General features: G+C 45.2%; 2 protein-coding genes and 1 pseudogene across 5 annotated transcripts in view; 2 read left to right on the top strand and 1 right to left on the bottom strand.

Moving 5' to 3' along the window:
* LOC115310192 overlaps positions 1 to 20,396 on the top strand; it is a 21,442-nt gene extending 1,046 nt beyond the window's left edge. Inside the window, exons 1-6 of one of the 4 annotated variants that reach the window (XM_040500671.1) lie at positions 1 to 402; positions 1,122 to 1,205; positions 3,533 to 3,629; positions 4,227 to 4,267; positions 10,161 to 10,348; positions 19,996 to 20,396. The exon at positions 1 to 402 is cut by the window's left edge and continues 1,046 nt beyond it. In XM_040500671.1, the coding sequence (XP_040356605.1) occupies positions 1 to 402; positions 1,122 to 1,205; positions 3,533 to 3,629; positions 4,227 to 4,267; positions 10,161 to 10,348; positions 19,996 to 20,209 (1,026 nt within the window). In that variant the 3' untranslated portion in view covers positions 20,210 to 20,396. Of the gene's footprint in view, positions 403 to 1,118; positions 1,206 to 3,529; positions 3,630 to 4,226; positions 4,268 to 10,160; positions 10,349 to 19,995 lie in introns of all 4 variants that reach the window. The other 3 variants (XM_040500670.1, XM_040500669.2, XM_029968495.4) reach the window with 3 other exon arrangements.
* A 20,111-nt stretch (positions 20,397 to 40,507) lies between these two features.
* Positions 40,508 to 57,553, top strand: LOC115310195. Its single transcript, XM_040209555.3, has 10 exons — positions 40,508 to 40,613; positions 43,000 to 43,188; positions 43,734 to 43,848; positions 43,947 to 44,025; positions 46,112 to 46,213; positions 49,934 to 50,008; positions 51,299 to 51,377; positions 54,373 to 54,444; positions 54,654 to 54,725; positions 55,058 to 57,553. The coding sequence occupies exons 2-10, from the start codon at positions 43,179 to 43,181 to the stop codon at positions 57,286 to 57,288; spliced, it is 2,835 nt and encodes a 944-aa protein (XP_040065489.2). The 5' UTR covers positions 40,508 to 40,613; positions 43,000 to 43,178; the 3' UTR covers positions 57,289 to 57,553.
* A 169-nt stretch (positions 57,554 to 57,722) lies between these two features.
* LOC120839292 lies at positions 57,723 to 62,244 on the bottom strand (annotated as a pseudogene).
* Between the last annotated feature and the right edge of the window lie 9,522 nt (positions 62,245 to 71,766).

Here is a 71,766-nt window from a genome sequence, read left to right as displayed (position 1 = left end):
GAGCATCACTGTGCCGCACTGGTAGATAGCGACGTCTCGGGGCCTGTGCCCCGGTTCCTAGCGTGTCAATCGCACGACAAGATCATGCTCGTATTCCACACCGTCGCTGCCGATCCTACCACTATTTCGGGCTCCTTTTGCAAGTGCGACGCGGCCTTCCGACTCGCCTTCAACGATTGTCGTTCTTCGAAAGGCTCTTACAACGTCGTGATCGCAAGTCCCTTCAGGCGAGACTCCCTCGTGGAGACGTTCAAGGCTGTGAGCATAAAGACTACTTTGTTTCTCTTCCTATACAAGACGAAACCGAGGTCCGGATCTTGGGAAACCCTGAGCGTCGGCACCCGCTTCGATCGACTCCAAATGTTGCCCTTAGATCCTGTAGCCCCTTCATTACACACAGAGGTGAGTGGGCCAGCTCTTGGGGCATGGCATGGCAATTCTCGAATCACAGATCAGACGCTTTTCAGGCCGCCCACTGTGGTGCGGTCATTCCCGTGATGATGAAGCTAAAGTTCGGCTCCATTTTTTTCACCCTACTGAACTTCGTTGGTTGTTTATGCCACATACTTGGGAGCCCATCCAACAGTGTTTTCTCAGCTGGTTTGAGAGAAAATGTCCATGATATGGAGCTTTGTCTATGCACATGCCACTTGTGCAGTAGTACTTCTCCAGTTTACCAAGGACACTCACTTCAACTCTCCCAATCCGTGAGGAGTCCCTGGGAACGCTGCTTCGTCACTGCTCGGAGAACCTATCCTGTTTCAATAGGTGTCGGAGCAGAAAGCAAGTCGTCTGCTTCTTGTGCAGCAGTTGCGGTGATGTCAGAACAACGCCGAACTCTGATTGGCTTTAGTTGAAAGGATTGTTGGTAGACCTCAATGCTAGATGCGTTAATGTCTACCCACTATTTTTTTTTCAATCAGCCAGTAAGAGATCGGCATTCTGACATCATTGCTACCCCTGTGCAAGAAGGAGGCAAACTTGTGCTCCACATTGGCTTCCACTCATCTTTTATGGGCTCTTTAACTGAGTGCAGATAAATTAGACTTTTTAGAGCCCTGAAATAGTTTACTGACAGCAGTGTACTGTTTGTTACAAAATTCTTGTTTCTTTTTCAGCAGAAAATATTCATCGGCTCTTCAGGTCGCAACGGTTCCATAGTCAATAGCATCACAACTGGAACGGTGCTGCACTCAGGAAGTACAGTAAGACTCATTTTAATAGTCCTGCTTATGAATTTATTTATGGCAAGTAAGCCGGTAACAATTCTAAATGTATGAGTGTGACTATAACCTTCTAGCTATTGGTAGGTGTACATTTAACACTACAGTCATTTCTGCAATAAAGTCTGATACAATTTTAAATAAATAAATAATGAATTCTTTGTAGAAAATTGATTTTAGGCTAGCTGTAAAAGGAGCCGAAAATACTGGCATCTGCACACAGATGCTCCAATATTCATCAAAGGTGTACTTTTATGGTTGGTTTTATTTTGGGAAATATGAAGGCATAGCTTCGTTCCTGTGAAAAAATATAAAAATAATTTGTTTATTTCCATCTACATTGATGGTGGAGGTCGCAGGAAAAAGCTGTGAAGTACAGCTTGACAAGGCCCTCGACCCCCTACATAGGCACAACAGCAGAGCTACAGGAAAAAATGCTACTTCATGCGAAAGTACAAAACAGGTGGATAATACACGCACACAACACACAAATCAAAGAAGATTGAATAATCCTGGAAATATTAAATAAACTGCCAGATCACTGGTATTTTACCTATTTAGGTCTACAAAATATTCTCTAAGTTGCTTAAATGACATCCTAGTCAGATCCAGCTCACTAGCATCAAACTGGTTGAGCAATTCAGGCAGCGTATATCTCTTCATCTGAGAGCCATAATTTGTCCTTCGCGCAACCATCTCCCAATGTTCTGTGTGACGAGTGGGGTAAACCGGTTCCTTCACAGATAGATGTGCCAAATTCGTAAGAAGACACGTGTTTCTGTAGCTTTCCGATTTGAATGTATTGACAAGTCTATAGTTGTATAAATTGTATATATTAATAACACGGAGAGCCGTAAACAGACCAGCTGTATGAGAGTCAAACGAGACGCCACCGATAGACCTCAACACCCTCAGCATCCCTGAAAAGGAGAACTACAGAGATTGGGTGTTCTTATCGAGAGACGGCGGCTCCTTTCATTCTGAGTTATCTGCCTCACTGTGACGGAGAGGTGACTTTCAGGTCTGTGTCTTCCGTAAATATTCTGATATTTAGTGGGCAATTGGGAAGAATGGACCTTTTTCGAGTAAGGAGCGCCGTCTGGGGAGTTGTCTGCGAACTACAAATGAAGAGCAGCCGAACATGCCTCTGCCCGTCAAAGCACATTGGCATTGTGCCGTTGTATCGGTTTTCAGTGCTTTTTATACCGCATAGTACCGATACTAAAACACAGAGCACCAAAATAGTCTAACTACGCTCAAAGATAGAAGCTGACAATGTTGCTGTCGCCATTTTCGCAGGGCACCAGGAACGGTGTTCTGCGAAAATGGTGATGGCGGAAGTGTACGCATGAGCAGAAGATTACTGGAAAAAGGTCCATTACTGATCGCAAGGTAATGTAACAGATGGAGAAACACGTGAATGGATGGTACTGCTACAACCATTGGTGGTAGTGAGGTAAAATGCAATTACTGTACTTTGAGTTTGAGAGTTCGTGCAAAAATACTCCAGCCTCTCGAACCAGCCGGTAAGCGGAAGAAACCTTCATTGGAGAAAGTTTCCAATTGTCTTGAATGTCCTTTTAATTCAGGCTGTGAAGTATGCTGCCATGCATTCCCATATATATTCAACATACTTTGCATATGGTCCTGGTAGAAAAATGCATAGCAAACTGCTGGGCAGTTAGTTGTGATGCACGTGAAACGTTCAGGTATCTCTCTACTTCAGTGATGCTTGCTTGGCTCGTTCGGCATGTTCGGTCCTGGCTGTTGTGCGTTGGTCTTGGGATGTACACTTGATATCAGTTCCTGGAATGAAACTACCAACAATAATTGTGATATAAAAAGAACAAAATTAACTAACCAGTGTCTAGCTTGGAGGGAACTTGCAGTGAAGCCAACTTGCGAGGCATGTATGTATTTTTAAGCACTTCTACAGAAAATATAACAAAAAAAGGGGAACTTTGATTATCCACACAGAAAGCATTATCAACAATAGAAAAGAAAATGAAGAAATGAAAATTGACCTCTTTTAATAAAGCAGCTTCAAATAATAGATAAAATAATTTTTTTTTTACGAAATTTAAAAATTTCTAGATAATTTTGTGAAAATAAATGAAACCAAAATGGTACCAGTCGATACGACATGTATAGGCCTACTACATGCATATAATATTGAAAAAACAGAATCTACAGGATGTCCCTAAAGCAAGAAAAATTTGCAAGGTTTTTATTTCACTGCAAAAATGAACTGCATCACTGAATGCTCATGCTATCCGATTCTGATGTGATGTTATTTATTCTCAAAGCAGGAGGAAGCTCATGCTTGCAATGGACTTTTGGCATTATCACAAGTGGACTGTCCAGTGCTTGAAGCAGACAAGCCTTCTGTCATTGTTCCTGCATTTGGTAAGGGTTTGCTGCATTTCCCTTTTTGTCTTCTGTGCTAGGGTCATCTTCATAGACCGCCTTTTTTTACCCCTTGTGCTGCGAGGTGTGACCTATGACATTGGCTCCTCCCCACTGCTGATGTCCCGAAATATTTACCCCGTGTCATTGCAATTTCACTACATTGTAATTTTGGAGTAAATATACTATATAGAAGTAGTTTCCTTTGAACTTATATAGGAATAAAAATATCTTGTTTAACACAAGTGCTTGCATCCAAATTAGCCAAATTCTGTACAATATGTTGCTACTTTTAAAGTTTATCGTACAGACTTGCTATGAAGTATTGGGCCGGTGCCCACACTGGTGCAAGTACCCACCCAGAGTTTTTGAAAAACATTGTCAGTGTTTGACTCGAGCAAGACCCAATCGCCAAATTTTTCAAATTATCTCGCGCATCTTGGTGCATGCATGTTCGGTATTTTATGGTAACTTACAAATGTAAAATGTTTCATAATGGTGTCATTTATATTCGACTTTCACATTCTGCTCCATTTTTGTTTGCACATATTTCGGTCCTTTTAAAAAACGGTTCTCATTTGTGCGTGTTGTTTGCAGTACGGCAGCACAGGTCACTCTCGGAGTCCTGTGCTTATCAGGTATGCATTTCCTTTACGGATATTCCCTCAGAGCTTTGCAACCTCTATACATAGCTTGCACTGACGTCGCTTGGTCACGGATAATGGGTGAAAAGCCGCGCAAGAGGTTAGCTTCCGCTGCGTTAACGAGGCGCTTTTGGCCTCCAAAAAGAGAGACGGGACTGTCGTCACGTGCAAGCCATGTATTGTGTTATTTCTGCCAAATTGTGCAAATGCCAAATGGTGGTTGCTCTTTCTCTTAGCTTCCTCGGTGGCTCTAAGGCAGCGGTTCTCAAACATTTGGCAGTCACAAACCCCCTGGCCCTTTCGGAGGCTGTTCAAGGACCCCGATGCATTCTGCGTCAGAGGTCTTGTGCAATGGCATAGGGGGGCTTCTTTTTTTTAGATTGATATTTTTACTTGGCGCAGACCCCCATGAACGCTCTTGAGGACCCCGGGGATTCGCCGACCACAGTTTGAGAACCGCTGCTCTATGGCAAAGCATTGCGTATCTCCAGCTGGCGGTTTGCGTTCTGGCTGAGATGACTGCAATGTGACACGGCTCATCGCATGTTGGTGCTTTAGCAAAAATTATAATCGCATGTTAGGTAATCTATAGGTCAGTGGTTCTGAACCACTGATGTTTCGGTGACCCCGCCTGGATTGGCGAAAGGGATGGGGGACCCCACCCTATCCACCAGGGACAGAGGGGTGTGTTGGCCGATTATAATGACGAAAGGGTAAATGAAGAAAACTGATTGTGGGCAAACCAACTTTGAAGCTTCGAAACTGAAAATAATCAACTGTATTGACTTGACACGCATGCTTTGGTGTATTGTTTAGCTGTGTAAAACAACCAGCAATAATAAAAAAAAAAAATTGTTGCTCGGTTTGATTGACGATTGGGCGCCTCGGGGGCCCCAAATGGTCCGCAGACCCCCATTTGAGGATCACTACTCTTGGTATAAACTGATTAAGTTGCATAAGCTTACGTTGTAAAAAAAAAACATTAGCAAAAACTAGCTTTTTGTTGGGAAAACAGTTTTGAATTATTCACCTGGCTCTATTGCAGCAAATTGCATGGCTTTTTCTGAAAAAGTAACATTCCAGAAAATTGATAAATCATTTTTTTTTTTAATCCAGGTTTCAGTCTTTTTTTTTCCTATAAAGGATTGTTGAAGGGAACATTGTCAGTTTTTCAGGCGTTGCATGGTTTGAAGTTTTCCATATAGCTTGGGTGCGTGACACGTTTTGCACAAGGCACTGGATATTTATTGAGAGTCGGCAGTGGAATTGTCAAAGAAATGAAATTATTGTTATTTATTGATACTACTGGTTGCCGTGTGGCAGCCAACGTAGGAAAGATACATAGATCAAGGTTTACTATAAACCAAGCACGAAGTGTGGTAGGGCAGCAAAACAGAAACAAAAAACTCCTCACATAAATAATCAGGAACACACACAGAGTAGAAAAATCTGAGACCTCAAAACTCTGGCAATTTGTTTATCAATGCTAGAAACAATGTCAAAAAGTTTGAAGAGACAATTTGTTCTGGTAACACATTCCAGGCATGGATAGTACGAGGAAAATAAGTTTATTTGTAACAGTCAGTCGTGCACTTTATTTCAGTAATTGATTTACTGTGCTTAATTCTTGTGACCTTAGACGTGTTGAGGTGAAAGTAGTCATGATAATCTAGGTTGTAGTTCCCATTTATTAGATTAAAAAAAAAATTTCAGTCGATTCATCTTTCTACATTTTTGTAAAAGCGGAATGCCGGCCTTTACGTAAAGCTCCTAAATTGAGGTGTTTCTGCCATACTTATTAAATATAAATCTTAATGCCTTCCTCTGAATCCTTTCTAATTTGTTAATATTAGATTTTGTGTAAGGATCCCACACAGCATCGGCATACTCGAGTAGAGATCTAACAATTGTTTTGTACGCGGTTGGTTTCGTTTTGCTCGAGCAGTCCTTCAGTCTCCTTTTTAATGCCCATAATTTATTCGTTGCTTTTCGGGAGATAAAGTCAATATGCGAGTTCCAACGCAGATCTGAAGTTATTATTAATCCTAAATATTTGTATTAGCATACCGTATTTAAAGCTGTTCCTTAAAGAGTGTAGTTAAAATTCAGTGAGTTTCTTTTTCTAGTTATCATCATGTGTGCACATTTTTGGCTATTAAGAGACATAAACTTGATATTATAATTTAGACATAATTTGAACAAACTAGCTGAGCATGTTGTGTTTATTGCACTGTCTTTTCAGTGAACTAGTATTGTTTGCTTTGAAGCCTATGCTAGCAGGAAATTATTGCATTGGTTATTCTGAGGGTTGCATGTTGGAAGCAGCATTATAAAATTAATTTTATGGGGTAAGGCTTGTGAGAGTGTTGACGGGCCATTCAGTGTACATGTGGGCTTGATCTAGCTCGCAGGCCGCCCTTTGGGCATCCCTGGTGCTATATCCTCTTCATCCCTATTACCTACTAATTGTTTGGTGATGAAGCTCCCTGCTCTCTGATGAATGCTTACACTCTGACAGCTGTAAGAAAATAATGATTCTGCATTTTCTTTTTTTCTAGAGGTGTGCAAATTGAATATGTATATTAAAATTTGACTGCAAATCTATTTTTAATATTTTTGAATACAAATATATTTTTACATTTAATATGAATTGAACACGGATACCTTGAAGATCATGGCTGGAAATATTTTCTCGAAAGCGTACCTATGAGAAACAGTTCACAAACTGTCAAACCCATTGAAACGAATAGCAGGAAACGCCACGATCAGTTCGATATGACAAGTAATTCGATATAGCAAAAACTATTTATAATGAACTTCCACGGTGCGTTCATTGTAAGGCGCGAACTTCTTTTTCTTTCTCATCTCTTCGCTTCCGCCTTGTAACAACACGCTGGAAAGTAATTTTTTTTTTGCATACGTGTAGGGTTTGTGTCTTTAGCTTATCTCCCCTTCTGAATCGCTTGCTTTCGTGAGCAACAATTTTGAAATGAAATTTTTTTTTTTGCATTGCGTGCATGCAGAGAGTATTTTTTAGCTTTCTCCCCCTTCTGATTCGCTTCTCCGCTCAACTTTGTTCGCAACTTGAGCCTTTGGAATTTTCTTTCTTTCCTACTTTTTTTTTGGTGAAAGAAACAGGCTAGAAGACGAATATTTGTGCGTTTTTGGAAGTTTTCCCTGGGGGGAAAAGTTTGTTATAGCCAATAGGTTGTGTGTTATACAAAGTGCTCTTTACATGCATTTTTATTTAAATTTTTTGTGAGTTCGATATTGACAATAATTCGCTGTACGTGGGTTCGTTCTGAACAGGTTTCACTGTACTTGTATTAAGGAAACAAAAGCCCCAATCAGTTTGGTAAAAGAGAATGTAACATGGCAAGCAAAGCAATGACTATCTTATTTATTTGAATATAGCTCAAGGTTTTCTCTTCTGGCATTGTCCTTTAAAATCAAGGGTTGAGCTATAACTATAACCGAAGAAGGCCGACCTGGAAGAGAGAAAATTTCCAAGACTATCAAGCAAACCGAAATGCTCTAAAAACGTTGGCCGTTTCTCCTAGCACGCCGGTACAATGCAGTGAAGCTTGACGCATGCACACCAGTGGGAAGCGGTAAAGGTTGCTGCCAGAGCACTGGTGCAAAGTAGTGAAGCTTGATGTAAGAAATCTGAGAATTCTGAAAACATTGCAGTAGAACGCCGATCATGCATGCTTGGTTTATGTGAAGTCCCACATTTTATGACAGTTTAGCATATGCTTAACGAACTCCCAATAGAAGCAAAATTATTTGAAGTTTGGATTACAAGACCCATGACTACGTGCATCCCACGTCGTACGACCCGGGTTCGTTGCGTTGCCGGAAGCCAACTTGACGAAACACGAAAAACGAAACTGCGCTGGCAGACATAATCTTCTCCTTCCTCCTTCCCTGGGAGGCTTTTCATTCCTTGTTCAACCTCCTCCGCTAGAGGTGCTGGCTTTGGTTGCTTTTGCCCCTTTGCCTTCGCTTCCTTTCAATTGCACCTTCTGCTAAATATTTTTCTAGCAAAATAAATTCTACTCCTCTCATCTGCAGTTTGCATTAGACAGTGCACCTACAGCACCAAATTCTCCCCTAGCTGTGGACACAACTTGCTTCTGAGAGAATGCATACGCATCATACTACCCACGCTCTCGCGCTGCGCCAAGAGAGGGGGCTGCTGCCGACACATTGAGATACCGGTTTTGCTGAGACAGCTGTTTCCGCCGTCTTGAAGGCTATCACAACGATAGATGGTGGCAGCCACCCTTCCCGATTCAAAGGGAAAACCCCACGGCTGCATGTGTCCAGCCGTTTTTACTACACAAAAGCTGTCGGCGGGAAGGCCATTGGATTTTCGTGGAGCAAGATGTACTTCCTATTTCCAGATGACAACCTACTTTGTGCACATGCTTTTTCTCTCTCTCCAGCCCCCCCCCCCCCCCTTTTTCTTTTTTTTTTTTTCCACTTTTGGCAAGATTGCAATGTGCGATTACAACATGCTTTTTGAAAGCAAAAAAGGCGATGACTTTTTGGCGTATTCTTTTACGGTTTCTGCGAGCTCCGCAGTCCCTGCGCCCTTGAATAACAGTGTGCCATGCACACATGGATATGGATGCATGTGGAAACTGCTAGGTCCATAGTATGTGTCAGTAACTGTCACAATTGAACACCGCTGAGACTGAGAGGGAAGAGGCACTATCACGATCGTCGCAGTGTTGGCAGTGTTTCGAACTTCGGGACTCCGCACTCGTTGTGTCTTATGATCTACATCAAACGCTGAAGAGATGCGGTGTTACTCTATGAAGTTGTCGAGAAAGAAAGCACTTGATGCTGACATTTCGGACGAGGACAGTTGGGTTGCAGGTGCCAAGCTATGTGTGCCAATATATCTGGAGATGTCATGTTTTGTGGGCACTCAATGGTTTGTGTATGCCCACTATGGCACTGCTCACTTGATTCTAGAGGTCCTAGCCTTTAAAACTAAATAAAAATGAGGTAAAGTGAAAATAAGGTTTTATCAGCGTCTTTACCGGTCTACCCTTCGCTTTCATTTTTGTTTATTTTTCTTTACTTCATTTTCCAGCATATTATTAGCTTAGATTTGTAAAAGTTTCACATATTTTTGTTGTGTTGGACATAGATAATTCAGTGTAAAACGTTTTTGGTTGGCCCCTTAAAAGTTAATTGTGATCGGGGTTTACTGTATTTTTAATTTTCGCATATTCGAGAAGCTCATATTTTGAACGGTAAAAGTCTACTGCAAATCGAATAAGATAGCAGTATTTGCTAATCATACAAAATTTTGAATATTTGCACACCTCTAGATTTTGCTTTGTGTTTGTGCAGCATCATTCCAGCCTTGCTTAACTTTTCATTTGTCTTCATTTAACTGCAGGGCTTTTTCCAAGAAAGGCGAACTATGTTTCAGAACTTAACATTGTCCGATTAACATGTTAGGGGCAATGAGAAGATAGCGGTCAGCTACATGGGGGCGAACAGCTTCTGCTGCAAGAAATGGGTACCTTGATTAAAATTTTTAAAAATCACTGCTAATTTTTTGGGGGGGTTAATGCTGAATTTATGGAACTTTGACATTTTATTGTAACCAATCATGCTTCATTGAGGTGGAGACAAGTGTTTTGTGATGCATAGTACTAGTTTAATTTTTTTTATGCAAGAAAAACAGTCACCTTTTTTTGACAGATATGCCCAAAGTTTGGTGCAGCATGGCCACACGAAACTTGCCTTGGCGCATAATCGTAGGGATGCCAAGAGAAATTTTAGCTTCCAGTGTGTAGCTCCCTTTTTCTAAGCTTGACTTTCTCACTCAACCTGACAGAGTGACATGGTGGCATAATAATTACAGATTCCAGTGGGTTCTCCTCGAGGCATTTTGAAGAACAGTTTGAGTTGGAGGCGTACCATGTCGGAGTCCAGCGACGATTTCCCTTACACCCTGGATTCTGAGCTCTCATTTCCTGCCAGCTCCCTGGACAGCATTCAGCCAAAAAAATCTGTCAGTTTCAGCGATCAGATCAGCCACATCACCTACAGGTATTTTCTGCTTCTATGTTGCTTGTGCTTTCATAATGTGTAATTTTCTCCACATGGCACCATATTTGAAAGGACACTAACAGGGTATAAGCAGTTGCATTCTTTTTGCTTTATTAAAAATATATGTGAGGCTATAGCAAAATATTGATTGGGTAGTCTTCGGACACCATAATAGATCGTTTGGCAAAACATAAACAAATTTTTTGGGGGATTGTCAGTGACCCTTTAAGGAACTGGCATCTGGAATATTACTTTTTTTTTGTGATGGCACTTGGGAGATTTATACACCATGGCTTTACACATTTTACAGTCGCTTTAAGTCATTACCTACTAACCCCTTTGCTAAGTTGCTGGTTTCCTAAAATCGTACGATCACATCCGAGCCGCTTGCCGTGTCTAAAGAAAAGCGTGTGTAAAAAAGTTGAAGATCTCCACTTTCTGACTTGATCTCCTTGTGTTTAAATTAACAGTCACTTCTGAAAAAGGCTCGAGGTACACCTAAGCACTTTTTATGAGTTGTGAATGCGAAAGCATGAATGTCGTTCTTGCACGCGTCCTCGTGAAGTTGCCGTGCCTCGCTGACATCAGCCGTGCCGCCGCTCTGTTGGTAGCACGGAATCGGCTGCAAGAATGGGCTGGCATGCTCGGGCGGCAACACGGCCGCCTGAGTGTGCCAGCCGATTTTGTTGCACTTTCGGCGCAGCCACGCAGCACCATGGGGTGGCACTGATTGAAACTGACGCCACGGGGGCCCCTTCGGCTTCATTTACTTGCTGTTTTGCGTGGCTTTTTGTGCGGCTTCAAAGCTGGGATGCCTCAGATCACGTCAGCACGAATTTATCTGCCGTTTGGCACGGCTGATGACGTCGGCTCTCTCCATGGGACAGTTAATGCTTTCGCATTAATAAGAATTAATGTGCAGGCAACTGGGTGAAGAATTATACTGAAAACACAATGAGGGATCACAGAAAGGAATGCACACAGGTGTAAAGTGTGGAAATAAAATTGCTGCTGTGTTTGAGATAGTGTTGTGCTTGTCCTCCTCTGTGCTCCCTTTTTCCCACAGTTTTTCAGTATGAAGGCCCTTCGAATCCTTTAAAGGGTAACTGCAAAAAAAAAAAAAAGTATTTTTTTAAACAGCCTAATTGGGACAAGCATGCAGTGATGTGATTGCTGCGCCAATTGCGCCAAACTGTGCCAAGGGGCTAACCCTGCTACATCCTGCTACATTTTGCCAAAATATGGGTAATCTGCGCCAAGCCTGCGCCAAAAGTTCAATTTTGGTCGTCTTTCAAAACCGAAACTAAACTGAGTACCGTAACTTAGCATGCATGAGCTAGGTAGCGCAAGTGGCCGCCCAACAAGAAGTACCCTGTATCCATTGTCCATCCAGTCTTGCATTGTTTTTCCCGCCACCTCTCGTTTCACGCTCTCGTCGTTCACGTGTCTCGTCTCGCGTTTTTTTTTTTTAATTTCAACGATAGACGCGGGCGTGTGTTGACGCTTCAGTGCTTCAGTCATTGTACAAAGCGCTCCAAGTACTTTTTGACCCTGACTCGCAATGTTTTGTTTTGACTTGACTCGCTCAGGTTCTTTTTTTTTTTCTGTGTTTAGCTTGTACCTTGCCTGCCGGCCTGGCAAGCACGTGCCGCTGGACTGTTTTTTTTGTCGTATGCTGGACAATTACATTTTGCATACAATTTTGGGAACCAGTTGTCAACGGACCGGAGTGGCAGGGTGTCTGTTTCGATCGAACAGCCATCTCCGCTCGCGCGACGAAGCACGTGCAAATGCAAGCCTGCCGAGGTTGCCCTCATGTGCATGCGAACATGACTGCACGACAGAGGCACCAGCCGGGACGCTTGCAACCCATTGTTTTACGTTTGCTTACTTTTGACTAAAATCTGGCACGTCTGGAAGCAGTAAAACGGTGGCAAGCGGTTTTTTGGAATTGCTCGGCAACGCCCACAGCACTGTTCACTTGTGGGATGTCTCAGTGTCTCTTTGGAGACATTGAAAGTGGGAATTCATTACTAGCCAAAGGCAAAGCGAGGCTTGCAGTAACCTTGTAGAGAGTTTCGAAAAGCAAAAAGAAAAGCACCCGCTAGTCGTAATGCACCTTTGTCTTGTGTACAATTTCGCATTGCACTGCAGTAGTTACGTGTTTCATCAGTCGGAGACAGCTTCTATTTATTATATTATATAACTACGGTAGTCAACCTAATGCTGTGATATTTACTAATAATCTGGTCATTTTCAAATAAATTTTAGTATGTGCAGTTTGGTTCTTATTTATCTATAACGGTACATATATATGTATAATTTAACGGAAGCATTGCAAAATGTGTCATGTCATTGGCATTTCAGTTACATGTTGAAAGACTCCCAGGTGGTCGAACTTGACCATAATTTGTTTAATGCGGCGAGCGAAGTGTCCTTCATTCGTCCAGCACTTTAAGCGAATATGTTTATTTTTCTAAGAATATCTGCTCCAAAAGCCACTTTTGCTGCTTTGAAACACTGTTTTGGCTGCTCCAAAAGCAACTTTTGCTGCTCCAAAACACTGTTTTGCCTGCTCCAAAGGCCACTTTTGCTGCTCCAAAACACCGTTTTGGCTGCTCCAAAAGGTGCTCCAAAGCGGCTTAGGCCAATCACATCACTGAGCATGTCACAACAAATCTTCCGAGAAAAAAAAATTTTTTTTAGCAATATTTACGTCACAGGACGTAATTTAGTCGGAGTCGGAATTTGAAACTTCCGCTCTTTCGACCCGCGCAGAGGTATGCCCTGCCACTCACTCGTGGATTTGCTCATGAATTGACTTGGCTGCAGAGTTGAATGACGTATGCAGCGTCACGGCTTCCGGTGCGTCTTGTCGAAGATTTGCCACGGATCAGTGGAGGGAAGGGGGGGGGGGGGGGGGGGGGATGGGGAGGGAAGGGGGGAGGGGGAGGATGGGGGGAAGGTGCCGCCGATGTACGCTGGAAGCTAGGTTTGGTTTGCTTTCGTTGTTTTTGTTTGGTCGGAGAAAATGTGGCGACGGTATCGTTTTGGTTTGTCGGGACGCGAGAGGCTCCACGGTTTGCGAGCACGTGTAGCGAAGACGTGACCGAAGAAGTGCCCCTGTGATGTTCCCGGAAGACAGAAAGTATCATTCGTAATCGTCGTGTGTGCTTTGAAAGCGAAGGGACTGACAGGGTCCACGAGTTCGCAACCACAAGCCAACGTTCACGACAGCGCTGCATTGATTTCGGCAATCTCCTGTTTGGTGCAACACGGCAATGCGACAAAGAACTGAAACGTTCATGGTGTGTGGTGCGGGGCTTGGAAGTAGAAACCCACACTAACATGGAGCGTAAATTAGTTGTTGTGGGGTTTAGGTTCAACGGGTTCAGTCCCGCTGACATTCACATTCATTTCAATTCAAACAACTTTACGTAAGATGGTTCGGAAGCCGAGAAAAAAAATCTGTTTGGCTAACACAGAATACGGACGTCTGAGGGCTTCTGCGGACAGCTGATACGTAATAACCTGGCTGTGCCAGGTTTTTCACGTAACAGCTGTGTCTTAGTTGCGGACGTTCGGTGCACCCGATGCGAATCTCGAAGGCCTCCGGGGCGAAATGACGAGAACATATAGCTGTGCACGTTTGTCACAATACAATACAGTACAATAAACTTTATTTTTCCAGAAGTACTGGAGGGGTCCCCAGACAAAAAGCTGCTAAAAGCAGCTTGACTGGGTTTGGGTTCCCCTTATACATGGCAGCAGCTCGGACAACAAACATAATAACACTTTATTAGGATGATAAAGAAAAATAAAACAAGGTCACATAACACTGGAGTAGCAGAAAAACAAAATTGGCTATGAATAGTTGAAACATTAGGCACGTAAGTCTTTTTTGCCAATTGTGTAGATGTTTATGTTGTTCGTGAAACATTTATTTCACACATACGGTACTTTTTAATGCAATGATTGGAGGTTGTATTTTTGTGCGGCACCGAGGAAGGAGCCAAGTGTCTACACGGCGTGTGTTTATATTACTTTCACGTTTCTCAAGTTCAGAAATAAAGTACAAAAAATCCATGAGTGTTGGCAGTGAGAAACGAAGGGTACAGAGTAAATGATAATTATATACGCATTCTACGGGAAGTATTTGATATCTATGCGATCGCCCGAATGCCTCCAGCCAAATAGCATTCAGTTTGTCATCTTTCGGGACAACATGGCTGCTGGAAGACTGACCGTCGCGATCACTCATTTGGCACCACTTTACAGAGCAACGGCGCCGCTTTACAGGAACTGACATCTCAAAAAAATCTGCATTTGCACGCGCAAGTAAAAAAAAAGCACGTTAAGAAAGCTAAAAGGAAAACAAAAGTAACAAACTGCGCTATGAAAGCCTTACTCTGCGTCGCTTCCTATCACTAACACCTGCAACAACTGCTAAACACACAATACTTCACTTCAGAAAGTCTCACTCAAGCACCCAGGTGCTTGAGTGAGACTTTCACTGATAAATTAGGCGAAACAACTATAAGTCAAGATAAGTCAGATAGGCGGGAGCAGAGACTTCGATGGCCATGAAAAGAATGGCAAAGCTTTTGTTTGTTATGGTATGAATCCAAACGGAAGGGCCCGTCTTGTAAACCTTTTGTAAAGAATAATAACTCTAAACATACTAACTCTTTAAATGTAAAAATATGCCGCTCAAAAGAAAATTACAGCATATCACAAAGGTTGATACCAAGATCTAAGCTGTCAATCAATCTTTAGCAAATGAGAAGAGTGGCTATAGCACGTCACTCCGTGACGTATAGCAGCCACTCCATGATGTATAATACCAACTTTGTGGAGCGTGATGTCAAACGAACGAAATAGCCGCGAACAAAAATCAGTTTTGCGCAATAAATATTGCTGTAAAAATATGTTTTTTCTCAGAAAAATTGTTTTAGTGACATGCTTGTCCCAATTAGGCTGTTTAAAAAACACTTTTTTTACTCTTCCCACTCCAGAAACATTGTTTTTAACTGCCTGGATAGGACACACATGTCACAAAATGCACTTTCCCCCCCGAAAAAAGTGACTGCATCTCCCCGTGGTGAATTATGTTGATTGGGGCAAAGCTCTGGTGGTGCTGATGATAGTGATTTTATTGTTCATATGTAGTGCTGATGGTGCTGATTTGTTTTTTATTGCTCATAGGTAGTGCTGAGTTCCGGGTTGCGTTTCGACTTCATTACTGCTTTATGGTCGGTGAAATGCAGAGCCAGTGGTTCTTCTAGCGGATCAGCTTGTATCCGCTAGAAGCAGTGCGAACGCATCTCCACCGCTTAAGTCAACGGTCCATGTCAGAAAGAGAATGTGTGGTATGGATCGTGGTTATATATGCAGTTGAGCATTTGACCGCAGCGCCCTCTCCTGTATAGACGTTGAGCGGCTACATGCAACGTTTCATCCATGACATCCCCAGCTCTTGAGTTACTACCACATCTTAGAGCCCCCTACTCGTCCTGCAGTCGTGGCCGAGTGGTTAAAGCAATAGACTAGAAATCCATTGGGGTCTCCCCGCACAGGTTCGAATCCTTGCGACTGCACAAACATTTTTTTTTTTTTTAATTTTTTTAAGAAGACAGATAGGATGGCAATCTATGTGAGCACGGACGCCGGACGGACAAGGCTAGACCCTAAGGAGCTTTGCCCCTAAAATAATGAATGCAATATTTAGGGCACAACAGACGTTTTTATTTCGTAGCGATTTGATCAGCTCATGTGTGCTGGCTCATAAATGCATTTTATTAGGAAGCCAGCCTCGCAGTAACATCAGAAGAGAAGTCATTTGTTGAGCCTCCCATCGAAGACTGAGGAGAAATATGCCCACCGCATAATTCTCCTCCGTGCCTTCGCCCTCTACTTTCCACACAGTGAGAAAAATTGCGGGGGAAATGCAAAGATGAGGATGACCGGTATGCTACAGCCACAGCTCCATCTAAATTAGTTGTTTAAATATTTTATTCTTTTTTTTTTTTATGTAAGCAATTTTAGGGCTAACTCTTGGTGCTTTTGCATCCGTTCTGGGAAGTAGCCTGGATGACGACGGTGGTGTCACCATCATGGTAGTACAGTGAAACCTCGTTATAACAAAACGGGATATAACAAACTAATGGATATAACAAAGCAATCATAATTCCCCTTGCTTGCTAATAGTGGGAAGAAATGGACATTGGCTATAACAAACTAATGGTTATAACGAAATAATTACGACCGCTCCTTCAACTTTGTTATAACGAGGTTTTACTGTATCACACTCAAGGTGGTTTCATGGTGGCATGACGCTCGGATGGCACGTGACACTGTGGTGTCGCATCACATCAGAAGCAGCGGCACAGCAAAAATAATAGAGCACAGCGAGGCAATACGGACCTGTAAAGATGCTCTGTATTTCGAGCACTTTTGCCAAGGAAAATGCATTCTGTGACATTACGTGGCCTATCCAGGCAGTTGAACAAAAGTTTTGGGGGGAGTTAGTGCACATCTCACCTGCTGCCCTTGTATTATCCTCATGTTGAATACCCTCCATGTCCACAAGTCCACCTGGTTGCTAAGAAAATACAGTAGGGCACCACATTTTACATCAATCGTTTTATTATAACAACCACTCTGTTTTTTCCTAGCAGCTGTCCAACTGCTCTCCTGTCGCTGTAACAGATTTATGGCAACTGCCTGTGGGGTACCCAAAATGTGGTACAGAGTAAAGTTCACCAGCGAGAAGTTAATAGGCAAAAAGTTCGCCAAATTAAGGCATACTGCCACAACTGGGATGGAATGTCCACACAGACTTCTTGTCCTTTTTTGACCTCTGCTATGGAAACTTTTTGGGCTGAAGAACACTAAAAATTCTTCAAAGACATCTTCAATATTAAATTTTATCAATGTGCAGCATTTATAGGACCAGCTCTTCGCACTTCTGTGTCTGTGCCTGGGATGTAGCCTTGATGGAGAAAAGTGGGCAATCGACGACAGCTCTTAAAACGGGGACGGCTCTTAAAATGGTGACTTCTCCTCAGTGTGTGCTCAACAGCTAGGCGGACTGCAGGCACTGTGAAGGCTCTCGTTTGTGGGCTTTATGTAGCATCATGTCACCGAGGAAAAGACCACTCACGAAAGAAAATCTTAAGTGAAAATGCCGTCGCACCGAAACAGCTCGTCAGTGGCGGGTTAGGGAAAGTGAAGAGCAGCAAGAACAATCACCACAGCTGTTACTCAGTATGACAGGCACGGCGAGGTGAAGAAGGAAGAGCCAGGCAAGTAGCACAGGAACGGCAATGGAGCGCTGAACTAAGTGAGGGGGGTGGAGCAAGAAATGCGACTGCAAAGTGAGAACTCAGACCCCAGCAGTGACAGGAAGCCTGTTTCCATTACAGAGTGGTAGACTGGCAGTTCAAGTGCCAGTTCATGGACAATTCGTTTGGTGCGGTATATAATGTGTGTGATGGTGCGGTATATAATGTGTGTGACGGGCTGTGGGTTTGGGTGGCTTTAGGGTAGATTTGGGGGGGGGGGGGGGGGGGGGGGGAGAGAGAGAGAGAGAGAGAGAGAGAGAGAGAGAGAGAGAGAGGGGAGGAGGAGGAGCTCTGCAACAAGGTGTCATGTCGCAAACAAATTTAACATCACGGACAGATATGATGTCACAGACAGAGATACAGGGTGTATTTTTTTTAAGCTTTACAAGCTCGTGTTTAAAAAAAGTCGTGAAAGCTACACTTATGCGGTTTGTGCAGGTGAGTTATACAGCCAGGGGGACATAGCATGGGGGCTAATTGTAACAATCAGTCAGTTAATTATAATTTGTTAATTAACTTTTTAACTAGTGGAAATAGAGATATGGTTCCAATGAGAAACTTGCTAAGTATTATCAAAAACTTCTTGAAGATATAGGATAGGGGCAGCATTTTACGGCGATCTGAGAAGGACACTCAGTTTGGATGTGTTTCTAGGTTTTGTTATCTTATCAGCGCTTTTCTGCACCCCCGGTCCTGCTCCTCAGTGGTTGCGGCATGAAGCCACCTTCTTGCCTCCCTCGTAGGATGGAGAGAACTTGGGCGAATGTGCGTTGTGTGTCTCGGCCACTGGGGAGCAGGACCAGGTGCAGAGATACGCTCCGATAAGAAACCGAAACCTAGAAACGTGTCCAAATGGAGCGTTTTTCGCGGAACGCGGTAAAATGCTGCCACTGCGTTATATCTTTCTAAAAAGAGGTGATTTAGTGGTTTTCGATGATGCCCAGCAAGTTTTTAGTTGGAACCTTATGTCTGTTTTCACTAATTAAAAAGTTAATCAACAAATTTTACTTAATTAGCCGGATGATTGTTACGATTGGCCCTCTAAACTATGTCCCCCTGGCCGTCTAACTCACCTGCACAAACTGCACAAGTGTAGCTTTCACGGCTGCATGGCTGAATTGAAATTAAATATCGCAATTTCTTACTTTTGGCACCTGAAAATAGAAGTGAATTGTATGAATCCTACATTTATGTTTGAGTGCGTTGGAGCCGCTTGTTACTGCGTGCAACAAGAGGTGCCATCTATCAATTAATTCCAATCTGCGTTTATTTCCAAATTTTTTTATGCCTTATTCAATAAAACCATCAGGGCTTGGTTTTATTGAAAATGTTATAAGCGACCATTTCTTATAGATAGTGCATAGATTTGATCTTGCAAATACTGCAAAACCCTCATATTTTTTATTCATACAGTTTGCTGCATGGCACATTAAAGGGAGAGGGTTAGCGAAAAGATTGAGATACACCTAAGCATTACTTATGAGTTGTGAATGTGAAAGCATGCAAGCCGCTCGTCCGCTCCCTTTTTTGTCTGCTACGCACTTTTCGTCACCGGTCAGCGCGCATTCTCCCCTGGGCACGCGCTAGCAGCGCGCTGATGGACACTCAGCGCCATGGCGTGAGCGGTCGTGGAAACTGACGAGCGCAGCGACCGATGGGAGCCCCGTCGAGGCGCACCAGCCAATGGAACTGAAGGATCGGGGAAACTATACATTGTTTTCGCGCTTCCAACTGATGACGTCAGCTCGCTCCATGAGACAGTTAATGCTTTCGCATTTAAAAGTGCAGTCCCACGCCGTGCAGGTACTTCGGGAGAGACTCGTGGTACTTGTTCTCAATGATCCGTTGGGTGGGTGGGTCCCTAGTCCGGCCTCACTGAGTATCTCTTCACGGATGGTCTTGGCCCCGGGGCAGAGCCGCAGCAGGTGGCGGGCATTCGCCCTAGCCACGGGCCTGGTCATTTAGGGCAGGTTCCCGAGTCGGAAACTGTGGGTCCCCAGGTGACAGGTGTCAGGGCCGCCCCAGCCCTAAAGAGAGAGACTTTTTCTTCCTAGGAAAGGTTGCGGGGAAGGGAGAAGACGCACGGGAAGGAGGGAATTGGAGCGCGTGTATTCCGTCGGAGGAGAGATTTCTGGGCTATGAGGAGGGTCGTGGGATCGGAAAGGAGTTGGTGGGAGGTCAGGTGATAAAGGTGTGTGGTGTGTATTGCGGTATTTTGCGAATTCCACGGTATTGTTATCTGGCGATTTCGAGGTGCTCGTTCCTTTGTTCCGGATTAATTGTGCCACAATATAATTCTTTCAGAGCGAATTCCAGTATATTAGCACGGCGCCGGAGAAACCAAAAGAAAGCCGCCAACAAGAAAAAGGCAGCCGCACGACGGGCCCTAAGTCGTTCTGACTCAACGGACACCTCTGGAGTGAGCAGTGGCAGTGAAGCAAGTCTGGAGGATGTGTCACAAATTTGCGTTCGGGCTGCTTTCAAAGAGTCCACCAAAGCTGAGCAGCTTGTTGCGTAGCAGTGTCCCCCTTCGGTAAAGTGATGCACTGTGGTGTTGAAAGGGATTCTGCGTGGTCAGGTATACTGTGCTTTCTCCTACAGACAACTCTAGTTTGCATTAGTTTCCAATAGGCTTAAATGATGCAGCATGTCTTGCAGCATGCTGCAGCTGCATGCTCATATTCTTCACATTTTTAATACCTTACCAGTTCTGCAGCATGCAGTGCAAGGTGTTGCATTTCAAACTTGTGGATGAATCTTGCTTTTGCATGAAAATATCTCGAACTGTGTTTTTTTTTTTTTTATTCCTTAAATTGGCTGCTGTTGCAGTCAAAATCCTTCAGCCATCACCCTAGCAGTTGTCTTTGGATTATTGCACTATGCCTGACCTTGAGTACTGCAACGGCTTTTCCCACGGTATTTAATGCTTTCTTTCATTCTTTTTTTTACTTAAAGGTTAAGCCACACAGTAATGACCAAAGTGTTGGACCAAGCAACTCTTTTTTTTTCCCTTTATATTGCTTTATGAGGTAACTGCAAAAATTATGGGACACATCTTGTTTCGTGTGATTACATTAAAAGGAAATATGTGTGGCACCATGATGGTTTTGTTGCTTTCAGAAAAGTGGCATCGCATTTATTTTCATTCAATGCTCAGCAATTCATAAATACTGGGAATGTAGTTGCTGGATTGTTACCTCTCGTGTATGATTTTGGAGATTGACTGTAGGTGGTATGCTTCTCTCTGTCTACTTCGGAGATTGTGGTGTAGCCTTGTTTGCGTGTTTGAACGGGGGCATATTTTTTCCATGGGTTGAATTTAATTTTTATATTTTTTTATACTGTGGGAAGAAGTGTTCTATGCGTGCAGGATCTTTTTTGTTAAGCTCGGTGGTTTTTCGTGTGTTAGATTTTTTGTAGTATATTTTGAGAGACTGGCCGTAGTAGCTTGAGATTTTTTGTAGTATATTTTGAGAGACTGGGCCGAAGTGGTAGCTTCAGAATGCTCCCCTTGGTTTTGGCTTGTCCTCCCTCCACCACCTTTTTGGTGTTTTGATGTAATGAATTATAGGAGGGATCAGCTACTATGGTAGTACATGTTTGGATTGCTTAAAGCGCATGAATTCTCCGGTGTAAGCAGCTTCCCATTACAGAGCAGACCACGGGACTCGGGCTTTTGCCGTCTTGTTTTCTCTAGCAATTTCTGCTTTCTGTTGGAGTGGTTTGTGCTTTATTATGAGCCATAGGCTTTCTTTCTTTGCCTTTGCAGGTTACAACCACAATGTTGTCAGAGGCCATCTGTTATTTAGGTGACAATTGTCTATGTCAGTTTCCTGTGATATGTCATAGTACAAAGATCATTATAAGCTGTTTCTGCCAGAAAGAAGACAAAGTCTTCCCTGTTACCTTGTGATGTAAAGCCAGGCAACACTACCAGGTTACTTGTTGAACTATATCACTGTTGGTGCATCTAAATTTCTGGGTTCACTGCCAGTCAGGGATGGATCGTGAAAAACATTACATTTAATAGATCTGCCAGTTACACAGATGTGTTCATTTGTCCATAGGCCATTTGATTTATTGCTTATGCAGGTTCCAAATTGGCATTGAGATTTGGTGTGTTTGCTTCAGTCCTGTTAAAAAACATGGGCCTAGCAGGAATATTGTTGGAAACAATATCAGTGCAGTCGTTTCTTGAAATACACCATTCTCTCTGAATGCATTGCTGGTATCATTTCTGCATCTGCCTCGTTTACTTTTTACCTTTATGTGCACTACAGAAGTTCTGTTTTCTAACATTTACGCTGTTGTACAGTTTAACCCGTGTATAACGAACAGCAGGAAACACTACAATCAGTTCAATATAGCAAACACTATATATAACAAACGTTATATGTGTTTGTTGTAAGGCGAGAGCTTCTCTTTCTTTCTCATCTTTTCGCTTCCACCTTGTAACAATGCGCTAAAAAGTTTTCTTTTTCTTTTTTGCATGCGTGCAGAGTTTGTTTCGGTTATCTCCCCTTCCTGAATCGCTTCTCTTCGTGGGCAACGGTTTTGGGATGAAAAGTTTTTTTTTTCTTTCTGTGCGTGCGTGCAGATTTTATTTTTTAGCTTTCTCCCCTTCTGAATCGCTTCTTTCGCACAATTTTGTTCGCAACTTGAGCTTTTGGAATTTTCTTTTTTTCCTACCTTTTGGGGGGGAAAGGGACAGGCTAGAAGACGAATGTTTGCGTGTTTTTGAAAGCCGTCCCGGAGGAAACAATTTCGATATAGCCAATAAGTTGTTCGTTATACAAAGTACTTTTTACATGCATTTTTATTTAAATTTTTCGTGAGTTTGATATTGACAATAATTCGCTGTACGTGGGTTCGTTCTAAACGGGTTTCACTGTACTGCCCGAATGAAAGGCGAACGGCGGATTGCGTGGTCTTCAGTACATGTTGTGCCACCAGGAGGCCCCTGGGAAATACAGAGCTTCAAGGGTGTGCATCCTATGCAGGACCTCTCGCAACCCCCTCTCCACTCCACATTTCTATCAGCATACGGTATTTGGCACAAGTGCTGCGTCAACGTTCGGCTAGAACTCGCGGTCAATATGTGACCCGCGCTGGCCCTCGGTAGGTGATGTAGAGAATCAAGCGCTATAACCTTATCCAGGAGGTGCGCCAGAAATTTCTCTCCTATTAAAAATTAAAACAGCACAAGGACACGGACAAGAGCAAGAAGGTAGACGAACAAGGCGCTGACTGAATGAATTTTTAATCATGTAATACCAACTAGCCCAAACTTCTACGTAAGTCAACTTCTCTCCTATGATAAACGAAAGTACATTAGTGCACAGTGAGCTGGTGGAAGTTTACCATAGTGATAGTAACCCGAGACTGGAGCGTGGGAAGGGAAACATTTACAGTGGTAGATAAAGAAAATAGGAGCAGACAATTTATCGAACTCGGCTACCGAGTTTATTCAGTGCAGTAGCTGAGTTCAGTGATGTGATTGCTGCGCCATTTGTGCCAAACTGTGCTAAAGAGCTTACCCTGCTACATCCTGCTATACTGTAAAACCCTTTATTTTCGCGGCCCCTATTTTTAGCGAATCGGTCACAGATGACAGAATCGCGACCACTAAATTTCGCGAATTCCAGACGCCTGCATTGAAAATCTGAAAAACTGAAATTTTCGCGCGCCCTTAAATTTCGCGAATTCTTCAATTCGTGAAATTCGCGAAAATTGAGGGCTCGCGAACATTAAGGGTTTTACAGTATTTAGCCCAAATGTGGGGAACTTGTGCCAACATTGTGCCAAAACTTAATTTCACTTTATTAATACTGAAAATATAATGGCTCAGGTCCTGCTACATGTCTGCATTGTTATGGTAGGCTTGTGCAAACTTTCAGAATTTGATTTTAGTCATAAATAACATAATATCCTATTTCATCTCTTTGTCAGTGTAGAACACCAACAGTAGTCCCATTTTCGCAATTTCTCGGTGCTCTGGCATGTAAGTCAGCTTTGTTTAGTGTGCTTCCCGCCACGCTCTTGTGTATTGCAGTGAAGCAGTCAGTGCGAAGTAAGCATCGCGATTGCTTATCTTGCTTTGCCGCAGTGCATCCGAGGGCTCAAGGGAAAGCATTCCCCCAGAGTGGGGCGTTAAACACTCCAGCGTTGGGTTTATATTAGAAAAAAGGAACTTCGTGAGTGTTAATGTAACACTCACGAAGCAGTAAAAATTTCCGAATTAAGCTGCGGTTATTATTTTTAATAGACTGCAATATTCTGGCAATATATTTTTTTTTCAAATTCGGGATTTAGCGAGGGCACTTGCAAGAAAATTTATATGAACTGCTCTATAGGTTTATTTTTATTTGAGCTCCATTGTTTAGTTGTCGCATTTATAATTGTTTTATCTATTCGAGGTAGTCAATAGAATGAATTAAAACTAAATTAGGTGAAGCAGTAGAAGTGAGCTTGGGAATAACCTTTGGCTGAATTGTTTTAAGAAGGCATAATTATTGTTCACATGCCGATCTCTGTTATGAGGTTCTACACAAAATGGCATTTATTTTCATAATTTAATGACAAAAGCATTATTAATGACAAAAGCTTTGTTTGCTTATTTTTAATCTGAATTAAGAATTTTTGTTTTACAGCCTTGAGAACTTGAATGAAACATCAATTTGTGTGCTCAAGATTATTCTAACATTATTGTACACTTAGGTTTACATTTTATTTCATACCTAAACTGACCATTCACAGCAGTCCACACTGCCCTTCATCGATCAGCATCTTGCTGCCCCCCCCCCCCCCCCCCCCCCCCTTGAAATCCAGCCGACCCAATAATATATACGCATTTCGAACCCCCCTCCCCCTCCCCACGCCCCAAGTGCATTCTTTGTACTTTACTTAAAGTTTTTTTTTTTGTTTTGTTTTTTTTTCCGGTACTTTTCGAGGAAAGTACAACTCCCGACTTCAAAGTACATTGCACAAATTAGGTTTTGTTAAATTTGCATCACAAAATGATGCTTTCTCAACTCTAGAAATACTGGGAGGGATATTCTACTCACACGAAACGTGAGCAGACGACGTGTCGCTCCATTTGTTCTGGGGGCAGCTTTTCCATAAATTTTCCAACTCTGGCTACTTCTCGCTCCGTCAGCGCAAGCGAGGAGGTTAAAAATATTAGGATAGCAAAATTAATCATAATGTAGCAGCTGAGCTGGTGCGAAAAAATTAAGGAACTTTCAATTCGAAAGAAAAGACAACAGAGGATAACGTCACAATGTTTTGAGACATTCTTTTTTGTCTTCCTTCGACTTGAAAGTTCCTTAATTTTTTCACATCACAATCTGAGGCGTCACATTATGATTAATTATTGGCCATTTGGGCGCACTTCCTCCGACGCCCGTCAAACGAGGGAGGGCTGTGCGCCAATCACCCCTCCGACGCCGGAACTGACGTAATGAGAGTGACGTCATCTTGTTAATTATAAATATGTAATATAAATCATTACCACATACATATTATAATGTACCTTTCAAAATAAATAAAAATAGGCTGGCCTGATTTCGATGCAGTTGCATTGAAATCGGGCCAGCCTATTTTCGAAACATCGAAACCAGATGCGTCACGAAATTTGTTTATTTGCAACCTAGTTGAACGCAGCCTAGCAAAAGTTGAGCTATGAAAATAGTACCAATACATATAAATACATCTTTATTGCCTTTGTGTCACGTGACATTATTATTGTGGGCGTGGCGCTAGCGCGTGTGTACGCATGCTCCAACTCTGCCCCTTGCATTGCAGATTGCACGCTTCTCCAGGCCAAGCGCTCGTCTGTGAGAAAAACGTCTCGTAGCTCATCTTGTGCCCGTAGCCTTCGTTGCACTACCAGTGAGCGAAACGTAGCACGACGGTCTATGCTCCCTTCACCAGCGTGACCGACAAAAAGTGATGTCCAAGTGCGCCTGCCCGCACTTGGAAGTCACTACGTCTAAGATGGTTGTTCGCTGTTGCAAAGACCTTAGCCCTGCAGTCATATTTAAGCGTCTACCTTTTTTGCGGTTTCCACGTCTCTTGGGGTTTGGGCAAGCCAGCGGGCACGGAGAGAGTAACTAAATATCAGTGCGTCATATCTTAGCCGTACGACGCGGAAACCTTCTCCACCTACGGGGGCGACCGGCGGTGCCGAAAGCGCGCGATATGTGATGTTTTTGGTCCTCGCCTTACTACTGGTCAGAGCTGCTAAAAGCTTGTTTTTAGTCGAAATACAAAATATAAGTGGCACAAATGGTTTCAATTATTATAAAAGTAGTTTTTGTTCAGTATTTAAGATCAGAAAAGAAACAAATGCAGTTTAGAAAGTACGGAAACAAGAAATAACCCGTCGATGTACCCGCCACCAAGCGGTGGAAAAGGCGGCGCATACTAGAAAGGTGTAGTGGGATCAGGCATCGACGAGCGGCGACCGTAGAAAGGTCCCGGATGTATGTGGCGGCGCTGCACGAGGTTCCAACCTAGAGTTCCCGTATAGGCTCCCTACTGGAGCCAGAGTTGCACATTTATCTCCGTAGCGCCGACTTTCCTGCACGGCATGTTGATCCCGTTCATCACATGACTGAATTCAGCGAATAGCGGCGGCGCACGTTCGAGGCGCGCTCATAAGCAGGAGAACGTACGCCGTGGCGCGTGCAACGTCTGCTTTCCTGCAAGGCACTTGATCCGACTCCTCACATGATTGAATCTCGGCGAATAGCGGCGCAGCGGCATGTGTAAAACAGACGCGCAACTTTGGCTCCATTCGACTCGTTCCGAAGGCCTTCAGGGAGATTTGGCTTGTGGTTTGGCCGTTTGGCGGTATGGCAGCGTGAAGTGGCTCCTGTTCTGAGCTGATCTTTACCCCGTGTTTGCTGTCGTTTGTAGCCAATGAAGTGTCATGCCGAATTAGTGTTTAATCACGCAGCAAATGCAATGCGAGCCGCCCTGGCTGCCCGCTTGATATAGCCTATCCAGAACATGCTTTAGTGGCGCCTTCTCGAGTCGTCGACACGGAGTGCGGCAGCCGTGAGCACTCGCTGAGCTCACTACCCCTCCTCTAGTTCACGGCCACCAAGCGACCAACGACGTCATGAAGGAAGTTATTTTTTTGTAATTTTAATTTGCCTATAACTTTTAAAATAAAGCGAAATTCGAGAAAAGCTTTGTAGGGGCTGGATTGAGAGCAACCAGTACAGACAGCGGTAGAGTCGAACTGCATTTTATGTGCCCGCGACGCGCGAGCCCCGCCTCTTCTTCATCTCCTTTTGTAGACCACCTTGTGCTGACCGTGAGGGTCGCTATCAGGCTCCCCCCTGTAGAGCGATGGATGCCAGAGGAGCCCAAGTGACGCGCAGACGCTGAAGGTGGCAATGGGGTGGTGATGGCAGAGGTGGGCGTAGGCAGGGTAGTGTCCAGGTAGGCCGGTTTGACGCGGTCTGTAGCCACAACGTCATGATGACCGTTGATGTCGACAGTGTAGGTCTTGACCTGGCGATCGAGCACTCTGAAAGGTCCATCGTAAGCTGGTGTAAGAGGTCGACGAATACGATCGCGCCGTAAGAAGACGTGACTCAAGGTTTTGGCTCATGAAAATGTGTTGAGGACTCCTCTGAGCGGGAAGAACTGGTTGCAACTCACGAATGGTTTGTCGAAGGTCTGCGACATAGCTGCTTGGTTCGTGCTGAGAGTCGGGAGAGGTTGGAGAGAAAAAGTCTCCAGGGAGGCGCGATGGGGAACCATATACTAGCTCAGCTGTCGTACAGCCGGGATTGGCCTTGAGCGCCGAGTGAAGGCCCAGGAGGACAAGGGGGAGATGGTCGGCCCAACGTTCGCGTGGCTCGTAGGTGGCGAGGGCTGCCTTCAACTGCCTGTGGCGTCGTTCCACCATGCCATTAGCTGATGGATGATAGGCGGTGGTGTGAATGTGTCGGACGCCCAGGATGGAGACAAAAGCCACGAAAAGGGCGAACTGGAACTGTCGTCCTCTGTCAATAGTTACGACTGTAGGACAGCCGAAACGGGACACTCAGCCGTCGAGGAAGGCTTTCGCGACAGTCTCTGCTGTCATGTCGGGGACAGGGATTGCCTCGGGCCACCGAGTGAACCGGTCCACGCAAGTCAGCAGATAACAGGCACCTCGGGATGAAGGGAGAGGTCCAACCAAGTCGAGGTGGACATGAGCGAACCTCGAGTCTGGTAGGCGATATGGTGAGATCGGGGTGATGGTGTGTCGGATGATCTTTACGCGCTGGCATTTAAGGCAATTTCGAGACCAGCAGCCGACATCCGCATTCATGTTCGGCCGAAAGAAGCGAGCGGTAATCCATTTTTGTGAAGCACGGATTCCAGGGTGGCTTTTGTTGTGCAAGTGGTCGAACGGAGTTCGACGAAACGTTGGTGGTACAAACAAGCGTGAAACGCCGGTTGACGTCTCGCAAGTGACGCTTGTTGGAGAGAGAGGTAGTGGAATTTCAGCGAACTTGAGAGATGCAGAAGAGTCACGAAGGCGTTGTAGCTCAGGGTCATCGTCCAGAGCGGCTGCTAGCTCTTCAAGATCCACTAGATGTTGAACTGAAGTAATGTTTGCCACGCGAGAGAGTGCGTCAGCAGAAGTGTTTTCCTGGCCACTGACATGTCGGAGGTCGACGGTAAACTCTCAGATAAAGCAGAAGTGCCAGATCTCACGCGCGGTGTAGTCGGTGTGGTTTCGATGGAACACAAATGTCAGTGGCTTATGATCAGTCAGATCGTAAAAGTCCCGGCCCTCGATGAAGTGGCGAAAGTATGTGATGGATAGATACACTGCTAGAAGTTCCCGTACAAAGGTACTATACCTCTGTCAAGCGTCTTTGAGTTTGTGTGAAACAAATCCGAGCGGCTGCCAGCCAGAAACGTTCTGTTGAAGAACCGCACCGACAGCTACGCTTGATGCGTCTGTGAGGAGTCGGAGTGGCGCGTCTGGGGCAGGATGGGTGAGCATTGCAGCGTCAACAAGTGCCTGTTTCGCTAACGAAAAGCAGCTAGACGCTGCACTTTCGCTCCAATTCAGAGACGCCGAGGCTTCCTTTTTGGTGGCAAGCAGGTCAGTTAGGGGTTTTAGTTACTCGGCACACTTTGGCAGGAACCGACGATGGAAGTTTAGTAGGCCCAAGAATTCACGCAACTTTTTTAAAGATGTTGGTTGAGGAAAGTCACGAATGGCGGTGACTTTGGTTTCTAAAGGCTTGATGCCTTGTGGGGTGACGAGGTGGCCCAGGAATTCAATGTTGGCTACGCAGAAAAGACATTTGTAGGGGTTGATGACCAAACCGTAGTCGTCAAGTCGGGTGAAAAGGGCGCTCAGATGTTCCTCATGTTCCGTCTTTGATGCGCTGCTGACCAAAATATTGTCTAGGTAAGCGAATACGAAATTTAGGCCGCGCGTCACCTCGTTGATGGTGCGTTGAAAAGTCTGGGCGGCATTCCGCAAGCCAAATGGCATTCTCACATATTCAAAGAGGCCAAAAGGTGTAACGATAGCGGTCTTTGGTTTGTCTGCAGGCTCCACTGGAATCTAGTGGTATGCCTTCTCCACGTCGAACTTGGAGAAGATCTGGCATCCAGCCAGATTCACGGTGAAGTCCTCTATGAGAGGCAGTGGGTATCTGTCAGGTTGAGTCTTGGCGTTCAAGGCGCAATAATCACCACATAGTCGCCTGCATCTTTCTTGGCGACCATGTGAGGAGGTGATGCCCAGTTACTTGACCATGGACAAATGATTCCAAGTTCGAGCATATGCTCGAACTCGCGACGAGTGATGGCCAGGCGTTCTCCAGAAAGTCGACGAGGACGAGCAAAAACGGGAGGGCCAGAGGTAGCAATGTGGTGAGTGACGGTGTGTTTCACCGGCGACTCTCCTGTGTGTGGTCTCGTGATGTTCGGGAAATTCGCAAGAATTTTCTCGTAGTCTGACGACGGCGAAAATGCACAAATGGCTGTCGTCGTGGTAGTTGACAGCACGCCATTCACAGAGAGGTGTGTGGTCAAGTCAATGATGCGCCATGAATGAATGTCTACAGCAAGGTTGTAAAAGCTAAGAAAGTCAGCGCCCAGGATAGCCTGCTTGATATCGGCGACAATGAATAGCCACCGAAATGTGCGGCGCAGTCCGAGGTTGAGTGTGACGGACCGCTGACCGTAGGTGGCAATAGCTGAATTGTTGATCGTCTAGAGCGGGGAGGTCTTTTGCTTGCGTTGTCGATCCAAAGAAGAGGCCGGTAGTGCGCTGACCTCGACTCCAGTGTCGACAAGAAAGCGATGGCCAGCTACCCTGTCAACGACGTAAAAAAGGCGGCTTTCCTGTTGACCGGTGCCGCTTGCCGCCGCCAGTGCCCGGTCATCTAGTTTCCCGCCCTAGAGCAAGGTAGGGTGCACTTGCGGGCAGCGTTTCCGAAGGTACGATGGTACCAGCACACACCCAAGGTAGTGTCATCCGCACCTGTGTTGGAGGAAGTGCGCTTCAGGGAACGGGAGCGAGAGCTCGAGCGTCGACGGGCGCGGAACCGTGGGTGGCCATGCCGCGTCAAAGGTGCAAGGGTGGCAAGTTGACGGCTTAGAGCATCAATGCGGTCTTCGATACGAGAAAATCTGGAGTCTTCCGTTGTTGTTGGTGACTGAGGAGTAACAGTGCAGATGCTAGGGGACCTCGAATAGTTTGCAACTCGGTCAGCAAGCTCAGCAAAATTGCCTAGTGATATGTCTTCCGGAGCCGCTAGCACCAGAACCATGTTCTGCGGAAGACGGAGAAACAACTCACGCAGGAGATGGTTGTTGGGGTCCTGGTTTTGGTCTCCCAGCAACTGGCGCATTTGGTAAAGGAGTTGCGACGGGCATTTGTCACCAAGTTCCTCTGTGGTGAGAAGTTGTTGCAGCCTGCTGCGCTCCGATTCGGACCTCCGGTCAAGGATGGCTGCCTTCAAATGATCCAAGGGGTTGACATCCGGAATGGATCGAGAGAATGTCGGCCAGTTCCTCGGCTACGTCGGCTGGCAAGGAGGAGACGGTGTAAAGGTATCTCGTCTCTTGGCTGGTGATGTGCCGGAGATGGAACTGTGCCTCGACTTGCATGAGCCATACTCGGAGTTTTGGACCAAAAAGGCGGAAGCCGAATGTTCTGGATCGTTGTGTGAGGAGGGCGTCGCCGTGAGGAATGTTTGATGGGCCGGCGTGAGCCATGGAAACAGCAGCAGGATGGAAGGCGTGAGTCCGATACCGGGTCACCAAATCTGTAGGAGCTGGATTGAGAGCAACCAGTTCAGACAGCGGTAGGATTCAAACTGCATTTTATGTGCCCGCGACACGCGAGCCCCACCTCTTCTTCGTCTTCTTTTGTAGACCGCCTTGTGCTGACCATGAGGGTCGCTATAGTTTCATTAAGTTACTACAATCAGGGCGCTCAGGTTTGGTGCCAATTAAAAACCAGTAAAAAAGTCCTGGGAAGTGGAGAAGGAATACATGCAAGCCGTAGATGACTCCCGTCGAAAATTAAGAACGGAGATGAGAGGTGATTTTATCAGAAGTTATTCGAAACCTAGAACTTTAAGAAAGTCCTTATGAGTAAAAACTTTTCTCTAAACAATGTTTTAAATAACTAAAAAAAGAAAATACTAAGCATTTCCACCACCCCTGCTCATTTGTCCCCATAATAGTTATAAAAATAACATTTGAAAAACCTCACTCACTCGTTCCAGATTAGCAGGTCTCGAATGTTTATCAATTTGATAAAAGTTTATTTAAATAAAAATGAAGCGCATGAGATATACAGGGAGCATCTGAATCGACTTTTAAAAAAATTTCAGTGTAAATAGGTACAGAGGTATAATAATTGGTCAGGCATTTGTTTAGTAAAAGTATAGAATGATTTGTTCCTTAGTAAAGGAGCATAGAAACAAAAATCTAAATTTTCTATACTTCAATCGCATGTAAACAACAAATGATCATTGGGTCATTGCCGTGTTTGCTTTGACAATACTAGATATCTAAGTAAATTCTGCTTCCTTCTATTGCACTTTTTTTTGCATTCTTTCTAAACGCCACAATGGCCAAATATGTAAATTGATGAGGGTTCCGGAAGAAATGTCCCCGAGAAAAACGCCCCCCTAAAAGATGTCCCCAGGTGGAAAGTAGGAAAAAAATGTCCCCAAAGGGCTCTTTATCGCTGGGTTTTCTCTGATTCTCCCGGCCTTTGGGGGGTCCTGTCATTATCCGGTCACAAATGACCTGACCCACCTAAAAGTAGAAAAGACTGGAAGTCACACGAAGCAACGAAAGTAATCTATAGTCGAGTATTTTGGAAACCAAATTATTGTGTTTGCCAAAACCAAACATTTTTTTTTTTTTCCATTGTGAAATAAACATTTATAACACTTCCAGCCAAAACCAAATTATTGTGTTTGGGGAAATTTGAGAGGTATTTGTGTATCATTTCCAACTTCAGTAAAAAGCGCGACACTGTAAGCAGGAACAAGCAATCGCTAGTTATTTTTCCTTCCCTTTTCCTCATAGAAATGAAAGGTTGTCATGAAAGTTATCATAGGCACTGAAAGTGCTCATTTGGGGGATATAATGCAGACGGTAAAAATTCGTTCTAATACTCTTTCTAAGTAAAATGTGAAAATGCGCTAATGTTGTATTCGCGCTAACAGTGTCGCGATGTGTAACTCAGGAAATCGTATACTGCATTCCCTTACTTGTTGGGGCCGTTTTTTCCTACTTGCCACAGGGTGCCTTTTTTCCCCACGGACATATGACCGTACCGCTTTGAGTCCATGAGGATGATGGAAAACTTAGAGGTAGAGAATCCTTTGGGTACATTTTTTCCTACTTCCGACCTGGAGCCTTTTTTTCCGGGGACATTTTGTCCGGGGACTTTTTTTTGCAGGGACATTTTTTTTCTACACCCAATTGAATTCGCACGAAAAGGCTCAGTGTGGATTCGTTCATAAGCAAAAAACAGTATTTAGTTTTGTTTTGTTTTACTTGATGAGCTTATATTTTCATTAATTGAATTTGCCCTGCTGTACTTTATTTTCACTGCGATCGCGGTATCTTTCTTTTTTCTACCCTGCACTTGGGACCAGATGTTCGAGGACCATTTTCTTCTTCACCCGCCAGTGGCGTACACCAACTTGTTTTTGAGTGGGGGGGGCAAACCAGACCCCCCCCAGGGCCGGTGCCCTTGATATCCCTTGGGCGCCGCCGGTTAGTGTTTGCCCTGCCCATGGCGGCTGTTTCAGGGGGGGGGGGGGGGGGGGCAAAACACATGCTTTGCCCCCCCCCCCCCCCTCCCCCCCCCCACTCTGAGAGCTGGGGGGGCAAGCAACCCCTTGCCCCCCCCATTGGTACACCCATGACACCCGCTTTCAGTGCTACAGAACAGACTACTACAAATGTATTCTGACTATATAGCCATAATGAGGTACAGCATGCTCTCACAAGTGTCCAACACTGATGACGATAGCAAGTACACTGAGCAGAGCGAATTTCGAAGAGGTTCCAACCCGTCAGGCAGGAACATCCTTTTTTTTCTCTTACCCTACCAACCTTCAGTGTCAAGGGTGACGTAAGCATGGCAGATAAATCATGGATCCGCTATGTTTATGTGATCCCATCCATCATGGATCCACTAGACTTCCGTTACCCAACCCATTATGACTGTTCCATAATACAATATGCTTGTATGCCACATTTGCCATCATAATTACGTTATCCAGATTATGCTATGCAGATGTAATGCTGGATGTCTGCGAGTCTATACATCAGCTTAGTGGCGCGTCAAACAAGCATGATGTTTGCACACACTTTTGTCCGAGGTCCTCGTGGAGCACTAATAGCAGTGGCAAAATGTAGTTTATCGGTGAATTTGGTACGAGGTATTTATTTCTTGAAAAATTACACACAGCAGAGCTTAACTCTATTCGAATGATGATAATTATAAATTCATAACTGAACAAAGGTGCCCCTTGAGCTGTCAGATCAAACTCCTACTCTCGCCGCTCAGGAGCTCCTGGCTTGTGGTGGAAGTCCAGCACAACCCCGATGTGTGCTGAAAGCGTACCTGCGATATAAAGATTTAATAAACATGAGATAAAAAAACAAAATGCCTCACATGCAATAAAAAAGAAATTGCAGAAAAGACAAAAAAAAAAAAAAAGGAGCATCAAAGATACCACTCTAATATCATTCCTTGTGCAAGTTCTCGAATGTTTTCATTTCAAGAAATGTTTATCTCTTCACTCATAACCACAAACCCCCCCCCCCCCCACCCCCCCGTTTCAGCATGAAAAATCAGTGCTGAAATCTAGACCTTGTAAACCATAATGCACATGAAAATGAATGACTGCTACATAGTCATTCATAAGTGGATGGCTCAGAGTTTGAAATATATTTTAGTGAGGAACGTTGTTGAATAAAATTTCTAGGCTGTGCATTTGCCAGTTTAAACAACCAAGAAGAACACTGTATGCCACAGAGTTATTTGTGACACGTCAGAAATCGGGTCAGCACTGTGTTTGAAACGTTTACGAGTTTTGATAAACTAACAAATCACTGAAATGTACAGTAAAAGTATCTTCACTCAACACCTAAAGGAGGAATTTAGAAGTGATCTGTGAGGAACTTCGTTTAGTATGGGTCTTGAGGTGAAAACAAATATGAACGTGACAGAACGGCACAAAACAGAACGCAATAAAGTAGTGCGGTTAAAACAGCACGCGTCAAAACAGCAGAACATGTGTATTGCCGTTACATTTTACTATCTGCCGTTATATGATTTTACATTATTACCTGCGCCGTTACATTTCACTTTTAACTTTGTGTGCATTTCCAGTAATATCAAACCTTGCCACCGCAAGCCAATGAAGCTAAATTTGTTGCCTTCTTCTTAATTACCGATTGATTGTTAATCGGTGAACGTTTTATATGGATACAAATGCGGCACCCTATTTAATCAAAGGAAAAGTGAAGATCACAACTGACGACCTAAAGAAATAGTTTATTTGACATGCATTCTTGTTTTAGATATAGCTTACATTCGGTAAGAAACTCGACAGCCCAAATGAGTGTCAACGAGGGGCTGTGTGTCATACTGGGACAGGACGTGCCGTAGTTTCTGCGAGATTCTCACGTATGACTTTAACCCGATGGGGTTCCAAGCCATACGCATCGATCATCTTCTGCTAAGTGAGGCTCTGCTCGATCTTTAAAACCTCGGTCAGCTGGTACGAATCAGGATGTTGAAACTTGAGCAAAGACTGAATACTCCGGAGCCATTCCTAGAAAGCTCGTCTAGAATGCGCTCATGGCAGCCCCACACTCTAAAAAGAAGTCAACGCTTACTCCCTTTGGAGTAGCACAAAGTTGTCCCTTTGGTGATACCTCTAAAAGAGTAAAATGACTCAAGTGCGGAGTGCAGTCAGTGGACTCTGCCGTTGGTAGGGTCTGGTGACCAGAGGTCGGCATTTTAGGTCGCCCTCACTCACCCTCACCCTCACAGCCACACTCACCTAAGCCCCTCACTCACCCTCACCCTCACAGCTACACTCACCTTCAGCACCTCACTCACCCTCATCCTCAGTCACACCCACCTTCAGCCCTTCACCCACCCTCACTGAACCTCACGGCCCTCACTCACTCACGGCCCTCACTCACTCACGGCCCTCACCGCCCTCATACCCCTCACGCATTCATGGCCCTCACGCCACTCACCGCTCTCACGCCCCTCACTCACTCATGGCCCTCACGCCCCTCACGGCCCTCACGCACTCATACCCCTCAAGCCACTGAGGCCCGCTTCAGATGGGGCAATTTCGCCCAGAAACTTGACGTCGCAATGCCAGCAACACGGGCCGCCCGCATTCACACGCAGCAACCAATTGCTGCAATTTGCTGTCATCATCATGAAATATTATTTTCTTGCACTATTTAGACACACAATTACGCGCTATAAATGTGTTTTTGTGCATTAAAATCTCGTTGAGAATACTAATGCATCTTTCTGAAACAGTTTATTTTCAAAAATGATAAATTTCAAACCAGAACCAAGTCCTTTGATGTCATCATCACCGGCACGAGGTATCACGTGAAAATATTGTGTCCCTGATTAGATGCAGCTGCTTCAGACGTCTTCGAGTTGCTCAGAGTTGCTCGCTTGTTTCGAGCCGGACCCGATCTCAGCAATTCGTGTCGATTTAGGGCACAGTGATCTAGGGAAAGCTAGGGAACAACTCACCAGCAACACCAAAATTGCTGAGAAAGTTGCTCCGTATAAAGGGGGCCTCACGCACTCGCCGCCCTTACACACTCACGGCCTTCACACCCCTCACGCACTCATGACCCTCACACACCTCACGCACTCACCGCCGTCACGGCCCTCATACCCCTCACGCACTCATGGACCTCACGCCACTCACCGCCCTCATGCCACTCACCATCCTCACGCCCCTCACGCACTCATAGCCCTCACACCCTCACGGTCCTCATGGCCCTCACTCACCCTCATACTCATGAATTTTCCTGATTCAGAAACTCACTCACCCTCACCTCACCTGTGAAGATGAGGGTGAGTGTGGGTGAGTGAGGACCCCCATGAGTGAGGTTTGCCAAGGTATGCTGGTGACTATATTCCAATGGAGTCAGGTGGTTATTTTTCAAAATGGTCAGCAAACTCTCCCCAACAGAATCATGTGACTCCTATTTTACTAACGTCACGCATCATGAAAGTGCCCAGATTAAAATATTCAATTGAATTATTTCTGCAACTACAAGAAAATGGCCGCATTTGACACTTCAGCAGTACATTCACATTTATTTCCTTACTCGTGATCAGTGAACCCATCGAAAGACGCGTCGGTGTCGCTATCAAAGACGACCATGCTTTCCCAAGATTCGGGTCCCATCGCCGGTTCGCTGCTTGCAGAGGCCAGGCGTTGGTTTAATTGACCAATCTCACTAAGCGTTCGGCGCATGCGTGACGCCACCAGAACTTTAGTTCACAAGATGCAGATGGCCGTGCAAGCGAAGGCTTGTGACTGCACGTGCTCCACACACACATAGCTCCAGTGGGGTAGTCGCACGTGCAGACATACTAAAGTTCCCGCATCCTCAGATGCACTGTGCTGCGTGCGTGCTTGGCGGAGGTTCCCGCATCCTCAGATGTGCTGTGCTGTTTTGACGCGGTACTTTTTTGACCGTGCTGTTTTGCCGTGTGCTGTACTGTCGCAGTGCCAAAACAAATATAGTTGCTGTTTTATTCTGAAAATTTCACTGCAGTGTAGAGCTGTCATATCGGCATTCCCCAAGTTCCGCTTTTCCTTTCTCGAATATCCGTCGTGTGCACGCATACCATCTTGCACTAGAGGAGTGCTTTTCCCCTTGGCACGCGGTTGCGCTGCGAAGAAGCGTAATACGCAGGGTCGTGACGTCTACATGGCAAGTCTCGCTTCTCCCCAGTGCATCTGTGTGCGGTGAAAAGTGCACTCAACGAAGCTAACTGTCCCGCCCGAACAAACCACGAATAATGTGAAATATGAACTTACAAGTACAGCAGGCACGTAGCCAGGGTGGGGAAGGGGGGGGGGGGGGGGGGGGGGGGCACGGAGCCTGGCCCCCCCCCCCCCCCCTCCCGAAGTCTTCCATTTTGCTGGGACATCCCCTCACCCCTCCCACTCATACAGCATTTTGTCATAAACGGGCCCCCCCGCCCGCCCCCCCCCCCCTCCCCCCCGAAACAAAATCCTGGCTATGTGCCTGAAGTATACGATAGGGAAGATAAAATCAAATAGAAGTTTATTCAAAGGGATAATCGAAAGCTGTTAAAATTTGCACACGCCTACCTTATTGATTCGGAAGTGTAGCGATGCCTGAGCTGTTAGTTTCTCTTGCCTCCTGGGGCCATAATCTGTTCAACTTGGCGAGAAATCAAGCGGCCATGATTGGCCTGCGCCGTGCTCGACCTTAGAGCCGGCCAATCAATACCGCCGGATTTCTCACCAACGTTTTTCTCCAACTGTCAAGATTAGGGCCCCTGGTCTCCCGAAACAAAAGATTTCAAAGGCGCGAGTGAGGGAAATAAGAAAGCTAAATCAGCTCAAGCGCTGAGAGAGAACCCTGCAACAGCATGCAAGCAAACTATTCAAGTTCCATCGCTGCACTTTCAAACACTGCGGCCTTCATGAATGGGCAGGTTTGAGGGTCCAGCGATTCAATTAAATTTATCCACGAAACTAACGCGTTGCTTGCAAAACAAACTGAGCAAAACTATAGTAACTTCTAATGCGTTCCTGCCGCATAGTTATCCTAAATTTTTTTTTTTTTTCCCGTGTCTTGATCTTTTTTGGACACTTAAGTACACTGACACCCCACGCCCAATGTATGTTTTCTTCTTTTGAAGTAGAACTACATCTTTCTCCGCACTTGGAAGGGGGAGCAAAGTTGGGAGATTGATGTCACGAAAACTTGGTCACGGAAGTGATGTCACACAGATAACACCGGAGTTTGCATCGCCGCGCGCATTAAAAGGAGCCATTAAATTAATTGGCGAACTAATTAGTAAGTATCACACATTTTCCAACGTCTGCCACCATGAGTAATGCAGTACCGAGAAAATTACATTTTTATTTGGAATGCACTAATTGTAGGTATTTTTGTCACTCTTACGTGAAACACCCTGTATATAACTTCAACAAGTGTCAACGAACACGGGTTCAAATTAAAACAAATGAAGATCACTTTTACAGTGGGAAAGTTTTAGATCATATATGTATATGAAGGCCTCACTTGGAGTTCAGGGTTTGTACTTCTGAGGTGAAAAGGGAATCATCCAGTGAAAACAAAAACTCATACTAATTACCCGTGAGGTAAAGATTGCTCATACTAATTAACCGTGAGGTAAATATTGATAGTCAAACTCTGGCGTTCTCCAGCCCGAAATTATGTTCACATAGAATTGTCATTTTCATTTTAGCATGAAGCTTTGGGAACTAAGCTGGACCAGAAGCAAATCCAAAGGGGGGGGGGGGGGGGGGGCGCCCCCCCCCCCCCCCTCCTTCTCGGAGCAATTTGACATGGGTGCACCTCCGGTGCACACGAAAGAATGGGAGAATAGTATCCTTACAAATTTTTCACCCCCGCCCCGAAAAAGAAGAAGAAGAAGAAGAAAAAAAAATAATAAAAAAAAAAAACCGGAGTTCCGGATTTGTTTTTTGAACCAGGGGACTCGCCCTGGAGCTGCTGTTGGCTGGTTTCAAGCGTTCTCGCTTGGAAGTCCGTGCTCGCCGATCGGCACGTCGAGCGCTGGAAGACGACCGCGCGCTTTGACGACACGTCTACGTGCAGGCCCGGCACCTCGACGGCGGTCTCCATCAACGGGCCTGTCGGGCGAGAAATCGAATAAAAAAAAAACGCTAGCGCGACGTTGCACGGAGGAGCAACCCCCCTCCCCCACGTGGTCTTGTTTACAATCCAAAGCGCCTCTCGGCTCGAGCAGGCTCGATTACGGACCCGCAATCTTGCTCCGATGCGAGTCGCGACGAAAAGGAGTCACTGCGGCGCGGGCGCTAGCTGCTAATCATACTGCTAACGACAGTATGCGATTGCGCGTCTCCGACTGGCCGACTGGCGTGTTTACTGCGTCCAAAAAAGCGGTCCCTCGATTTCCGCCTGATGACGTCAAAACTGTGCCATGCTCAACGTAGGTCATGCCTGGTCATGCTGTCGCCGGTTGCGATCCTGGCGGTGCTGTGGTGTATGTGGGAGCCTATGCAGGAACTCTAGCCTGTTCTAGCCTGTTCCGCTGCAGGTCGCCCTCCAGTGTGACAGTCCACAAGAGTTTCGGCAGCCAGAAATTGGAACGCCGTGACGACAGCGACACTGGCGTTTGCTTGTGCTACTCGCAGTGTTTTGTTAGCATTCATCCGCTTTATTTGTTAGCAGGAAAAAATATCCGGGGATCGGGAGGCTCTGTGATGTTGACGACGCTGTAAACGACTGTCAAATCGAAACTAACGTGCACGTTAAGATAAGCGCGAAATTATGCGCCAAACTTTTCTGCGTAGGTCGATCATAAGAGGCCGCAATTATATTCCCAACTTTTGCTCACTACAAAATGCACCAAATAAAAACTTAAAAATTCAGCCACGCCTCAAAGTCCTAATTTTTATGAGACCTCTTTTTGTCTCGTAATGTCGTCGAGGCAGACGGCGGTAAAGCGCACGCGCGTGGGCGCGCTTTTGGTAGCAGACGATCATCCTTTCCAAACCCCTCATAATTTTTTTTAACGGTCTAATGAAAACATATTAATAACAATGATTACGAGTTTTTGCGAGAAAATAATTCAGTAGGACATCACATCAAAATTTTGAGCAGACATCTAATTCGCAAATAAAACCGTTTGTTAGCAGACGGAACACAGCTTCTGTTTGTTTTTCGCCATCACGCACGCAGAGCCGTGCTCTCCGCTAAAATTATTTACCTACGAAATCATACATTACCGTGTAACCATTCTGTCAGCTAACCTTTTTGTCGAAAGCAACTTCCTCGTTCCATTTGCGTTAACAACCCTTCGATTGCCGTACGCCCTCGAGAAAACGACGACGATCTCGAGATGGACGACGCTCCCGAAGAAAGGTACGAACTCGATTTAAGATCTTTGCTGAAAAAGAAAAAAAAAAAAAAAAAAAAAAAAGTACTAAGATGCGTGGGATCACTGCTCGTACCTAGTACCATGCCTGATATCATGGAAACCCCGGGGAGAGAAGAGAGGGACCAAGTGCCTCCGGGGGCTCCCAGGAAAAGCAAACATCCGAGAGAGCCACAGGGTAACCTGCGACCCAAAAAGCTAAGATACGACACGGGTAAGATTTTTTACGTTTTTTTATACATCGGTTCTGCCATATATGTTAAATTTTTGTCTTCAGACCTTTCTACAATTTGCTATCGAAAAAATAAAAGGGCTAATCACCAATACTTAAGAATATAAAACCCCTCTTCACAAAATTCTGTTTGGGAAAAGACTTGTAACCATGCTTGGTGCAGTTACTTTTAAACAAAAAAAAAAAAAAAAAAAAAGAAAGATCTGGGAGGCATTTAATGCCAAGCTCGTCCCGCAAAGTCCTCAACCCTTCCACTTAGCAGAGCGAATGCTGGAGAGGACGGACTCACCTCCTCTCGGGCATTAGCTCTGCTAAGTGGAAAGGGCAGAGGGCTTCGCGGTAGGAGCTTGTTTTCTCTTTCTTAATCTACGACAGGATATAGTAATCTGAATTTCACCGAGAGTTGTGCAGCTTCTTCAGGGTTGAAAAAGCTGTTTCTCAACAAAACTTTGACCAATTTCAAGCCCAGTAGTCCGAAACAGCTTCGTCTTATGTTTAGAATGACCTCTATAGTTACGTGCCCCTCCTATATATTTTCTCGACCTTGAATCCACCATTGACAAAATAACTGGCACCACCTGGAAGAAAAGGATTTTCAGGATGAAACACTAGTGTGCGCGTCAGGACGTAACGGGAAAAATGAGGAAGAAGTGTCTTCAAACTAACACGGGGTGAAAGATCAGGCACAAAAGGGGAGCTGGAGAAGCCCAATCGAGGTCACCACAGCTCAATAGAGCCAGAAAAGCAGGGACCCACAAAGTCCTCCACCCTTTCCACTTTAGCAGAGCGAACAATGGAGAGGAGGCGAGTGGAGTCACGACTGATGGAGCCCTCTACGTGGGAAAGGCTTGTCTCGCCTTTCTTAGCTGCAGCATGCTAAAGCTTCCAAAGTCGACGGAGTGCCTCCACTCACTCGAGCAGGTGCTCACGCACTCCGATAGCAGAGCCCCCAAACTGGCAACTTCCGAAAATGACGGAATCTGCAGCGTATCGAAAACGGGAAGTGGTGTACACAATTCAAAAACTATAGAGTCCACGGAGTGGAGAATATTTTTTAACGAAGCCTTTTCCGGCAAACAAAAGAACAGCTCATGGCGAGAGAATGCGCCGGCACGCTGTCGCCATCAGTCGGGTAGCCAGAACATTTCCCCTCATGTAATTTTTTGCACGTCACACTGAGGGCGTGAAATAACTTTGACAGTGTTATAAGAGACCGCTCTCGATAGGTATAGTGCATAGATTTAAGATCTCGCAAATGCTGCAAAACCTTCAGTCTAGTTATACGCATATTGGAGTGTTCCAAGGCTACCCGACAGGTGGCGCCAGTGTCTTCTCTCGTCGTAAGCAATTACGAGGCAATGCAACTAGGGTGACCACCTTCCTGCTAGTGAAATGCGGGACACGCGGGGCAGAGGGGAGGGAGGATTTATTAAGACGCACACAACGAACCAAGGCTCTGTTAACACATTTATTATCCTGTACTGTTTATAAACCTGCTAATTGGATTGCAGCAATTAAGCTCAAATAATTTTCACTACCAGTGATATATTATTTTGAATGCCAAAGATGGTATTACATGTGCCGAAGTTGAAAACATAAAAATCAACTGTATCAGAACTCAATGCATCAAATGGAAACAAGAGACAGTAATTATTTTTCTGGTTATTGTTTCCTGTCCACGCTTACTTATATCAACATGGTTCTACACAAATTTTTAACATTATGTTATTTTTTTGACCGTTGCATGTGTGGCTGCCTCCACTAAAAAAAAAATATTCACAGCAAACCTTTCGCATTGGCATGGTGCTACACAATTTTTTAATATTATGTTCATTTTCGACCGCTGCACTAAAAAAAAAAAATTCACAGCCGCACCTTTCACATTGGCACGGCAATCTGAAAATAATTACAATATTTTATATTTAAACTTTTGGCGAGAACTTTTTCGTACAATATATTCCCACCAAAGGGAGAGGCATAACGGCGCATGTGCGTCAGTCCTCTTGCAAGAACGACGGTCGCTTCCAGCAATGCTTGGATAGATCATAGAACATAGCGCACCATTTCGATTCACACAATTACTAGTGACCTCCGCACTTCCCCGTGCCCCATTTTTCTGCAGCACCGTGAGTTGCGGAGTGAATTTTACGACAGGGTAAAATGCGGGACATTTTGTAGGTTTGGGACTTTCTCGCGGGACGCGGGACATGGGCCCTCAATGCGGGACAGTCCCGCGAGTCGCGGGACGGGTGGTCACCCTAAATGCAACACACTCGAGCACAGTCGAATACAAATGTGCGAACTAGCCTTTAAAAGTTTAGGACTTCCAGACGTCTGTGCTCTAATGTTGCATGCCTCGGAACCAAAGACGTCGACCAAGAGAGTCCGGCCAGCGCGTCGAAGGAAGAGCTGTACGACCTGCTGGAAGCCCGCATCAGCAACAGCGAAGGCACGTGGGTGCAGTGCTGCGAAGCAAAGTGCAACAAATGGCGCTACCTCCACAACGTCCCCGACCCTAACGAAGTGCCTGACGAGTGGTACTGCTTCATGAACAAGGGTGAACAGCTTCCGTCCTAGCATAACCGCCGCAGCTGCTCTGCTACCAAAAAGGATGAGCCCCCGAGCAAAGTATATTGTACGAGCGAAAGAGTGTTGTTGAATTTCGGTTTGCAGTTACTGTTTTACCGTTAAAATAAAAGATATTTGAAGAAAAAAACAGCAGCAAGAATATTATATAGGTCAGGGGCATTATCGTTCCCACCATGCTCAAAGTAGGAATAGAATTCAAAGTTGAGGTCCGATACTTGCGACAGTTTGCCAAATTGAGAGATAATGGAGCTCGTAGGGACTGCAGATGGAGACAAAGCCTGGATCAGGTGTTTCAGCTCAAATTGTCCATGGGGGTACATCACGGTGTTACCCTAGCTTATTTAATGGACAAGTATTTTCAGCGAGATGAGGTCAAGAGAATCTGTAGTGCAAGCTTCGCATTAGGTTTAAATCGACAGGTACCGATCCCCCAACATTGTTCAGACTCCAATCAAAGCAGTCTGTCGTACGCAGGCAATGCATCATAAAATGGTCGTTCCCTCCTTTATTTAGACACCCAGTACAACAGCTGTGCGGCGGCAGAGCAGGACATGTCCCAAGAAGAGTTCGTAGATGTCAAGTTCTTTGTTGGCTCCATCGTCTGGGCCAAGCTGGGCTCATACCCCTGGTGAGAAGCGAGATCCCATCACCGCATGCTGCATGCATGCTCCCTCGGTCCCCCTCTCCCGCCTGGCACGATTCTGAGGATGTCATTGGTCGCAACAGGTGGCCTGCCATGATTGACGATGACCCCGACAGTTGCCTCTACTTCTGCAACGAAGACCCTTACGACGAGGATTGTGTGGTAGGGGTGTTAGTGCACTAACCAAGAGACTAGTGCTGGACAGAGCCAGCCGATAAAAACAGTCCTAAATCTGACAGTCACTTGCAAATAGCTGGCGTCAACTTTCCTGGTTAACCTTCCCTTTCTGTTTTACAGCGACAGCTGGTAGTGGCCCTTTCCTTGGTTTTTTGAAAGCGCGAGCGTAAATGCCGTCAGTTTCCCCACTAAATTTAGCGGAAAAATTGACGTCACGTGACCTATGCACCAATCTAGTTTCCTGCTAAATTTGGCGGGAAAATTGATGTTACGTGACCCGATGTCATGGGACCTACAGACAAATTCAGGTTCCCTGCTAAACTAAGCGGAAAAATTGATGTAACGTGAGCTATGCACCAATTCAGTTTCCCAGCTAAATTTGGCAGGAAAACGCAACACGACCTTAATGTTATTTATTCATCATCGACGTATCGACGCTAAATGAACGCAACGTCATTTCAGCATCTGATCACCGTACGACGCACGATCGGTACAATGTCAATTGATCATCATCATCGAATAAGCAGCACAGCTGTTGCCGTCTGACATGTGATCATCGCGCAATTTTTCCTCCTTCTTAGAAAGATAGAGGTTTCTGCGTGGCCTTGCCTCTACTACAAGCCAAATGCTTTTTGTAGTCTCTTGATAGGGAGAGCATGCTTGAAGCTCAAGTGGCACCAAATTAGTATGTAGGAGGCTAATGCTGGAGGCAGGCCAAGATGCAGACCTACCTTTTTCTGGTTGTCCACAACTCTAGTGAATGCAACATTAAGTCACCTTAGTAACAAAGAAAAAAGAAAGAAAAGGCATTGCTTATTTTATACAAATATGGTCCCTTACTTGAAAAAGTAAGTCCATTAATCATTATTGGACTGGGAAATATACTAGCAGCTTCCTCAGAATTGATTTTCCATTAGCTAGCAGCAACAAGGCATGATGACCTTCCATGTCCTCGTTTTAAGTTTCATTTGGATTACATCAGTGCACACAGCTACATTTTTAAGGATAAACGAGATTAATGATGCAACTGTTCTTAGCTTACCTGTAGGTGCAAAAGAAGTCGGAACAATGTACAATCACAGTGGCTTACAAACTGACCTTCTTTACAAACAAGATGCTTCTACAAACAAAATGAGTGCCCCCTTGCACAACTATGTGCTTTGCAGACAGTTGCACAAGTACTGCTCAACTTCTCCAAGTATTCACAAAGATGTCAATTAACAGGGCGATTTTTTAAAAAAGAAAAAAATAATCAAAAAGCAATATGACTGGAAGGTGAAAGTAAAACGAGAAGGTCGGTGACAAGGAAAAAGAATTGGCCCAAATCGACTTTCTTCAGCCAACAAGCCAAAGCTTGCTGGATAGGGAAACGACCGACTTTGCATGCAAAGGCTCCTTCATGCTCAGACGTTTTCCATCACAATGAAAACCATGCGCATAGTACTCATCCAGGCCCTAAATAAAATGGCTGGCATAATTGTGCATATTTTGGCACCCTTAAACAAGAAAATAAACAAAAAAAATTAAAGATGTTTACAATCCCTTGTAACGCCAAATTAGAGCGCAGCTCTTGAGGAGGAGGAGGGGAAGGTGCTGAGAGAAGGGTATGCCCCTCCTCCTCGCCTCCCATTTAGAGGTAAATTTCCCCACTAAATTTAGGGGAAAGAATTCCCTGCTAAAATTCACGAAAAAATTTCCCCGCTAAAATTAGCAGTAAAAATTTCCCTGCTAAATTTAGCACGGAAAATTTTCCGCTAATCTTAGCGAGGAAATTTTTCCACTAAATTAATCGGGGAAACATCCCATAATGCACCGCACTGTTACGGTGACGGCGACGCCGCTCAAGCCGGAAACGGGTGCCTAAGAGCTGCGCTCTAAAACTGCCCGACTTCTTTGTTGGCCACCAGAAACTCTCTCCAGGCTAGACTGCATCAACCTTTTTCCAAACGAGAACAATAAGGCTGTTGCATTCATTAGAGCGCACGCACATCCAAGCTCGCCGACATTTGTGACTCAGCACTGCAGTGTGGAGCACACAGAGTGTAGCACTACGAGTCTTCCCGCTTGGCAGACGCACTACCACGTTACCTTCCTGGACAAGAACGTGACCCGTGCCTGGGTTCGAGAGGATCACTGCATGCCACTTCGTCAGGAAGGCATGCCAGGGAACAAGGCAAGGAGCTCTGCTCTCCCAAAAGCATGCACTATAATCACCGACAGGAGAACGGCAGAACGCCTTTTTCCAATGCTCGGCCTCCGGCACGTGTCGGAGGCCGAGCATGGCTTGGCTGTGCGCACACACTCCAGGTGCATGAGACGTTGCTCATGCTGGAGGCGGAACCACTCAAGCGCCTTCCCACTGTTCTAACGTTGTCAGCGACTGTGAGGGCAGAAGCTCAGGTAGAGGAGGAGACGAGAGGGGACGTCAGAACACCGATCTCTGGTTGGAATGATCAGTGAGTAGACGCAAAGCTAGCCATCTTTGTCTCCACTGCACTGTCCAAATGTGTTCGATCACAAACTCCAGACACTGGCATTCCGTGTTCGACGAATGCAGTAAAAACAAAGGCAGAGAGCTTTGCGTTTCCTTCTTAAAGGAGCTGTGCAACAATTTCAGGGCTTCGCTTAAATAATTGTGGAAGTTGACGCCTGACACTTCTGAAGTGAACTACAGAAAACAGATTTTGCCTGGATACCCTAGTTTTTATTTTAAAAAATGAAAAAGATCTATGTTTTTGCCACCTCTCAACTCGTAAATCGTCTTCCGAGTCACGTGCGCAGTGACGTCGATGGGATAGGCGTGGGGTTCTGGTAAAGTTCTCTTTCTAGAGCCATCAGTGAGCAGCGAGAACTCGTCCGCTCGCGACCGCATGACCACGTGCTGGCGGGCGCAGCGCGAACAATATGGTGAAAGGAGGAAAGTCTCATCCGGGTCCGGCCATACCTGTCCAGCCCTGTTCCCCTCCCCCTCCGGCTTCTGGCGGCAGTTTGCGGTAGTAGAGCTGACGGTTTTGTGGACCTAGGATAGATCCACTAAAACTCCATATAATCAAAGTTTTGTCAATGATACCAGGCTTTTGACGCATTTCTATTTATGTTGGAAAGACAAGATTTATAGAAAAGTTACCTTTTATCGAGCAGGTATTCGTACAACTTGCTATCTTTCAACCATTTCGTCGTTTACCCTGAGACTGGGGGTTTTTTTGAAGAGCAGAAGAAACAGAAAAAACAGACAGGTCTTGAGACCTGTCTGTTTTTTCTGTTTCTTCTGCTCTTCAAAAAAACCCCCAGTCTCAGGGTAAACGACGAAATGGTTGACTTCCACCAGCTAGCCTGTACTTTGACTCTTTTCTTGCTATCTTTCTACAAGACCGGCCCTCATTGACGTCATGCCGCGTGTTTCTCATGGCTGCCGCTCGCAGCTGCAGGTCGGGGAATATTCTAAGTTTTGCTTCGCTATTACATGGCGGAATCGCAACATTTCAATGAAAGGAGGTGTGTTTTCTGTCATTTGTGACAAGGTGAACAGTGTCAAAAGTAGAAGATACCAGTTCTTTCAACGTTAAAATCGTTGCACAGCTCCTTTAAGTTGCTCAATATTGATGAAATTTGGAGGGTTTGTTCATCTCGTTGCCCAAATGCACTCTATGAAATTTCATCCCTGTAGGACTATTTTCTAATAAGCTACAAGGGGAGGTACACAGCTATTGATGTAAGTCGCCTCACTTGGCAAGGAAATCTAGCGTATAAAATTGCTGGAGAATATTGTGCGTTTCTAAGCTTTAGCCTTAACTAGAACATCTGGTGGGTGGGGCTATCTATTTGTTACCTTAAAATCCGTGTTTTTTTCTATGCAAAATGTCAATTTGAAAAGCATTCCCCCCCCCTCATAATGGGACATTTTCTCCCCATCAAAACTCTACTTTTTGGCAATAAGAACTTTATTTAAATAGAAAAATAAATATCTAGCCCCCTTCCTCATTAAATTTCAGTTCAGAAACATCCACAGCAAAGAATACATTCAGCAATTCATTGAAATGATAGATTTCCTAAAATGAAAGTCGCTGCAAAAAAGTGAAACTGAGAACAAGCTGTTTGAAGTTTCCACTCCACTGCATTTGCTTTTACTGTTGGTGGTGGCAACTAAAAGGCACCAAGCGCGCGTAGATGGTGCCTTCTGCTTACCTACACCCAATCTTCAGCTTGCAATACACAAACCAACATCAGCAACTATGGGCGAGGCATAGCATCAGCAAAATACAAAGCAGACAAACCCATGTGACTTTCTGTAATTGAATGCTGATTTTAGTCAGTTTTGTGTTCAATCAGGGTGGGCTTTTCGATTCTTGGCCATATGCATAGCCTCCTCTACATGAAAGCTGGACTTCTATGGTGTTCTTGCCCAAATAGAGTTTACTCTCGAACAAAGATATTTAATGTACTGAAACTGCGATGAAAAGCTCTTTCCAACAAGAATATGATCATCATTCTAGGGCAGACCGGTGCAAAGCTACAGCAGTTCGAAAATAGGACACGGAAGTTTCACATTTCAAAAACATGTGATTTTGCATCGTTGGCTTACCGCAAATGTTTTATTTCTCCATAAATACTTCAGATATTGCAATAAAAATTTGCAGGAGTATACACTATTAGTTGTGGAACCACAATATATAAAAATAGGAAAATTTGTTGTTTTCTCAAAAATTGCAATTTTAAGGTGGTGTCCCCCCTTAATCGTTCCAACCAGAGCTTGGAGTTTAAATGTCCCAACAATGTAGTCTTGAAAAACATAACCCTAAAGAATCGAAAAAGACGCACTAGCAGAACATAAATTTCAAATCAAGCTTGCATGCATCATGTTCATTCTTGGAGTTTGTTTTGCACGGTTCGAAGTAAACTCTGGTTCCATTTTTAATAATAAAAAAGACAAAACTGGGTTCTGCCTCTATTTCAGCAACCTGAGGAGCATGTGGGTTGTATAATTTTCTTTTAAGAAACAAAAGAATTAGTGCTTATCTGTTGTTAGAGATTTAGAAGAATTAAGGTGCAAATATATAAAACTTGATTAGAGACCTGAAAATATTTGACAATTAGACTTTTGAATTAAATTTTAGCCTTTAAAAGTGTCGAAAATTTCAGAGAATTTGTAGCAATTATTTTAGCTCTATTCAGTGCGCTTCTCCCCACAGCACAGGTGTGCCATAGTAAAGTGACATTCATGACGGGGGGGGGGGGGGGGGGGGGGGGGGGGGGGGGGGGGGGGGGGGGGGGAAGCGTTGCAGGTGCCGCCTTTCTGCAAAGCGCAAAAGGAACTGGCAGCTCTTGCAAAAAAGTCTGTCAGCATACATAAAAAAAAAATGTTCTTATTTTTGCTGCATTTTAATATTGATTGCAAAAGTAAAACTTCCACCACTACCATTATGAAATTGTTACCAAGATGCCATGCAGACAATTTTTCTACTCTAATTCCAAAAGCATAATAAATTTGCAACTGTCCCTTGAAACGAGCATAAAGATTGCTGATTTTGTATTGCAGTAATGTTTCCATTAAAAAAGCAGCTAATAAGCCCCATTGTAAAAGGAAAGATGCCTTCAAGGCATTCCTTAGTTTTCTATACTTGTTTTACATTTCAGGAAAATGATTTCATTCAATATTTGAAATGGACCAATTTAATCTGAAATTATTGCAGTCTGTTCTTTTCACTGCCATTATGTGGCTCCAATCATGATTACACATAATGAATACAATAAAATGTATCATTAATTGGATACAAACAACAACATCATCATTGCTCCAAGTAATTAAAAATAGGCTCTAGAAACAACCATTTCACTGAGGAAAAATCAGATTTAAGAACAAAGCACCCTAACCATAATCTGTATCCTTCGTCAGGTTCCCAAGAAATACGAGAGAGCTTTCAACGATGCTGTTGAGAGGGCAAAGCTCGCAGTCAAACTTCCCCTTCCAGTAAGGCTTCTTTTTTTCTTAAAGGGCCCATGAAACGATTTTTGGGTTGGGATAAATCATTTTGGATTGGGATTTTACTAATAGCACATCGTTCAGTGAACCAAAAGAAAAAAAGTAGAAAGTCAAAAGCGTGACTTTCAGTGCGAAAATTTGAAAACAGAGCGGACTATTTCGTACCTCCTCCCCTTCGCAACCTCTCTGCCTTTTCACTGTGATACATCCGCGGTCCCAAAAGCGCGTCGTCGGGTCCAAACTGACGTCACACGCAACCGGACCTCACTTATTCCCTTCACCCCTAAGCTGACATTGTGGTGGAAGCTACGCGCTTGCCGGACCAATCAGCCGCCTCCCTTTCATCACCTGACTTCATTCTCTGCAGCCACATTTGCCACGCTCACGTGGCAAGTGTGGCTGGCCCAACGAGCACATAGCTTCAACAGCACTGTCAGCTTCGGAATGAACGGGGTGGGGAAAGCAACATTTGTCTGAATTTTGAGCGACGGGCTAATCTTCTAGGGGGAGAATGGATGTGTCCGGATTACACAAACGAGGGTGCGAGCAAGAGGGGGCTCCCCCTTTTCGTCTTCTTTAACTGTTTGGTGGAATGCGCGATTTATGAGTTGAGGAGGAAAGCTGAACTGGAAAAAGTTGGAAAAGCGTTTCATGACCCCTTTAATGGAATGTGTTTTTGGCGAAGGTAACTCGGTGACAATGTAAGACGCAAAAGCGTCATGACAGACAGCAGTATGCAGCTTCATCACTGCAGTGGGGCTATGCTACTTCACGGGTAGAGCCTCACTTGCATTGGCTAACGTAAGTGATCAATCGACCACAAGAAAGGGGGTTCTCATCGAAAGCCCAAGTATGAGTCACGGTACATAAACCATTGAACCGAAGTGCAATGATTTCGTCAGTTATCCAATTTCGCTAAATCTCAAATTCTCAGCGAACCATCGAGAACAAAAAAAAAAAAGTCTCGATTGTATGCAAAAATTGTGGAGATGCACGCGACGTGCTGGGCACATGATGTGCGTGTTTGTGGCATCACGAGGTCGTGGAACTCTGTGACATTGCGTGAAGTCGCAGAGTCACATGCCGTCGGGGTTGCGTGATACCATGATGTCGCATGACGCTGCAACATTGCGTGACTTGACGACAAGTATGGGTGTAGCGTGACACACACTGATGCCGGTCGTGTCCCGCTCGAGCGTAATGTCTCGCACCTCTCATGAAACCCGGCCCCATAACGCACCCTACATCTAAATGCTGCCTTGTTTCTTCCAAATCCAGGAAAGGATAGCGAAGTACTGCTTCATCAATAACTACCCTCCCTTACGAAGTGGATCTCTGCGACGGACACAAACTAAATGTAAGCGGTCGATTTGCACCTGCGCGGTAGAGTGGGGGGCAATGAGCTAAGAATACCACGTGTTAAGAAGACTGGAATAGACTGCCACTATTCCCTGTCATAAAATGGTGGCAGTCCGCTTTGTGGCTGAGTGTGCCGAAGGTACCCCGTGGAGCATTTTACCCATTTGGCTTGTGCTCGGTTCAACGAACCAATAATGCCACCCAGTGTACACTGTGTGGCACTGGTAGCGTGGACGAGCAATTAAAGTTTTTCTTTTTTCTGTGCTTCTCTTAGAATCAAAGAGCTGTCGTCAAAACTATTATGCTCTATCTCACCCTACGATGCACTAGGGTCCGAAGGCTGGCGGGCAGAATAGTGCATCAGAAGAGTTTGCATCTGCATTGTGAAAGAGTGCGCGAGAGAAATTCCGTTACGCTGACTACAATGGGAAGGAGCCGAGTTAGTTGGTTGTACATACTTAGATAGTGGAACCAGCTGAACTTACAGAAAAAAGTGTGACGAGAGAAAGAAGAAAAGAGGTCCGATCGCTGGACTACCAACTATTTATTGACCCTCGCTTCTTCTTCTAAACCAGTAGAAGAAGCGGAGGGTCAATAGTTGGTAGTCCAGCGATCGGACGTCTTTAGAAGAAGAAGCGAGGGTCAATAAATAGTTGGTAGTCCAGCGATCGGACGTCTTTAGAAGAAGAAGCGAGGGTCAATAAATAGTTGGTAGTCCAGCGATCGGACGTCTTTTCTCCTTTCTCTCGTCACACTTTTTTTCCGTAAGTTCAGCTGGTTCCACAATCTAAGCGGACTATGAAGAGCACTAATATAACGCATATGGTTCTCTGTTATGACAGTACACCACGCACATAACCAGGGGGAAGGGGGGGGCCTGCCCCCCCCCCCCCCCCCCCCCCCCCCATCCTTCTGAAATATTCCATTTTACTGGGTTCCCCTCTCCCCCTCATAAAGCATTTTGTCACAGGCAGGCCCCGGGTGGAAAGGTGGTTAGCTATTAGTCAAGGAACACTGGCGCAGCACCCTTGAGACGTCATGTCGCAGGGGAGCTGTGGTTGATTGGTTGTACCGCGTACTGCATCAGGAGTACTGCATACCGTTGCGGCCAGTGATCTCAATGACAATTGCTGGATCGTGCTTTCCGCTCCCGTGAGTGAAGCCACCGGACGGCCACCTTGTTCGTAGAGGATTTGTGGTTTTGCTAGTGTTACAGAGGCTGGCGGCAGCATGCAGAAGACATAATTTCTACTCGTTCGTCGTCATTCGTCGAAGAAGGTTTTTAAGACCCTGTGTAAGGTTGAAACTTGAAGTTGAGAACACGTGGAAATTTTTACGAAAGTGAAGTGCAGCAGGAAAAAGTAAAAAAATAAATAAAGATTTTGTTTTACTGATTTGACTGCCATAAGCATCTAGTAAACAAAACAAAAATGTGCCGCTGATGCCGCCTCCTCCTTCCCCCCCTCTTCCGTCGCCACTGGACACTGGATCAAGCTCATTTCTGGACCACGAGGGCCGCAAGTTACAAAATAAAGTCGGAGTAAAAGTTAAATGCTGTCCAGAGGTACATACAACTTTACGCACACCACACTCACAAAACACATGCAACGGACAATTTCGTAATGCACCGTGTTGAATGTGTGTCCGATATGTTTTGTACGCCATGGGCAGCCGGAGACGGCGGATACGAGGGCTAAAAGCCTGGAATTATGAATGCGTCGTGGTCCTGCCATTACTGCGGGGAAAAAGGTAAACAGCGATAGCAATAACAATGCCCTTTTCTGAAGGAAGTACTGACCGTATATTAACCCGTAAACATCAAAACTTTTAACTTTGAAGGAAAAAACAGTATTGGTTTATGACGTGGAGGGAGGGCAAAGGTGGAATCGCTGTATTTTTAGGCTAGGTGGTGCAAGCTGTCGGGCCTTGCACAGAAAATCCTTTCATTAAGTGGAAGGTTCGTGGAAAGGAGAAGTATGTACTGCTGGCAAGCATCACTCAGTTGTACCTATCAATAGCAGCAATGCAAGTCTCCAGTGAAAGGTTGTTTTCAGCACTGGGGAATGTTGTCACTGCCAGAATGAAACTCCTACTCCCAAAACATGTGGAACAGCTTGTGTTCATGCACAGTAACTTGAAATAAGTTTACCAACCAAGGCCTACTTTCTTTAATCTATTGTGGATGGCATTTCTAATGGATGACCCCAAAGTGTTGTGCAAATGAGTCTCAGCACCATTATGGACGATTCACATTATGGGCGATTTTTCGGGGAAACGGAAGTGTCCATATTATTGAGACATGACTGTATTAAAATAAAAGTAATTGCACAGGTGAGCTGGCCGAAAATCATGGTACAGAACCCTCAAGCTTTGGAATCTTTGTCCTTTTTGTTTTTTTGTTGTTCCCTAGACTCAAGGCTTTCTTCTTTCGACTGTATGGATAGCCGAAAAACTACTTGCTTCGCCTTGAAATTATTGTATTCGATTCAAAATTTGTACAAAGTGACGTATTCGCTTCAAACTGAAAAATTACTATTTGCATGTCCTTACTGAATTGTGTTTCTCTTACTGCCTTCCCAAAAAAAACAACTATGTATTGCCAGATGTTCAGTCTCCAACCCAATGCAGTGCTAGTGGTCGAGATCGGATGTCAAAATTTTAGGACAATGTTATCGAACTTAAGAAGCGATTTTAAGCAATTTGCAATGAGAGAATGGGGCCCGCTGATGGAGGCTGCTAAAACTGTGGAGTGGAGAGGGGATTTCAAGTGTGCACTTTCTGCGACTTGCAGATAGCGCTGCATCTGTCAAAGGCCACGCGTTCCAGCATTCACACTTCATACCGATAATATATTTGGCAGAGACTGAGCATAATTGACAATGCATATTTTATTTTTACCGCAATATTTCTCTCAAATGCGTTGAAGTTCCAGGGTTTAAAACAAAATAGCTCCACCTGAGACTCATGAATTGAGAACACTCTTGATGTTGCAGCCAAGCAGCCCAGGAAGAAGTCATCGAAATGCAAGACCACCACTCAGCCATCGACCAGTGACACGCAGCCAGGTATATTTTGTCAAAGAAAAAAAAGCAGCTAAAAATCTGGGGCTGCTTGCTATGTCCAAAGCCCGTCTCCAAGACTGCATGGATAAAAATACAGCACAGTTTTGCTGAACAGATTTGTGCTCAAATTAATTTGCATTTATTAAACATATAAACAGATTTTGTTGTTAGTTACAATTTGCACATTGTAACACCCGATATTGGTCTCGCAGCCAAGCGTCCCAGGGGCAGACCACCAAAGGTGCGGACCGCCGCTCAAGAGACGATGCAGCAAACGCAGTCAGGTAAGGGCTGCTAAATCGAAGTAAGCTAAAGGTTTATATTGAACCGTAAAAGCTGAACTCTCTACCTAGACACACACAAAAGAATGCAACAGATCAAATTGACTAGGCAAAAATTGACTAGGCAACTTTTTACCTTTGAAAAAGAATGCAGAATTTTAAGCGTCCTGCTTCAATGTCAGTCACGTTGCTACCGACATCTCAGTGCATGTATACCATTAAAAACATGAAAGGAACTTAATACAAGCTGCTACACAAAGCTACAATGACAACAAACTTGACCTTTTTAATGCGAGAGTTCTGAAATCATAAACCCCGCACACACCACTTTCTAGCAAGTCCAGCAACGACCAGCCATGGAAGAGCATCCAAGCCGGCATTTAAGGGAGCCAAAAAAAGGACAGCAGCTTCTAAAAGTGACGCAAGGCCAAAATATCAGTCAGCCACTGAAACCATGAAAAAAATGCAGAAGAGGAAAGACGTCGGGGCTCACCAGAAGACCGTGCAGTGCCAGGAGCAGACGAAGAGTGCAGCGGGAGCAACCATCTTCGTAGCAGTGCTTCAAAATTTACCTTCAGTGCAACCTCAGATCCAAGAGGAGACAGCCATTTCTAACCCCGTCCCAAACGAAGCTTTAAATACGAATCTCGTCCAGTGTTTATCCACGGTTCAAGCAAACCGTTCCCCAAACAAGGATGAGCAACCAAGGATGCATCTGGAAGCTGAAAAGCAAGGACCAGCAAGCCCGATACAAGCCAGCCAGGTTAAAGTTCAAGTTGACACTTTGCCACTGCTTCAGAGGTTCGGTGCAGCAAGTGAGCAATCGCGTGTACTGGGACAACTGAAGCCGGCGACCGGAGCTTCTGTCACAAAGTTACCGAATGGGACACCAGTCTTGTTCGGGACTCCGCCCTTTTTCACGAAAGGCTTGAAAGGCATCGAGGACGTCAATCCCCTCATTCAGTTTCTAGATGACGACATTGAAAAAGATGGCCGTTCCGACGACGGGACCTGCCCAACAGATGCCGAAACTGAAATGGTCCCAGCTTCAGTTGCAACAGCGAGCAGAGAGCTGCTTTCGCAACTGATGTTGAAAGAGTCGACAACGGCGTCGGTGCCACCGTTTGGTGAGGTGTCTCGCGGTGAACAGAGCAACACTACAACGAGGAGTGGAATGCAGAGTGGTACTGATCTCATGCCAGAGGTTTCTCCTATGAAACAGGTAGAACAAGGAGTCCCAAAATATTTCAAAGAAAAAGCAGCTTTCAAAGAAGACAAAAGGAAGACTTGGAGCAAGGCCACGAGAGAAATGAATGGCAAGCCCAAGAAACCAAAGAATTCGGGTGCCAAGGAGCCAACCGCAGACGCTGTTGCCCAACTCTTAAACGATGCCACAGCACCTGCAAAATCAGCTAAGGGTCTGGCAGAGAGCGCTGGCAAGGCGACGGCCTCGGTAAGACCAACTGTGACACCCGCGAGGGCACTCGACAAAGTGGCGGCCGAGGTGCCGGCAAAAACAGCCACGACACTGGCGAGCAGCACTTTCAAAGCGACAATGGTTTTACCGCCGAAACCTGTTGCCATGACACCAGCGATGACACTACCGCTAAAGGAAGCTGCAGCACTAGGAAAGCCAACTGCCAAAACGAAAAACATGCAAAAAACCGTTGCCGCCAAGCAGGCCACACACGAAGCGCCCCATCAAAAGAGACTGTTCACGGTCCTGACAAAGGAATCGGTGACAACGCCGCCCGAAGGCTTCGCACCACCGAAAGAGATGCCAATTGCAAGGACGAACTCCAACAAAGATCAGCTGACCTCCAGCAGATCATGGACGCCACGTTCGGAAGACAGCGAGTTTGAAGCCTTGGCCGACCTAAGCATACAGCTGACCTCCAGTGGATCGTGGACGCCACGTTCGGAAGACAGCGACTTTGAAGCCTTGGCCGACCTAAGCATAACGTTTGAAAACCTGTCGAGTGCTAAGGGTCTGGCAGAGATAGCTGGCAAGGCGATGACATCGGTAAGACCAACTGTGACACCCACGAGGGCACTCGACAAAGTGGTGGCCAGGGTGCTGGCAAAACCAGCCACAACACCGGCGAGCAGCACTTCCAAAGCGGCAATGGTTCTACCGCCGAAACCTGTTGCCACGATACCAGCGACAGCACTACCGCTAAAGGAAGCCGCGGCACTAGGAAAGTCGGCTGCCAAAACGGGAAACATGCAAAAAACTGTCGCGGCCAAGCACGCCACACATAACGCACCCCATCAAAAGAAACTGTTCAAGGTCCCGACAAAGGAATCGGTGGCAACGCCGCCCGAAGGCTTCGCAGCGCTGAAAGAGATGCCGATTGCAAGGACAAACTCCAACAAAGATCAGCTGACCTCCAGCGGATCGTGGACGCCACGTTCGGAAGACAGCGACTTTGAAGCCTTGGCCGACCCAAGCATAACGTTTGAAAGCCTGTCGAGTGCCTCCCAGAAAATGGAAAAGGATCGCGACAGTGATTTTAACTACCTCGCAACAGTGGACTGTTCACAGTTTTTCTGCAAGGAAGAATAACTCGTTGAATCCCACGTTCGAGCTCTCATTCCGAGCATCTGGTGCTGGGAAGCCTCCCAAACACATGGTTGCAGTGCCACCGTCGGTGCGTTTTCACTTTTAGTATGTAAAAGCTCCACAACTGTCGTGACGCGGATCTGTTGAACCAAGAATGTTTGTTTGACGCTTGCACTTCTAGCACCAACTTTTTATTGCAAAACTCACCCAATTGAAAAGGAAAAAAAAAAAAAAAAATCTTGCTTTAATAAAAAGAAAATGCTCAAAATCTTGGTCCTCACCGTACATGCTCACAAAAACAAAGAACCAATCACTCTCTCTGTTCGAAACACAAAAAAAACAAAAAAAAACAGCCTTGCCCGTGCGAGATGGTGGTGACGTCGGAGGCAGCTCTGAATGGGAATGAACGATGGTGAACCTATGTGCGACTCGGTTGCTCAGTCTGACTTGGTCTTGGGGGCGTCCTTATGGTGGAGGAAAATGCAGCTGAGTAGGAACACACCGAACATCATGGAGAAGGCGCTCAGGCAGTAAGGGTACGCCGATGGGATGAAGCGCTCGTACTGCGTCTGCTGCAGCGGCTACACGGACGCCTGCGGAAACGCGGGTCAAATTGAAGGACGATACTACCACGCCCGTATGTAGTTGTATGTTTGGGTGAAAAGCAAAAACCTGCCCGAGTGGTAGTGTAAAGATGCATGCAGCCGACACGGTTGTAGTCCACTTTGAACTGATACACTCCGTAAACGTCGAAAACCTTGAATTGGGACTCGCACTTCTGACCTGCATTGGTTGAGGCCGCACATTCATTTGTATAGTTTAAAAAGACAACCAACTTCGAACAATAAATAAAAAGCTAAGGAAGACCTCGGTTAATAACTTTTTGAGTAATCCCTGTACACCTAAATTTCAATAACCAGAACAAAAAAATGACCGCATCTCCATGTGGTGAAGGATGTCGATTGGGGCTAAGCTCTGGTGGTGCTAATACTGATTTTACGGAACATGGTTATATACGCGTTTGACCGCAGCACCCTCTCATTTATAAACGTTGAGCCAATGTATACGACGTTTAACGCGATTATATACGCATTTGACCGCAGCGCCCTCTCCTGTATAGACGTTCAGCGGCTACATGTAACGTTTCATCCATGACACCCCCAGCTCTCGAGTTACTACCACATCTCAGAGCCCCCTACTCGTCCCGATGGACTAGAAATCCATTGGGGTCTCCCAGCACAGGTTCGAATCCTGTCGACTGCGCAAACATTTTTTTCTTTTTTTTAAAAAGACATGTGGGATGGCAATCAATGTGAGCACGGACACCGGACAAGGCTAGACCCTAAAAAGCTTCACCCCCCCCCCCCCCAAAAAAAAAAAAAATGCTTTCTCAAGATATATTGAAGTTTATTAAAACAAACAAAAGAAAAGCTTTTTGCAGCCGACCTCGACGTGTAACGATGGAACAAAAACGTTCCAGAGCATCTTTTAATGTTCTAAACAGCTTCGCAGCCGCGACGCAATGTAAGCTAGCCCGAAGAAACGTATACAAACGAAGCCTCAACGAGGAGCTTTTTCTCTCGTGGTCGGCTTCGAAAAGACGAAGTGTACTCGCCTTTCTCGACCAGCTTGGTGCGTACAAACGGGTCGATGAGAACAAACTCCAGCTGCAAGTCGTCGGCGTCAAAGGGCACCCATTGGCCGTCCTTTAGAATCTCCACCTCGATGCTGTACACATGGAAGTTAACTCCGCAAGCTGGTAAATCCGCACCAGACAGAAACGCCGGCAAAACAAACTCGTTTCATGAGACGTACGACATCGTCCATGATGGTTTACGCTTCCGGAGGCGTCTTCTGGCCCTTGGCGTGGCGGCGAACGTTCTGTGCCCTCCGCACCGCCTTCTCCTTGAACACCCATTGAGAGAGGGGCCGTGGCAAGCGCCTGGTTGCTGGCGCTCTCGTACCTGTTTCAGGAAGGCAATTCTTTGCTAGGAACGTATATTACGAGGTTTCATGCCACTTTTAGTCCATGGGATCCGACGAAGAAAATGAAACCCTAACTATGTGTCACAGAAACCCGACAAACCGTGCGAACGGGATACTAGCGTCGGTCACAGAATGAAGAAGTCTGAGAACGTGACGTTGCCTGGATCGAACGGATGAAGCGGGAAGACAAAATTTCTCCATGATTCGACGTCTACCCAGACCTAATATTGGTCAAACCGAGAAATGGCACTGTGGGTGCCTGAGGCATTTAGTTCGGTAAAATATATGTGTCGGCGAGAAAGAAAATAGGATCATCTTTCTTGCCGACAGGTTTGTTTCGCCGAAATAATCGCCGCGGACGCCCATGATGCCGTTTCTCGACTCGACAAACGTTAGGCTTAGATGGACGTCGTGTTTTCCGAATTTTGCATTCTATCGTCACCGGTAGCGTCCCGTCCACGCAAAGTTAAAGCTTCCCGCGACGCATGCTTTATTTATTCTGGTTAAATAGCAGAGTTTCATTGTTTGGATCAGACCCTCTAATGTCGCCGAAGGTTTTCCACCCAAAATTGTACTCGCAGGTCTACAACTGCTGTCCTGCGAGCTTGTAACAAATATTTTTTCTTTCAAAAGCGCAAGCAAATCTTTTTTTTTTTTTTTAGAAACGAAACTTGACAATAAAACGGCCCAATCTAAACTGGAGCAACAGAATGCATCGCTTTCCGCCGTGCGCATTTAGGACAGGGGAGGTGACGAACTTGTCGCTGAAGAAGTCCAGAAAGCCACAGAACACGACGCGCACATTGTTCCTCGCTTGCAGAGCCAACATGCGACAGTATTCGCACGCAGTGGGCAGAGCCCCCATTGCATGCGAATACTGTCGAACGAGATGCCGTCTCCGTCAGTTCACGAAGTGCCCCGAGGAGCAAACAGACATGATGCATGAAGCAAAATCTTACCTCAGTGATCTTGTTGTCTGGGTTGTAACTGTAAGCTTATTGAAGGGGCAGTCAGAGCTTTATAACACAAGAAGGTTGTCCTAATTAAAGATAATGCTAAAAAAAAGTGAATATTTTGCAAAATTTGAGGAACACGTCTAAGTTTTGTGCTTACAAAGACATACCCTACACCCCTGAACAGAACGGGAGGTATGTTCTTGCTGCCGACCACCGTGGGGGCGTTGATAATGTTCTCGCTCACGGCAGCTATGGTTGTGTGCTGCAAGAACGCAATGATGTGCTCTCGGACATATGCAATGTGAAACATCAGGTATATATAGCTTGCACCGACGTCACTTGGTCGGATTAGGGGGAAAGGGCGTGGGAGAGTGTATCTTCCACTGCATTAACGAGGCACTTCTGGCCCCCAGAAAGAGGGGCGGACTGACATCCTGTGCTCATAGGTGTATGCATACTCCCACTTTAAATGGTAAATACATACGGTGCTCTAGCACACCGTACGAGTTACTCAACTTTGTTTTTAAAAGTTGAAAAGCTAGAAACAATTATTTTTGTAGGTTGTGGGGATTTGCTAGCTACCAACAGAGGTACCAATAGAGGAACCAAAGGGCTATCTCAACAGCCGCGGCGATCTCAAAGGAGACGTCAAACCTAGTAGCGCGATCCCACATCTCCACAATACAGATGACGTTTAAGGCTACACTACCGTGGGTCGTTTCGATAGATACCTCCGTTGGTGCGAACGATCCTCTACCTTGTCTCACTCTCTCAAATATAGCGGAAGAGAAGACACACATACCAGAGTAATAAAATAGTCCAATAGTATTTATTAAAACACTCTCCTATACAAACTACTATGCCCCCATCTCTAATGCCACCTGCGCCGGCAAGGTAAGAAAAGGTCCTTTCCTGCCAGATGCGGGGTTCCAGAGAGCCAAGATCGGGGAAACATCGGAGAAGTCAACGATAGACGTCCTATCTCTTTCGCGGTCACTGGACGAGTCCCCTTCCTGAAAGAGGGAAAAGATGAGGCGAAACCTCCTCACCTGTCTGTAGTCCGCATCCGAGCTGGGGAACGGAAGAAGGTCCCCCCGAGAGAGAGTAAGGGGAGGGCACTCCAAGACGGGGGATTCGCCACTTCACGAACAGGGCAGAGCGTTCCGACCTGAGGGCGTTATCTCGGCCATCGGAAAAGGGAGATCACCAGGAATCCCCACAACCACCCCTCCTTAAAACGGTAGGTGGGTCTAAAAAAAAAATAAAGGAAGCCCACCTGCTTTCATAAAGTAAAATATAACTATGATATCTACCCTCTAACATACAACACCCAGTACGCACCCTCATTGCGTCTGCCGGGAACAGCTCGCACACAGGGAAAAAGAACAGGAATGGTCAAGTCCAAGGGCTCGAATGCTGTCATCACAGCACCGCACAGCATCACAGGCACCGTGCTGATGCAGATGGATCCAGGTGTCACGGTACGAGCTGGACTGCAGTGGAGGGCGGTGAGGCGGTTGCAAGGACGGCAGCACTGAAAGGCCAACGACCGCCGCCCACCAGCAGAGACCAACTGGGGATGTCCCAAAGACACGCCGCCCAGGGGATCGGCGCCATCTCAGCCGCAGTAGGTTGGTGAGGGGGGGTGGACAACCCCAAAGCAGACCTCCGAAATCACAAAGCCAGAAGAGAACAGGCCCCAAAGCCAGGTGCAGCTCTCCCCAAAGAGAAAAATGACGCCGTAGCCTCCTAACGATGGGGCACGCGCAACCGACGCTCGCCTGCCTGGCCGCAAAGGCAGCAGAAACGGGCAGGAGCAAACGACAAACAAAACCACAAAAAAGGAGGCCAGTTTGTCAACGGTGACAGGAAGGAGCTCCAAGGGGGAGCGGACCCAGTGAATGGTCGCAGGACACATACAAGAGTGACCCGATTCGACACCGGAAGCCATAAAGGGGGCCCCTCCGTTTGAAATGCGTCCACATACCAACCAATTTTCCACCAAATTTAGTGGAAAATTTTCTCCGCAAATATTAGCGGAAAAAATTTCCCCGCTAAATTTAGCAGAAAAAATTTCCCCGCTAAGTTTAGCGGAAAAATTTCCCCGCTAAATTTCGTGGAAAATTTTCCCTTAAATGGGAGGTGAGCAGGAGGGGAGAAGCATAGCCTCCTCTCCTTGCCTTCCCCTTCTCCTCCTCAAGAGCTGCACTCTAATTCAGCGTTATAGAGGATTGTAAACGTCCTTTATTTTTTTTTTCCCCTAAATCGGAGCTTAAAATTACATGCACATTACAATCAAAACCAAAAAACAAAACAAACAAAAAAAAAAAATGCAATTCTTGGTATAAGGTGGCAAGCCCCATCACCATCGCAACCGTTTGTTTACATTTGCCATTTTGCTTTCCGCATCACGCATATGGGACCGTTCGGCCGAGCTAGGGGGCGCGCTGGAGCGATACCAGTGGCGCCGCGGAGTGGCACAAATTCGCCCTAACGTGGCATTTGCTCATCCCATTCTGCTGCCAGCTGCAATGGCGAGCAGCTAGCGCATTGCGATATTATTGTAACTTCCTGTCCATTAAAAAAAAAACAAAAAAACACACACATATATATATATATATATATTTTTTTTTTTTTTTAGGGAGGCAAATTTTTGTAAAGGATGGTTGCCTGTGTGCTAAGTCTCCGGGGTGGAGGAGATAATCTAGGCTCAAGAGCATTTGCCGACAGCGTCGTCTATAACATACGTCTCAAGATAAATGCTGTTTTTATATATATATATATATATATATATATATATATATATATATATATATATATATATATATATATATGGGATTGCTCGCTCTTGAGATTCAGAGTTATTCGGACAAAAGTGAGCATGCCTTTTTGTTTAAGTTGACTTTTCACGCACATCAGCGCAGTCACACACACTCCTGCTTCCAGTAGCTGCAGCTGCTTCAAGCATGCTGCGGCTGTTTTAATTTGTGCGAATGAAGGCAGTGACGTGGTATGCTCAGCCAGACAGCCACGCTAGGTTGAAGCTGTACAAAAAACCGAAGCAGGACGTGAACATGGCCATGACTCATCTCTTTCCAGGTATACTGAACGGGTCAAACAATAATACCAAGAAAACTTTTACTACACGCCGTGACACCTTGTTGTGTTTGCACACAGGTACCACTGCCGTCAAAGCTTAATTCACGTATGTGCGTCAGTAACCCATTATGAGTGAAAGGAGTGACTTGCCAATCGACTTACGTTCGCGCCCTTTTTTTAGCTTTCTTTTTTTTATGTGACCCCAGAAGGATGATATTGAATAAAGTTACAAATGACTACAAAGACGGCGTCTTGCGTGATATTCGCGACTCCAGCGACCTGTAGGGGACGCCACTATCGGCAAATATGGCGGTCGAATCCAGGTCATGCCGTGCCATGTGCCAGCTCAACGCACAACGCTGAGGCACCAGCAAGTAGGCATCGGACTCAAAATCGGTTCCCCCACGTTTCATTTTCCACGTTTCGAACCTGTGGTTCAATAAGCAAAATTCGGTTAAGAAAACGAATTTTGCGGTCGATTTAAAGAGCCTGGCCTCTCCTTGAATTACCCTGTAGAATATGCTCTAAACACTTCGACCTATCAAGGCTCCCGATGTTCTTGAAAAAAAACGTATAAAAGAACCAGGGACACGGCGCGCACGTGCACACAGGAACTGCTGAGATCGGGGTCGCCGACGCTAGCCACGGCTCGATGGGCAGACTGGACGCCCCACCAACACACACGCCTCCACTTGTGGCGCTGAATGCAGGCACTGTTGTGGCGCCGCCTGGCCATTGCCAGCTGGCTATTCGCGACTCCAACTATAGGTGGCGCCACTCATTTTCCAAAATGGCGGTTATAGTGAGGGTCGGAGATGCGTGCCGCTGTTGAGCCTGTCTAGTGTGCTGGCTTCACTGAGCCACACAAATTATTTCTGGTAATACAATGAAGCAAGGGTGTTATGAGCGCAGGTCACCTCTTTACCCTAAAAACGAGAATTGTGTTTAGCGTAATATTTACGCAAGGATGCGCGTTTTAATTCTGGAGCGAAACCGAAACTGACCTCTATTTTGGATTTAATTTCTCGATATAGGTCTTAGTTTCGGATTCTTTCATAACTAAAGATGTGTCTCACATCGTAATTAGTTTAAGAAGTTGTTCTCGGAAACTTTATTTTGTGACATACATGTTCGATCCAGGCTGATATTTGTAGCTGTTCAAAAAATCAGTGCTGATATTTGTGCGATCTCGCTGCCTTTTCTCGCTCAGATAATTGTCATGGGAATGTGGGCCTTTTAATGTTTTTTTGTGTATTTAGATGATTAATTGGATTAACATTATTCCCAGCACACGTATAAGAAAATAATTCAAATTTTTACAATATGTCCACAAAATGTGTAAATTAATAAGCGCTGTTCTCACTCGGATTCCGTCTTTGGGTTGTTGCAACCCAAAGACGGAATACGAGTCAGACAGCTAAGTGTCTGTGTGTTTTTTTTATAGAAACACCTGACGCATAGGACTTTATATTACATACAAAATTATACCTTTTTGGAAAGACTATTATGGTTAAATAGCGTCTTCTCGTGATCTTGGCATTAATTGGGGGCATACATTGCCGTGACTTGTATTAATAATAATAATATAAAATTAAGACATTTTAATACATAATTTTTCAAGCTCTAATATAATTTGCTGCTTATGATCTAATTTCAAACGTGCAAACAAACATGACAATCAAAAGTGTGCTAATTATCATCACTGGTGCCAATAGCAGCATTTTTAATTACCAAGTAATAAAATAAAGTCTAAAATAAATAAAAACATTTTAGCTAATGTGAGAAATCCATGTAAAGTTACATTAATTGTGTGTGAAGATATTTTGCTATCAAAGTCGCGACTTTCGAAAATTGGCAAAACGTCTTAAGTCGTCGCCAATATCATTCCAAACCAAATGCCCAAAAGCAAAAAAAAAAAGAAACCTAATTTTTTTAATTATTGCTCTTTTCATAACATTTAGTTACTTTCATTATTACGCTCTGGCGTTCTGCCAATCTCAGCCTTTTCATTTCGAAGGAACGTCTAGCTGCTTGCACGTCTGCTCACTGCTGCACATTCGTTGGCGTTGGACGCTGGTGAAAGAGTAGTGAGTTTTAGTATTGCGTATTCGAGCAAACGCAAAGCGCTGTATGTTTGCGTTAACTCACGTTCACGTTTGTTCGCGCAGAGCGCGTGCGTTACGCGCACGCGCACTGCACGTGCGCGGAGCCCAGAATGGACCTTTTGTAGAAACATCGGTTCGAGAGTAAATGGTTCCAGTACCATATCTCTCTCTCTTCCTTCTGGCCGAGCAGAGAGGGAAGATGTTCTCGTTGTGTCGACTTCGGGGCGGAAGATTACGCACGATGGGGACAAAGGCGAGTATGGGGGAGCCGTATCTAGGTCACAGCGCCTCAATGGGTGAACAGGTTGTAGCTGACGTTTTGGGTGTGGAACGGGTGGGAGAGGCCTTGCGCACGCGTTGTTTTCTCGCCACTTAGCCTCGAACCCAGACGCGTGTCTAGGTGGCAGCACATATTCGCCAAGAGGTCCATTGCGGTCTGGCATGGCGCATGGCGATGAGGCGCACGCACAACGTGGGGCACGCAACTCTAACGCAAACGCACACCGCTTTCGTTTGCTTCTATGCGCAATACTAAAACTCTCCAGTAAAGTACAGTCTCATACCTGCTGCAGCAATACGTTGGGACAGTGAAGAGTGTTGTTTGCATTCGGAAATGACATTTTGCGAGCCATGATCGCGAGCAGTTCCGCTGTACCCGCTGAGCAGGAGAATGGGGGACCCTCACTAGAGCGCTTCCCGTTTCCGCCGCGGGAGGGCGAGCGTCGAGCTGGAGACGCGAATACACGCACGCGCGCTCACACACACACACATACACGTGCGCGTACGCTGTACATTTTCTGCCTTTGCGCCTCCAACGTTGATTGGTAATTTTGCATCAGCGAACACCGGCGGTGCTTGATGCTGTAACGACTGTAATCCCCGAAACACACAGAGAAGGGACGTCACGTTGAGACACCGTACCTAAACGTGGCTATGCACAAGACTCACCGCTCGATTCGCGCACGGACAGCATATCTGTACCCTGCACTTGTAATCAAACGCTGTAACCTTACATTGACATTTGACATGGAAATTTCAGATTTAGATTAGTTTAATTCTGCTCCTCAGTCAATTTGCCTAACGAGCCCGCAACCCCAAGCTGAAGTTTTCAGGAGGGCTCTTCTGCAATACATTCAACTTCCTCTCCGAACTTCCGTTAGCATTGTTGCCAGAGAAATCCCCTACGTCCACTGTACTGCGTCTCCGGCGTCTCCAAGTAGTAAATTTTGCTTTGTTCCTAAGAAAACATAAATCCTTCCAGAAATCGCGTCTCATGCGAATCAATGGCGGATTTATTTTTGCTATCAATGACGCTGTATAACAATCATACGAAGTCAATGGGTTTTTAGGATCCAGAACCTAGTCAAAGATAGCCATAAGATAGCCTAGCGGTTGGTAGGAATCATTGAATAGTCGTTCTTGGCCTTGGGCACTTCCAAACGTTTAGTGTACAAAACTTGGCCCGCGTTCAGTGATGATGCGCCCTCTATAGAACCGTAATCTGGAAATATTTGGCAAATTATGTTTAAACAATTGAGTTACACAAAGATTACAATGAATGTGATTGAAAATGTTAGGTTTTACTGTTGCTATAAAACTTGTACATTTCGAATTTTGAATGCTTTGCAGCGCCATCGTGTGGATGAACCCAGAAGAAACCGCGAAAGATCGCATGCCACGTCTTCTGGCAGCTTCCTCAGAACACTCGCACAAAAGCGACACTGTAGTCGCTACCACACGAAGACAATCGATAAACATACGCCAAACAATACTCAAGGCACTCAAGGTGGCTCAGACACTAACCTAGCGGTTGGAAGGAACCCTTCAAAGCTAACTATGTCTTGGCCTTGGACGCCTACAAGCTGCTTAACATGTAAAAAACGGACGAATTCGAGCGGTGTTGCGCCCTCTATACAGTCGGAGTTGGGAATATTCAAACCTTCGTAGATGGCTGATTGATAAAATGAAAAAATGCTATGGAGAGAGCAAAAATGTCGCTGCACAAAGGTTTTCCTTGACCTAATCGGAAACTTTAGTGTCTGTTGCTACAAAACTTGGACGTTTTGACATCTCTGCACCGCCACAAGCGGAGAAACTGCAAAAAGTTCGCATGCTACGTCTCCCGACCAATTCTTCAGGGTACTCTCTTGAAAAGCGCCTGACATGTATATAAAACTGTTTTATATACCGTTTTATATACATGTCAGAAAGAATCAGTGGAGTACACATTATCCTGGCGGTTGGAGGGCACATTTTAAAACTATATCTAGACCTCGGAGAATCCAAACGCCTTGGCGGATAAAACATGGACGAAAGCAAGCGGTGCTGCGCCCCCTGTATCCCTACATTTGACAATATCGAACCAATAACGTTTTAATCGTGCGCCTTTGTACTGTAAAATGCTTTATAGGACGAAGTCATGATAGAAAGACTAGAAACATCCATATTTACACTGACATACACAACTTTATTTCTTTGTTCAGCGGCTATCTCAGTCCTTGTTGCCACAAAATAGGTGCGCTTAGAAATCACTGTAGTGCCCTCTTTGTGTGGAGGCACACTTCGCAACGTGGCCGAAACGCTTTCCAGCGAACACATTTTTGCAGCGTAGTGAGGACCCAAAGATGTTAAGTATATTTTATTATCGCGAAATGAGTTCGTGACAACGGTGGGTTTCGTACACCACAACATTCCCTTTAAACAAAGAAATCTGTTCATGCACGGCTTCGACCGAAGCGTGAAGTTTCGCTAACCACGTTCACTTCTAGCAGCCGCAATGAGGACACGACAAACGACCTACGAGTTTGCGACGTGCCATCTTTATTTCTTTCAATTTGATGTATTCATGTTCAACACGCTCGCCTTTACCAGTCATTATCATGATTCTACTGGTTCGGAAGGGGCGCGGAAATCGCAAATGACGTTCGCATGGCAATTAAGACTCCTGCCTTTTTACGTAAATCGGAAGCGGCTTGAGGGATCTGGAGCACCAGATATTTTGCGGGCGAAGCCCGAGATTTTTGGACGGCTCGGTCCTTTGCGCCACGCAAGTCTTTGCGATTTCCGTGCGAGAAGTGCCTCAATGTGGCTAGTCTTCCAAAAATCGCGTATAGCTGTTTTCGGATGCTCAGATTTCCGTTTGATTCTCGGTCCACTTTTCCCATCATGTGTTACAGCATTTACCTGTCAGAAACTAAATATTACAAGGACCAGAACATCGTATTTCAGCTTTCTGTACCCCTAGCTTCGCACTGCACAATCTTTATCTATTAACTCGTAACCTGCAATACTAAATAACCATAAATTGCACGAAATTTGGAACTGCAGATAAGCTATTCATTACCATTTTTTTTTTTTTCATCCTTTGATGCGTTTACTTTCTCATGCTCCGAATTTGACTGGTGTTCAAACACCAATGCCTTTGCAGTTATTCTTTCCTACATTCGCCAATCGTTATGTTTGCAGGTCATTAAAGTTTTACGCTGCATGCGATCAGTTGATTCCACATAGAATACGACCCCGCAAGATTACGCCACTTGAGGATTATGACGCGACGACGCATGGACCCTCTGCTTTCTGGACAAAATTACAACAACCCTGTCCATTCTTTTTTTTTTTTTCATTTCGCGTATATTATTTGATTGAGGCTACCGCTACCGCTACCCCCCTTTCCTCCAATTTATGTCCTACAAAAGACCATTCAGTTCGCTTACCAGAACTTACCATGAACGACGTGTAGCCCTTGCCTTCCTCGAAGTCGAGCCTCGAGTGCCCCAGTACGACGCTTTAATCAACAAAATTGTTCTCAAACGCTCTAGCCGGATTAGCCGCGAACTTACACGAGTTTGCGACGAGCCATCTTTATTTCTCTTTGCGTCCCTATCATGGTTCTGCTGTTTTGGAAGGAGCGTGGAAGTTTCCTACTTTTCACATAAGCGTTTGGTAGGTGCTTCGCCCGCGTCGCTCAAGATCACCCAGTGGGACACGCTGGCCGATGCAATCTGCTTGGGGGGAAGCACGTGAACACGTCTCATTTGGGGCCCAAATCTACACGGCGAGCGTGTTGTCGATGTAGTCTGAAGAGGAAGTTATAACCGGGCGACTTCCTCGTGTCCCGACGCTGTTTAACCAGGGGAAAAAAAAAAAAAGTGAGCGAGCATTGGCATCGAGGTCGCGCTGACGTGTTGCAGTGTCAATGCAGCCTTCGATTGACAAATAGAAATCTTGTCAACAGTGGAGCTTTTTACAGGGGAAGCTTTCACACAGCATACATTAATTCTATTGTGGCATAAGAACTTTCGCGTACCTAACGTCGGCATCTTGAGGAACTTTCACTCGACCATCAATCACTCTCCGCTTCGTAACATAGGAATATAATTCTGCCGTGTTTCCAAAATGTATAATAAAAATTAACCAAACACAAGCACACCCGAAACTCACCTGTATAAGACATTTCTTTAACTGGATTTGGCATTGGTGCTGTTGTCATTTGAAACAGAAACTGTTCCAAGACAATACTTGCAACAAGAGTGGCTCGAATACTTTAAAACCACTGAACACCTGGACGTCGTCGCTGGGAAGCATAGAAGCTTAACTGAGGGTGCCTCAATGTCCTTCTGTTTAGGGTGCTGCCACCCATTGTAATACCCGATGCCGACAGCACGCGTTCACGGGGAAAATACAAAGAAATCGACGAAAGAAAAATGTCGCCAAGCAGTCAGCGCCACAAACGCGTGCAGGGACACGCTCTTTCACGCGCTTCTGAACAAAAAATAAAAATAAACGTGGGATAAAATGGCAAGATGCCACCACACTAAGCAAAGCGCACATGAAGGCACCCTAGCACAACTAGTACTACACTGCTCCCCATCCTATGAAATTTATGGGTTCATATTTTCCCCCGTAATAAAAACACGATCCCTCCTGCTCCAAGAAGCATAACATAGTATGGTCCAAACTGGAAACCAGTGCAGTGGCTTCTGTCGAGACCCAGAAATGCACTGACGCATCCTGAACGGCAAACTGAAGCGGACCCTCCTCGGGACCACTAACCCTGTTTTCTTAAAGGGGCGTTGCAACAAATTCTCTACTTTCAATAAATACAGCTTAGAAATAATCCTTGACATTTATTACCTAAGAAACACAGGTTGCTTTTTATTTCTACGCAATGGCAGTCGCAGGAAAAAATCCGAGAGAAACGAACACCGTTTACCCCCTCAACTCGCAACCAGAAAAAGCGACCACGTGATCCGGAGCAGATTATATGCCGCCAATATTTTTAACGTAGCCACGCGCTAGGGTCGGCAGAGCACAGGGCGCGTGCAGAGTTTCAAGCATTGGTTCGACTGTTCCCGTCCTCCCAGCGATTGGGCGCGAGCCACCACCAGAATGCATGTCGAGACATTGATTGTCACGAGCCCAAATCGAATGCCTATGCAGTCCTCGTGCACACTGTATGAGAAGTATTTAAATATCGTCACAGCGGGAATCGCAGAACTTGATGACGCACGCCTGGGGATCGCATTTCGGCATTGTCCCCACAGCTCCGTCATCAAGTTTTGTGTACGAGAGAGTGCGAGAAAAGGTCCGCTTCAATCCTTGAAATTCCACCGCGACGAAGACGCTTCTTGTTCAGTGGCGTTGCGTTCGAGGATTCCTGGGGCCCACTTGTGCCAGTAGGATGTTGTAAAGTGAAAAACGTTCCTACCCAATTTTGTAGCACAGCCCCTTTACCTTCTTTTTTCTTTAGTTTGCACTATGAAATTTAGATATACAGGAATTGACGAAAATTTCACCGGCAAGTGCTTTTCGGAGTTAACAGGATTTATCCGAAAACACAGAACCCTACCCAAAACAAAAACCAAGCACATGCGAAACGAGCCACATGGTCCATGGGGTGTCTACCAGATTTACTGTTACACATACCCCGACTTTTCCAGGGCTTCCACTACTACAATGAAGAAAGAACAAAAAATATAAGCTATCAATAAGAATAGTAGCCATTTTAAATTGCGACTTTTTGCGAGATCACAACGAAAGTATGCAAACTTCGTTCACAAATTTCTGACAACCTTGTTTTCAAAGGATTCATGCAAACGCTTTTATTTTCCTAATTTGGGCATGGAGCAACATGACACATCAAAATGAAGTCAATTACTTGTTCTTTCAAAGGAAACTGCGGCTGGTATGTGGGAAAAGATTTAAAATTTTTATTGTTTGACAATACAACGTATGTGCGGAAAGAGTATAAACGCCGAACTTTCTACAGCTATCCAAATTAAACGCATAGACGAAATTCATAATATGCAAAACGTGCCCCACACCCACGGCTATTA

This window comes from Ixodes scapularis, unplaced genomic scaffold (assembly GCF_016920785.2).
Source record: "Ixodes scapularis isolate PalLabHiFi unplaced genomic scaffold, ASM1692078v2 PGA_scaffold9__187_contigs__length_104089568, whole genome shotgun sequence".
In the NCBI taxonomy this organism is placed as follows: Eukaryota; Metazoa; Arthropoda; class Arachnida; order Ixodida; family Ixodidae; genus Ixodes; species Ixodes scapularis.
Note: the sequence above shows the minus strand (reverse complement) of the source record. Positions and strands in the feature narration are given on the sequence as shown.

Excerpts from the sequence above, each read along its gene's own strand:
- LOC115310195 (XM_040209555.3), top strand. Across the intron at positions 46,214-49,933 it reads AAGGCATGCCAGGGAACAAG|GTTCCCAAGAAATACGAGAG; the intron begins GCAAGGAGCTCT and ends ATCCTTCGTCAG. Across the intron at positions 51,378-54,372 it reads GCGACGGACACAAACTAAAT|CCAAGCAGCCCAGGAAGAAG; the intron begins GTAAGCGGTCGA and ends TTGATGTTGCAG.